The sequence below is a fragment of the Melanaphis sacchari genome, unplaced genomic scaffold, assembly GCF_002803265.2.
Source record: "Melanaphis sacchari strain LSU unplaced genomic scaffold, SCAv2.0 Contig10_pilon_pilon, whole genome shotgun sequence".
Lineage (NCBI taxonomy): Eukaryota > Metazoa > Arthropoda > Insecta > Hemiptera > Aphididae > Melanaphis > Melanaphis sacchari.
This window is the reverse complement of record NW_020270420.1, coordinates 5,033,064-5,105,152: the sequence shown is the minus strand read 5'-3', so window position 1 is coordinate 5,105,152 and position 72,089 is coordinate 5,033,064. Positions and strand designations below refer to the sequence as shown.

At 23.7% G+C, this 72,089-nt stretch overlaps 1 pseudogene; it reads left to right on the top strand.

Moving 5' to 3' along the window:
• Positions 1–56,802: 56,802 nt before the first annotated feature.
• Positions 56,803–65,238, top strand: LOC112603589 (annotated as a pseudogene).
• The last annotated feature ends 6,851 nt before the right edge of the window (positions 65,239–72,089 follow it).

Here is a 72,089-nt window from a genome sequence, read left to right as displayed (position 1 = left end):
TTAAAAAGAACACAAAATTGGAATGGCTGAACGTAAATTTGACATGTTTATTTGTAAGATGGAGAAACACATCATGTAGATGTAACGTCTTCTTAATCAGTTGGACATTTGGTTGGTTATCATAACACTATTATCTATAATTCATATTCGAACTATTTACTTGGAACTAATAAAAATGATAAAATAAGTTATATAATTAATTTATCAATTATTTTTGCACACGAGTAAGTATTGTAAAAATAAAATTATCATTGCAAAGTGCAAATATATAGTTTATCATTGTGCGAGTGTTATAATTTATAGTAGCTATTATATATTTGAATTTTAAGTTTAATATTAATTATTAAATCAAATTAAAATATAGGTATATGTTTTGAAAACTATATCTGTTATTGATACATAAAGTTAAATAAATTCAGTTCGTATAGAAATGCATAGTAGTAAAAAAAAACATTAATAAATCAATAAAAATTAATTTTAGATACTGCTTAACTGTTTTACTGTGTTTGATTTGCTTCAGCGATTGTAGGGTCGTCGTGAACGTTCGAAGTTCGAAAGTTAAATTATTTGTGCATTACAGTTTTGAAGTTAAATAACCTCATGTTATCAATTATATGTTTTACAACCAAACTATTTCAGTCTGGTCTCATTTTAACGTATACTGTATATTAAGTAAGGCCTACATTTTTATATGAAAAATAACCTGTAATATGCATATACTATTTATGGATTAATATATTATAATTATGAAAAATATATAGTATATGTTAAACACTGTATGTCTATGCATAACAATGCTTGTTAAATAATAAATTGTATTATATTTTAAAAATGTACTACCATCTGTAAGGTTTTTTTTTTTTTTTTAATATATTTTGAAACAGTTTAAATGTCATTGTATTTATATCAAAAAATAAATTTAGAATTCTTTTTTCTAAATCATAATAATAAAAATAATAATTTATTGAATTTAAAAAAAAATTAGTTAAAAATATCTATATATTTATTATATTAAATTAATTTCCACTCAAACATGAAAAAAATAAAACTAGGTACCAGATTCTTCGCATTAAAAAACATCCACATATTTAATGTTTTAATCAGAATTTTTCTAACTTAGGTACAAAGAAATATGATTTTACATAAAAATCAGTGCCATTATTATACATTACATTTGAAATGTTTTCAAAAATTAATTATAGACGATTAATGCAGACACTCGATGACGAATAATCAAAGGTATTCGTCGTACATGCTTGTGTGTATTGTAATTTTCGCGAATTAATTTATCTGATAATGGAGAAATTTATTCGTTTTTAAGTGTTTGAAAATCACCGCGTTAATGCGAATTCCTGTGACAAATCACGTCGAATTAACGTTTTCTGTATTTAATCTTCATCAAAATTATTTTGGTAATAACGCGTAAAAGTATTTATCAGTGACCATACTAAATTTTTAAAACTTGATTTATATTTTTCTGTTTCATAAATAGATAGCTTACAGAATATATTTCAGTATTGATATAGGTGTTTAAATATCAAACAATACATATTTGTGACAATTTTTGAGAGTTTGACAATATCAAAGTGTATGATATCATCAAACAAATACAACTTGTAGTACATTTACTAAGGTACTTAAAATAATAAAGGCTACAATCTTTATTACAATAATTCGTAATTTTTATGATAAAAAACCAAGAATGACGAATAACTGACTTATTGTAGATGTTAAGGTATCACAATAACATACTTGAAAATGTTAAAATAATATTGAATAACAAAGCTCTTATTATTTAAATCTAACTTGTAATTATTTTTTATTTAAATTTCCGATTTTGTCGAAATTCAGGTTAAAATGAGTTTAGAATAATGATTTTATATTTTTAGATTCTTTAATTTTACCAAAAACTAATTATGAGGAAATGTATAATTATAACTAAATATTAAAGCCTTACTTATAATTTATAAAAATTGAATATTCTATACATTTTTAACAACAAAACAAAGTTTATGCCTATATTTTTCAAATTACCAAGAGAAAATTTTAAATTAGATTTTTTAGGAATTTTATGGAGCCTAATCATTTTTATTACACATTTACTAGTAAAAATAAAAATTATAATCATAAGAAAATTTCAAATGTTTTCAAATTTAAAGTATTGAAGACAGAAAATGATTATTTAAGTAACAATGAAATGTTTTGAGTATAATACAGTCACTATATTGAGTTACTACTACATTTTTGAATTGCAACAAAATAAAAAAGTCAAAAACTAATAGATACAAAAAAACGTACAAAATTTCCGTTCTTCTTATTTTTTTTCCAACTAAAAGAAAAGTATTAGAACATTTTCACTTTGATCTCACGATTCATCAATCAGATTAACTTTTCATAAAAATCCATGTTTTCTATTTATGAATTATTTATCAACTAATATGATATCCTTTTTTAAAATGTGGTCATTGTCCGAATTTTCAATTGTTTTTAACTATTAGTTACGATAATCCAATTAACGGCGCCCTATTTTGAGTAGTTAAGCAACTTAATTTAATTATAAAATAAATAAAAAAACGTATATTTAGTGCGCTATCTAGTGATAAATATTAGCGCTAGTGACTGATAGCTTTTTGAATCTTTGAAGTAGATGCCATTCCTATTTATGTTTTAACGCGTCGATCAATTACGAAAAACAAGGAATTACTTTAATTTTAATACACTGTTATTAAAGTACACATATTATAATATTATATTTTTTAATTACATATTGGTAAGTAATAATTTTTAAGTTTTTATTTTAATATTTGAGAATATATCTAACGGTGTAATAATTATTACTGTACATTAGGATTTAAATTGTAATATTAATTTATACAATATAAATTATATATTACATTAGATAATCTAATTTTTTTTCAAAAAGGAGATTAGTTTATTGTACACGAAAATGATCTAATCGTTTCATGAAAATTATTCAAAATATAGAATTCGTTTCTGATCTCTGGATTTTAGGCACAATTTAGGATCATGTTATCAAATGATCCGCATAAGTTGTTAATGTGACTAATTTTGAGTCTTTTTATGGTTATCTCTTTATATGGCTTAAATTAATATGGTTTGATCAGAGTTCTATCGAGTGTTTTATTTTGTTGTGGTTTTTTTTTTTCGTAATCTATTAATCAAATAACATAATGTTTAATATACTCAAGTAAAAGTACAAGCTATGTAAAATTATACATCAAAAATAATTTTTTTTTAGTTCCTGTATTATTTAGGCATTTTTTACAAAATTAAAATTGTTTGTTTATATAATTTAAAGCTGCAAAAAGATTATAACTGTTCATATAAAAATTCATATAATTTTTATATAATAAAAAAAAAAAAATTAAAACCCTAGTACAACCTAATATTTAAATCTATAATAGTTAGGCTTGTGGGATTGTGAAAATAAACAACAGTCAGGAGAAGATACATTCATCACTATCGACCAATTATGATCTTTGTTCAATGTTGTAAAATTTATTTAAAAAAAAATAGTATAATAATAGTATATATCCACAGAAACGGCTTTTGAAGATGTCAGAAAATATACGGAAATAAGCTTCATTTTAAAATATTAGATTAACTTATTTTTCTATACCTCTTGGTATATAGATATTGATAATTTTGGGTAGTTTGATTTCAGTATTAAAGTTTATGTTATAGATTATTTGAAATTGGTATTTTATTAAAAAATGTACTATTTGGAAAATAACAAATAAAAATAATATTAGTTTTTTTATTAAATTATGTCAAACAAATTTAGTTTTCTATTTATGGTTATTCATGAATATTTTAGTGTTATTCAGTACAATTTACAAGTAAACAATTAAAATTATATTATATTAGAAACGAAATAAATTAAACGTAATAAAACGTTTTTTAAACTTTTTCATTAATTTATTTTTAATAAAATTAATTTTAAATTAAAATCAATGTATTTTTATAAATTAAAAATGTTGATTTTTTATTGAACATAAAATTCTAGTCTTGTTTATTTAAATATTAAATTGAAATAACTTTTATAATTCTGAAAGAATTTTAATATTTTCAAAATTCTCATATTACCAAATATTATTTTAAATTTGTCAAAATTAGTTTGAGATCGAGTGGTTTTTTGGGGTCTATTGTTTTCCCGAAATGTCCAAAATCCTATTTTAAAAAAAGTTCGCTTTGATGAAAACTATTTGCAGTTATGTATCATCGGTTTATTCATTCTAAATATTTATGATTGTAGCTAGCGGCTGTCATGAAAACTTTTGAGTAGAATATATTACAAACACACATACATATATAATAATTTAATATATTAAGACTCATTGTACTTCCTATTTGAAACTTGCCCAGTAATTTTCAATGGTTTCTTAAAAGTAATTAAACACTTTAGTGCAAATTGAGAGAGTAGAATTAAAGCCGTATTAACGGGTGTATAAAAGTTGAATTGCGAATATAGTTTACAACTATGGACAAAGATTTGCGTTAAAAGAATATATCATTCTCCGTGCTAATAAACGCATGTTTAATATGTATATGGATAAGTTTTATATCTTAAAAAACTATGTTGTGAAAAAGTATAATATTGTTAAAGTACGTTTTGACTGGATTATCAGATGTAGTCGTAGTCTAGACAACAATAATAATTATATTCGATGTGCGAACCAATTTGACACAAAATAAAACGTTATGACTTAAAATGCTTCGACTAGGAAAAATATATTTCTTAAGTATGAAGCAGGTGTTTGAATGTTTGTAACCATGGCGCACATTAAATTTGTACATTTTTTCTTTTATAACAAACAATCTAACCTTAAAATTTTTTAAAAAAGTTAATTTTAACTTTTGAATGTATAAGTTTTAAATTTCAAACGAAGCATGAATGACGAATTGATTTAAAAATTGTGTTTGTATTTTTATGTGTATGAGTATACACTATACAGTAAGTAATCATTAAAATTCTACGTGTTTTAACTTTGAGAGTGATTTTGAATAGAAAATTGGATCAAGTTTGTATTTAGAGAGATCAAAATTAAATTTTTTTTTTTTCATAATTTTGAAATAACAAACAAAAAAAATAAGAAAAACCGAGAATTTTTACACTTATGCAAACGTTTACTTAATTGATTTATTTTTAATGTTATAATTCAAAAAAAAAAAAAAAAGGTCATCATAAAAACATGAAATATTAATTTAGTAATATATAATAATTTTCTGTGTACAGTATAACTTTCAAAATATTCAACTGTTTTTTAGTTATTTATAAAAATGCCAAACATTTTCAATTTTTTAGTTTTTTTTTTATATAAAATGAATTTATAAATTTATAAATTTATAAAATGTATGTAATTAACATTTTTTGCTGGGTAAACGTCAAAATTGCGAAAAAATTTAAAAATATTTTTAGATAATGATGTGGCCGTAGTAATCACAAGTACTAAGTGCAAGAATTGCAGTGAGTCACGGACGCTCTTTCCTATCAACCACCACTTTGGGACACAAATAATACGACTCGTTCGATTCTCCCACCTTATCCGTTCACTGTTAAAGTGGGACGACGGACCGAGCCGATTGAATTATATCATAAAATATACAAAATATTATTAAAATCTGACAACTGTTTCTGTTTAAAATCATACAATGATATATCATTGAATTTTAATTTAACATACCCATAATAGTTCGACACCTAATATAAATCAAAGTGGTGACCACTTAGCAACTTTTTATTTTTAAATTATGCTTGCAATATCTATTATTGCTGGTCATCTTTCCTTTTTTTAATTTTATATAATTTTATGGGGAAGGAGATTAATATGAGAATCTAAAAAGTAAGCTCGAATATTTACGGACATATCGTAAATTAATTTTTGTAAACTTTCATTTTTACTAAGACACCTAATACTGGAGATACGTATTTATTTTACTTCAGATGATTTAAATTAATTGAGAAATTAAAAGTCGTATGTATTTCTCTGCAATTTACAAACTACGGTCTTCTTTCAAACCATATTACTACTATCATTGACTTTAGAAAATATTATATATTATATTTTTTATGAAATATATTTTAGAATATTCTTAAACTAATGCTACTATCTATCTATACTTAAACTTGATAACCTCTACGATATTTTAAGACAAATTGTACGTTAAAATTTAGGTTATAACTAGAATATGCAATGTTTGTAACATAAATGACGTAAATGACCCTGAGTAATGACTGGTATTAATATCATTATTTGTTATTTTTAGGTATAATGTTATATACCATGAAATCTAGATCTAGATTTGTAGCGGTCATTTAATCGATAATATGGATTATCTAATATTTAATAAGTTATTATGTTAGTATTGTTTATTTTTAAAATAAAAATCTATTTATTTTAGTAAACATTATTATGGTTAATGTATTATCACCATCTCAGTGGGCTTAGTTTTTCAAAAATTTCAGCCTATATTATAAATTATATAATTTGATTGACTGTTAACTGATAAAGATGTATTATATAGTTACACTATTTTTAGTTAAGCTTTATTTATCATAGCGTTATAATATAATATATACTTTTTTTTGTTCTTATTGTGAATGATAAATAATAATTTTAGCTCTAGATACATTTACGAGAGTCGTAGAATTGTATACTTTTTACTATAAATGGACTGTAGATTTAAATGTTTAAGTATAGTTTTATCGGTTATACAGAATAATATTTCATATTAAATAATAAATGTGTATGTTATAGTTTAATTAAAGTTTTAATGATGACTTATAAATTAACTTACTTCAATTGCACTGTTCTGGGCAAACCTATTCTATCTTATTTAAATACTGAAATTTAACCTGATATTGAACGATGGGCAGCAGTCGCATATACACTAATCCATTTAAAATATTAAGAGTTAATGTATAAATGTATATTGATATTCATTTAATATAACATTTCGTTATTACTTATTTGATTACTCTTAAAGTTATTGTTTCTACTGATGTAATGTATACGTATGTTGTATATATTTTTCAAAAGTTTTCGAACTCATTAAAAAAAAAGACCTAATTAAGTAAAGTTATACTAGTTGTTAATTACTAAATAATTTATTATTTAAGTAGTAAATTTATATTTCAATAATTTGGAGAAAACGATTAACTTAACTCGGTTAAAAATAATTTAATTCATTTTATGTGTTTTATTTACGTCATAAAACAGTAGAATATTGTGTAACTTTCATATTGCATTAAAATAATTTTGTTGAAATAGGTACATTTTAATATTCCTTTTTATTGCACAATAAAATTTAAGATACCATATAGGTCACATTAAGTAGCTTTTACGTCATTTAGTATTATGTAAATTATGTTTTTAGCTGTCTCATTTTGTAAAAAGTCCCATTGTTGGAAAATCAATAATATGAATCAATCTTCGATATTTTGTCATTATTTAGCAAAAACGGATCATTTAGGTACAATCAATGATTGGGAATCTATATTGGAAAAAAAAATAAAACAAAAAAAAAAAATCTAATGGTGAATTAGCTAGTGAATGGCGTGGTAGTTCATCAGTCATTTATCCAAATGTTATACTATATTGTATTGTATATTATCATATATTAGGTGCAAAACTACTGGAAAGTTTAATTACAAACATAAATTTGTATCCCTTAATAAAATATAATGATTGCGAATAAAAAAAGTCCATCTGAAATAATTTAAATCATTTTTTATAAATTATAATTTGATGAAAGAGAATTTATGGAATTACATTTAGGAGTTTATGTATTTCTATGACGTTAATAAACAGAACTTTTATATTTTTATCTTGATTGTCATACGTTTTATGTGAGTTATTGAATTGGAAGATTTTTTTAAGTTTTTTTCTTAAAAAATTTTTAAATGTTTACATAAATAGGGATTTTGTTTTGAATTTTATCAGGTATTCATATTTAAAATTAGGGAGTACAAAAAAAAAAAAAAGACAAGATTTAAATTATATAGTATTAACGTATAATATATTATTATTGGATAAAATATCAAGAAGATTTACTTTTGAATCTTGAGTTCCTAAGTATCCAATGGACCGAAATGTATGAAAACAACAAAATAAAATGTTTATTTATGATATTTTATTTTTATTTTTTTGTATCTAAAGAAAACCTTTGATTTCATTGGCCATTAGGTGTACAAAAGTTATATGTAAGTTAGGGTATAGTTTTGACAGCATTTTTATATTTTGATTTGTAGTTGATGAATTTTATGATGTTTGCGATTAATTAAAGATAGTTATTTAATATTTCAGCTATTGATTCAGGGTCTCAGGGAGATTGGAGATTGTGCTAAGATATATTTTACATTCTGTGAATATGTGTTTGGTGTTGACTTGAATTTGCAGGATGAACATATTGGAGGATATTCCTTCGCCAATAAGTAATTGAGGAAAATTCTGTAAAAAAAATAAAGTAAATTAAAATTATTTAATGTTTTAGAATATACTTTATAGGCCTATAAAATAAGCTAAGTATTTACATGCATAATTTAAATTTATTTTTAATAATAAATACTATATTAACAATTTAAAAAATGATAAATCAAATTCATTACAATAACAGTTACTAGATATTTATTATTTTTATTAAAAAAAAAAAGATACAATAACAATATATAATTATTGAATGCACGTGTAATATTTAATTATAGTTTTATAAGTTTTTTTTTTATGTGTACTCGTACATTGTAGATTGCTTATATACTTTTAGCGTACCTACCTAATGACTAATTTTATTATTTTCGTTCTATTCGTGTTAGTTATTATTTTATTTTTTATTTTTTTTCATAAATTCATAAATATTATACTCATATTATAAAAATAAAACACAAACTACTAAAATATTTAAAAATAATATAGAATTGTTTTATTAAGTTTCTTTGATTAATTTATGTGAACATTTAAATATTTATAAACTTTTTTTTCAGCATAAATTGCCATCCATTTATTTACCATGATAATAAAACGTTAGTATTTATTTAAAATTATATTATTACTTATTGCATATTGGGTTTGATTGATGGTTTCTTTTCACGTTTGAATCGAAAATCTTCAAAATAAATTTCTAAATAATACTAAAGAAACTTGATAGGTTCTGCCAGTGTAGGAAAATTGAAGTACCTATGTGGTTTTTTACACCGAAATTTAATTTTTTCAAAATACTTTATATTAGTTTTATGATTATCTTTATTAAATTATTTGAATGTTTATTTTTAACACAATACCATCAAAAAATGTGTGTTATACCCAACGGTAATATTTTTATTTAGCTTACAAAAAAAAAAAAAAATAATAATAAATAGTGTATGATGATTTAACTCAAAATGCAAAAAAAACAAAATAAACCTTTGATTATAATGTTCAATGAATCGATATTAAAAAAAAAAAAAAACAATCACAAATATTGTGTTACTAAACCCCAATTATTATAATAATTTTGTCCTAATGTTTAATCGTTAGTCAGCGTACCTATAAATTATAAAACATATTACTTACTAAATATTATAATTAATTCTCGTCACTTGTAGCTGTTGTCTGTAAAGTAATATGCTTATGATTTATTTCTAACAACAGATTAGACAAATATCATAATTTCGAGGCCACTCACATTTGACTTACAGCAGGGGCAGAGGTGTAGGTTAAAAAAAATGAAATTGGAACTTCTTTAAAACTCACGAACTATATTACTATATTATATTTACTATATTTACTTATAATTTACCTACTTAATTACACTTTATGTCCATTAGATCATTAATTTCAAGTGGTCAATGATGACATTCGGTATAAAGATTATTAAAATATATAATGCAGGTATACTCACTACTTAATCGTAAACAATTATTACTAATTAAAAATAATAAGTATCAGTAAAATATTTACTATGAAATAAAAACACTGTTTAATATAATAAAAGAGGTGTTAATAGTGAAACTATTTTAGTTTAATTGGATGATTTTAAGAAATGTGAATTGGCCTTGACCTTAATACTAAATTATAATGAATTATTTTTATTTCTTAAAATACAATTTTATTATTGTAGATTTATAAACCAAACATATCTTGTTATTAATGAAAACCTCATATACTTAACCCTTAACTACAGAAAACTTGCTACATATAAGGGATAGAAAACCTTTTCTGGATAACTAATATCGTAACAAGGTTCCTCTGGCTATGTTACACTATCGTCACAACAATATTATTATTAAGATTGTTTTAAGTCAGATATCTCAAAACCAAGCAATTAATACAGCGTGTATAACGCGCTATCTAGTAACAAAAATGATAGCGATTGCAAATGAAAGTGTAGCGTTTGAAACGTCTACAATAGATAGCACAACCTTTATCATCCAGCTCGTCTACAGCACATAATGATTAACAACTTTTAAAAGTCTTAATCGTGGATCAGTCAGCAATAAAATACTACAAACTTAAAACATTTAAAAAATTAACGACCGATATTTATGCAATCCTAGGTTGAGTGAAAGTGGTGGTTTTAAGGGGATCTCAACCTGCCACCCTTTTGATATCATTAGACTTTAAGCTTAAACATTTAAGAAAATTGTGTTTCAATATCTTGTAATTTATTCTATAAATTATCGTATAAATATTAATAACAATATAATATATAATAAAGTATATATTTTTTTTTTATTGAACTCAAAAATAACCCGGAACTCATTAGTTACGGTCATTGCATATGTCTTAGGTGTGTTTATAGAGATGGCACATTTGAGTTAAAGTAATGAGGTGAAAATATTATTCATAAGTTCTGATAATTACGGTATTTACAATATGGTTATAAATGAAATATATTTCAATAATCAAACATAAGAAATTTTTTCTTAAATTTAACTATAACGTTTTGAAGCTTTCAAAAAATTAATATATTTTGAGTTGTTTTCGGTATCGAATTTGAGTGTTGAATCAAAGATTTCGTCGATTTTGATTCTTTGTCAAACTAGCTCATACTTTTGACATTATGTTACGATATATTTCACTGTTAGTGTGATGCCGCCAATAGGACACATAGGGGGTTCATTAGGAATCCGTGAGTCTGATCATATGTCTGATCCGCATGTCGTTAGATATTGACTCTTCTTTCCTTTTTAGAGAGCGTTAATCCACTAGTTGGTCGATCTTTTAAGACAGTTTAGTTTGGTGTTTTGTTGGCCTATATGTTAAGCCATGGGTTGTTCGTTATTTCTTTTATGTGAGTTTTTATGTTATCGTAAGTTTGCTCTTGTATAATAGTTAAGTCAGTGTTATTTGAGGCATTTTTTACCAGTTGGTTAGCTATCTCGATAAAGTATTTATTGTTTATATAATAACAGTAATTTTGCTATTTGCTACGTTATGAATATTTAGCGTATGACGACACAATGTTGGGAATGTGAATGCACAATGAAGATAAATCAATTGGTACATAAATAAATAGATATATTATTTGATGTGCATCATTGTCGTAAGACTACGGCACACACATTTTACCATTTTATGAATTTACGAATTATTATTAAATGAAAATTTATCACGCGTTGCAATAGGTCGTTTAATGTGAATGATTTGTGTGAGCCGTGAGGAGAACGTCCCTGTATAATTTTAACACGTGAACGTCATATTTGAACGTGGATTAACTTATTTATAAGCTCTATTTTCAACTGCTGTGCGTTACGTGCATATTACTCGAAACTATTTCAATATATTTTTGAAATTAAACACAAATATTGTTAACCACAGAGATATAATAATATTTCGATAACGGGAAATATTGTAGATGACAACACCGTACAAAAATATTGTGCGCGTATAATATTTTGTAGAATCCTACGATTTTACCACGCAAAAATATTTAGGCTCTTACTTCTTGCCATTTCGTATTATCACAACATCGTTATATTATGATTGAAAAGGTTTTTATTTAATTTCGAAAATCGTTATTCCATAAATATTATATCGAATAGTTCGACTACTATGCACGTCACATGAATCAGTTGAAATAAAGATTGTATCTACAACTCCACAGCAGTAGAGTCACCTACTTTCACGATTGTTTTTATTATTATTGACATTTTTACAATATTGTTGAATTGTCATTCACGTCGTATAATTATTAACAAGAATGTTAATTTTTCTCTCTAGAATGTATTATGTATGTGTATTGCATATACGTTACGCCGTGTAATATTATCTGTAAAAATCGTTATTATATGGAAAAAGACGGTTGATGCCCAATGTTATCTATTAGCGTTGACTAATGGAAAATATCATGATTCCTCGCTTGTTTGAAATATATAAATTTGGTCGATGGATATTATATAGAACACAATATTATGTTTCCCGTGTTGACACGGTTACTACAGTTCATATTGGTATAACGGTATACCTAAGTGGTCACCATTATATTTATCATCATCTATCAGTTAGTCTTAAAAAAACGTTATTTTCACCAGTCCATCAGTACTAAAACCTAAATAAAATATATTAAAAAAAAAAAGTGTTTTATGTGTCTATGGTAACTGCAGTAAAATTTTATCATAAGCATAAGAAAACCTATAATTATGACGATGCGATATCTATTATAGTATAGATATGACTATGTAATAGTATTATGCAAGTAGATACTGTTGTCTAAATATTATGTAGTTCTAATTGGTTCTTTTAAGTGACATTGACACATTTATTTATTTATTTGTATGGAATTACAATACACGATAGCACTAAATAGTCCCAATGCTTTAACAGAATTAACTATCATTATTATTATTGTTATTATACCTAACATAATAAACTTTATATGGTTTGAATAAACATCATATTAAGTATAAAATTAAATTAAATTAGACTAGATATCGACGTCTAAAAAATTCAACAAGTCCACTGCCTCGGGAGTCAGGGGTTACTTTGGTGAATTTCTCCAAAACTCTCTCATATCTTCTCAATTAGTATCCTAGAATTAATTGTTGCATCGACTGAACTCTTGCACCGCATACATACTTCAGGCTCTCTCTAAACTTCTATTTGTGCATTAATTCGTTGCATTTTTTTGGCCCGTACAATTTTTTTTGAGTTTAATTTAGGTTATTCTAGCGAGATCCACGCTTAGAAACCTTGGGTATATTTCTTGGAGTCATTCAACTTGTCACGTGTCTGTAATGTTTTTTCTTACCTCAGTGATGATCAAATTATTTGTAAAACTGATAATTGAAATATCGTTATTTAATTATTTACTCTTGTAACTGCAGGTTTTGTGTATTACAAAACTAAACTATAATAGATTATTATGATTAGATTATAATCAAATTATTATATTTGAAGAAAAACTTTGGAATTTGGATTGAGTCTTAGATCAAACGCTGTATGATACTACATATAGTTACTACTCAGATAAATATTAAAAATATTCTCGCTCCATTACTAATTTGAATTGTTAATCCTCTTTCACTTATAAATTTCGATTTTTTGACAGTAAATATTGATTTTGTCATGTTAAATTATTAAATTAGAAAAATAAATCCAACCACGAATGATTAACAGTAAGTATTTTACTAAATTGCAATGCATAGTTATACTGTACAAAATAGTTAAATACAAATAAATTTAATGTTAAAATAATTTAGTAAATAAATATATTTTAAGCATAATTATGTCCTAAAAGTTCCATGAGGTTTAAAAATATAAAAAACCTAATATATCCTTTATTTTAACACACGTGAAATATTATAAAATTGAGTGTTGTAGTATTTAATATTTTTTAGGTAAGATTACGATAGCTATGTTAAATTAAGCGTATTTCTGATAACTAATAGTGAAAAAACAAGTAAAAATAAAAGCAAAAAGTATTCGGTTATTTAATAGTATTTAAAATACATTTTATGTATATAATGGTGTATTGTACATTTCTAAAATATTATAAAGTGTATTTAGAAACATTTTATAAATTTAAATAAAATTCACAGAATTTTAAAGTGAATATGCATTTTGTATAGTAAAATAATTTAATACTGTGATTTTCAAAAGTTCTGTCATTTAGTCCTTCGAATACAGACCGCGTACAAGCGTTATTGTGCGTAACAAAGTGTAAAATCGTGAGTACTCAAGTTGTATAAATAACGTAAAATCATAAAATAGTACAAGTGGTGAACAAATACAACCGTGTTATATTATTAAAATAAATTTATATTCGCCAGTCATCCGTGACAAAAGCAAGTATCACGTGCACGAATTCAGTTCACCAACGAGGAACATAACTTTAACTCCAATTATAAAATTATGTCAAAAGTTATTGAACAGTTATAGTAAATATATTTTCTATCTAACAATAAAATATCTAAAATGTTTAGAAAAAATGTACCACTAAGGTGGGGTTTGTAAATATTACTTCCAAATGTGTATATTAACATACAATTTTTAAACTTGTCATACAATTTAAGCACATTTATAATTATCATACTATTTTATTACATAATTTTAACGTATAGGAGATATGGAAATGTAACCATGAAAATATGATAATGATTATTTGTTTTGTTACGATGCAATCTAGTGATGTCTTCAATACTCGTTCATATTCATACATTATTTTAAAAACGCATTAACAACTGTAATAAAATATACTAATAAACGTCATTTATATATAACAATATGTAATTTAGTGTGTCGATTATAAAATTATTGTGGTTCCAATCCAAGGTTTTATGGTTTTATAATATTATACACTTTATTAAATGGATGTAATTATTATTTATTGCAATAATCTTTTATGTTTCATTAATATCATTTTTTTTTTTTTTAATATTACAATGTTATTTATAATATTTTATTTGAAATGATAAATTATAACATAGAATCCTAATAAAAAAGTTTACGATGTTGGTTAATGAACCAAAAAATCTTCAAAGTAATATTTGTGATGAAATATATTATGTAAATATTAATTGGTAATGTTTGCAGTATACATATTTTTTAAAATGTTTTTTTAGTTTCTTAGTATTTGCAGAAGTTTAGATAAAGGTGAGTTATTTTATATTTAAATGGCTATAGTGATATTAATAATTATTAAACTGTTGGTTCAATATTCCACATTTGCATACCAAAATTCTCAAAACAATTTTCTGCTTCATTATATTAATTTCATATTGATTTCTGTTTTAATAATAATAATAATAATAATAATAATAATAAAACCGTTTAAATATGTAATAATACAAACAATTTTTAAGACTAAAATATTATTTGTTATCGTATTAATATGTAAATATTGTTTATAGTTAAAAAAAAAACAAATATATAAAATATAATTTTTTAAATGAAAATAAAAAAAGAATACCATTTTATTTTAGAAAAATTACCATGTATGCTAAACAATACTGTGAAGTATAGGATAAAATATACTATTTTAGATTATCATAATAATAGCGAAGTAGAATAAATTTGATAAACTTGAACTAAGAGAGATAAATTAATAAAGAGCAAATCGTCAGAAAAATTATGGTGTATTTATTATTATTGTGGACAAAAAATTTGACGTTGTTTAATTGAAATAGATTTGTTGAAAACGAAATAAAGAGCAAAATGAGGTGTAGTTGCTTATGAAAATAAATTACTCATAATCTTAGTCTAAATTACATGATAAATACTTCGGAAGTCATAAGTATCTATTTTAATTAGTTGAGTTATGTACATAGGTTCAAATAAGTTTTCCACACACGCGTCTAATGGTTTTTACACGCATCGATTTGTGAAAATGATTTTACTAAAACTGAGTTTTTATAACGACTAATTACTTTATAGTAAGTTATATTGGATTTACGGAAAGTTTATACAAAAAAAAATAATATTATTCTACAATATTTATGAACTTCTTCAATATAGTGATATTTAGTATCAAGTACTCACATTAATACCAGTGATTTTATCATGATAAACGGTAAAAATAAAATGATTAAAAAATATGTGTAATGACAATAATATATTTTATATTGTTGTTTACAAATTAAATTAATGATATTAATAGCTAAGAAGATAGAAGAAATAAGAATCGCCAGTATAAAGTCAGTAGAAAAGCCAAAAAGTTATAAACCATATATTTTTTAACAATTTAAGTTATTTATTTCATATATATTATACTTAAATATAAATCTTAGAATCTGGAATGAGAATTAAATTATATAAATGCCAAAAGTTTTAAAATGTCTTACCTATATTTGTTTACATTATTTAGGAAATCAAATTATTGTAACAATGATTATCACTTATTTGTTATAAACATTCATTTTTAAATTAATTAAATTAATTAATTTAAGTGAAATGTCAATGATATTAATTGTTTTCTCAATCTATGTATTTCAAATATCAATTAATTCAATTTTAATTTGAAAAAAAAAAGTAAACTTAACATTTGATTGAACTGAAAAAATATTATTGACATGTCCAGTATTTGTTACTACTCTTGTTAAATTATAAACATCAATAATATTAAAACGCTTCTAGTGTAATAAAATTATATAAGAAATTATTAAATTTTGAAATAATTTATTGTAATATAATAATAATATGTAATATAAAATAAAATACGTAAATGATTACTCCAAGTTAAATAAAAAAAAAAGTCCGTACAATTTTTAATTAATTAAAAATATATTGATATAGTTACTTATTGATTATGCCAATATAAAGTACGTTCTTCTTAAGATGTAAGGTCCTCAATTTTCAAGGATGTGAAAATTGTAATAAATATTTTATTAACTGATCAAATGATTATTTCAGACAAAAGGAATACTGAAAACGATTGTTTAAAATCTTAAAAATAGAAATATTTCACACTGAAAAAGTTATTTGAATTTTATAATTTGTGTTATGATACTAATAATTTGTTTTATGGCTCTCTAATGAATTTGTTATGAAAAAATCTTGTACAATTAATCATTCAAGTATGTCCTTATCTTAGTTAGTAGATGTATTATATTAACTAATATTATTAAACATTAAAATAAACATATAATTCGTTTAATATGTGAATATTTTATTTAAATTATAGTGTGCAAACATAAAACTAAGACAATATTTATGATTGAAGTAACAGTATAATATTTTATCATTTATTCATCTCTGATATTCATTATATTTATAAATAGTTTAATATTAAAAAAATCAAAAAATTTGTTCAAATTTATCAAGCACATAACAAAAGTATTACTACTATAATAAACGGAAAATAATATTCAGATGTACTCAAACAAGTTACTTCTGAATGAATTTACTGTTAAATTAAATTTCTATGTTTAGTTAACAATAAAATATTGGTGAAAAAAATATAACGAACTATTATAAATTTTAATATATTGGGTGTCACTCTTCAGAGAGATTAACGAGATTTTTTCATTTATAATAGGTGCCTATATATATTTTGAAATAATGAAAACCATTCGAAAACTTTTGATGTGTAAAGTAAGTCGACAGATTTAGTTTTATGTGTACATGGGGCAAAACAGATCAACCATAGTAACACACCTTGTGTGAAGAGTTTGGCCATTCAAAGTTTTGTAAATTTAATCTAAACTTTTAGTTTTACGCACACGTGTTATATTGATAATTTTACTTTGGTAACTTGGTGATTATGCCTTTTAACATCTTAATCAAAATTATGTTCTAAACTGTACAGAGCGTACGAAACGATGCGTTTCACCAAAACCATACAAAACTCCATATTTACCTTTATATTTTACATGATAGTGGTTTTTGGTTAATTACATTAATGTTTATCCTTTATTTATTTTATAATTTCAGAAAATTAGAAGCGCTTTGCTTATACTTATAATATAATTACAAAATAATAAATTTGAATTATAATTTTTAAAATGAATAAACATAGTATAAAAATAATATAAATATAATTACCTCATAATATTTTATTGTAATATTTATATATTATAATATGAATTGAAATTATTTTGGTTTTTATCGATTGACTATTTTAATTAGTTGATTATAAATAAAGACATATTATATAAAATGTATATAAATAATTTTTTGTAGCAGGAGAAGTGTTTTAGTTTGAAAAATGGTTAAAGCAATAGGATACAAGAAGACTTGGATATTTCTAAAGGGGTTTCCATGTTTAGGAAGAAAATATGCTTTGTTTAAAAAAAATGTCTTATTACTATTATTATTATAATTTTTTTTTTTTTTTTTTTGGTATGTACGTTTATGTTATATTGACATAAAAAAAAAAAATAAATAAATATAATTATTGATTGATTGTTTAGTCATGATCGTAAAATCGTACTTAAGATAAACTATGTTTGAATTATAATCAGTAATTTAGTCTGGGGTATAATACACATTTAAATAGTTTTTATCGATAGCAAGTTCTTATTTCAACTATAATACCTATCTGAATGTATACAATACTTATTACATTTTATAATATTTAACTATTAAGTACTGTTATTAACTAAATTTCAGATGGCTTTTGCATTTTTTATTTAGATGCTCGTGTGTGTTTTATTTTCAGTGGTGATGAATTATTAATTTTATCTGTTATCCATTTTACTTGTACTTCTTTATTCAGTAAACTAATATAAAACATTTGACTCGTTACCTATTGTTTTATAGACAACTATTTTATTAATTAGGTACTAATGTCCAAGATATAATATAAATGGAACATCTGGTCATGAATTTTATCATCAAATTAAGTTAATATAATATAACAATTAACAAGTAGAATTTTATATGACTTTATTTAAAATATCTGTTTGATGTATGCTATTTAAATTAACAAACGTAATATTGATATTTAGTTAACAGATAATAGCTGAAAATAAAATGAATGCATATTTTGAAATTTGTGTTTTCAAGTATATACTGTATAATGATAAAAACTATAATTCTTAAGAATTAATCATCATAATATTAATAACATACTTAAATGACTGGATTTAAATATGTGAATAAACTTATATCTTATTGATATAAATTATTATTCTATATTTCTATTAGCTACTTTTTAGAATATATAATACTATATTATAATACTGCAATGTCTCTAAAATGTATAAAAGACTTATAATTTAAATCATCTATTATTTTATACAATAAGAAATTAGTGAAAATCATTAAATCGTTGAATTGTATTTTAAGAGATTGAAGTATGTAATTATGTATATATTAAAATATTATAAATAACGGCATAAAAATGTAGTGATTAGTATTAGAATATAAAATGGGTTTTTTTATTCTTCTAAATAAATGAAAAATTTGATATATTTTTTATTGTTATTATTATTTTTATCAGTGGTGGTAGTAGAAGTATAGCTACAACAACTTAGGTTATTAGCTTAATATGACTTTACTATATATAATATTAATAATAAATATTTATAAATGCATTGGTTTTTTTAGATTGATTTAAAGCAGTTGTACATATCAATGGATTTGAGAAAAAAAGATTATTTAATTGTTGTTCTTTTTTGGGTTCAGAATTTTAAAAGGGTTGTCTGGAATTCTTAGACTTTTTTTGGTTTCCATGGGGTTTTGAATGTTAACAAGAAGATATTTGATTGTAACAGGTTCACAGGTTAGGCACAGTGTTAGTTTTTTTCTTCACATCAGATGGCCACGGGGCATCTTTGAATGACTTATTCATAATTTGTAAATAATTACTTCATATTTGTAATTGAAATCATTCTTATTTATACATTGTTAATGTTTTAAATATTATAGAAGAAGTATTACTTTATTTAGATACCTAGTGAATATTATAAGATAGATATTAATTTTTACTTTTAGTATAAGACACCCTTGTGATGGTCGATGATGTATTGTTTCTGAAATATTAATTGAGAAATAATTAAACTAGGCGTTGTATACATCATTTCTCTCAAAACACATTCTTTTTGCAGTATAAAAATCGATATTCCAGTATTCCCCAAAATGACTATTTAATAAATCTCAAAACAATTGGACGACATATCATTGGCTTGTTCTTCATTAAATAATTGAAAAAATTAATAATATAAACGAGTTTGCAATATAATGTTATTTATTATCTATTAAATTAATTAAACTATTGAATACAATTTTAAAGTTAGCAATCACATTTTTTTTGTTAGCATATGTTTTTTATAGAATTATAATAGCTTAATATATATATTAACACTTATTATTGGTCAATAAAATATTAAAATATATTTTAAGATTGATAATTAGTATCTGTACAAATCATAAAACTATTTTGGGACAAAAATAATGATATACCAAAGATTATGTACCTATAATGTACTTACATGTATTTAATATAATATACTTACCTAGTATTACTCGACAAAACATAATATTTATTATGAAATAATAGTAATAATAATAATATCATATATTTAGTTTAAAATTATAATCTTGTATCCGAATTTTATTTTGTACTTCATAAAAATTTCAAGAACATTACCTAAGAATAGTTTATATGTTTACAGTGTCTACACTGAAAATTTACTTTAGATAATATCATTATTACTTAAGAAAAAAAAAATAATAATTTAATATTTGGGTAATACTATAGAATAAATATACCTGTTTACGTATTATAAAATATTGTTTTGCAAAAAAACTAACCCACTAAAATTATAATATAATATTTTAAACAAATATCCTATCTATAATCTTTTTCACTATCTACTTTTATACATTTTTGTATTTCCTATTTGATAGTTATTATAACTTTACACTCGTAAAAAAACATCAAAGATCAAAATATATAAAATGTGTAAATTGAATTTGCTGGTTTCACGTAATTTTAACTATCAATAGAATAAAATAACGCTTCCTGTATGTGATAGGTAACTATACTTTTAATTTGAGAACTATTGTTCTCTCATTATGGTGTATAAAAATAGTAATACAAATAAAATAAATATAATTGTTTCAATTTGTAAATTCTTAAAAGACATCCAATGTATTTAGTCTTATATTATGGGCTCATAGAAATTCTGTGTTATAAAAATGATAGGGATTATACAAGACTTTACTAATGGCTCTAATTTGTAGCCAAAGTCGCTTTGGGTGTTTATTATGCTAACAGGAAATTAGTTTTTAAGTTAATATATGACTTCAGGTTAACTTTGTTGTTTAAAATAATTTTAATGTTACATCAAAGTTTTCGTTACTAGAGAATAGCCAAAGCTTATCTAAAGCTAACAAATTATTTTCTTTAACTTTTTGATGGATGAAATTCTTGATAAAGAAAATAATTTTAATTTCGATATTAACCCAAAGTGAGTGTTCAGTTGTTTTTGTATAATAATACAAACATCGTTAAAATATATTCTTTATTGTTGAATATTTAATCAGCTATTTTATAATTGGTTTTCTTTTAAACATTTTGTCTATTCAATGGTTGTTATAGGAAATTTTTGGATAAACTTTTATTATGTTCTCTAAATAAGCAAACAGTTCTTCAATTGAATTTAGTATAATACTTAATTTTATACTACGCACTATAATTTAGTTAAATATTTTCAAAATTAGTTGTAAGCTTAAGTTATATTATACTCGTAAAGTAGTAAGTAGAATAGTATCCTTTGTGCTGAAAATTTATATTTTAATGGTTTTTTAAAATTTTTTTAATATCTACATATAAATATATATTTGTTTTTAAAAACTGACATTTTTATAGCGTGAAGTAGTTATTTATTGTTTATTTATTTTTTTATTTAAACTACCATAACTTCGTGTTAATTGTGATAACAATAATAAAACATATAACTGAGTTTTTTTGGAATATTTTTAACGTAGTTCTGAATATCTTGCAATAAGTCTCTGATCATAAAAATAATATTTTATTTTTAAATTAAATGTGCTGGATTACAAGTAATATAACAGATGGAAGAAATTAACTAATAAGATTATCTGTGTACAATGAACACATTTCTCGACTGTGGTCTAGATATATTATAATACACATTTAAAGACATATTGTTAATAATACTTAACAATTAATATTGTTTTTTATATTATGTATATTAAGTAACCCAAGATATCATACTCGTACTATGGTCTTAAAGCATCAAATATTGAAAACTATTATAAGTAATACGTCGTTGTTATGAAGTTTATAAGTTATACTAGATCTGTTTGAAGTTTAATCGCTACTGAGAAGTTTCTGCAGAAAATTAAGTAATAATATTTAAATTATATATATATATATAAGCATATAAAACATCATACTGTTTTAAAATTATAAAATATATCAATTTGAACTATTCGTATTTAATAATATTACAATTTAGAGGAATGTACTTAATATAATAAGTCATCATAATTTATAAAATTTAAAAAAAGATATTTATAAGAGGCAGATATTTTTTCTTTGTTCTTATTCATATACGTTAGTTTTCACTATTTTACAATCTGGGTAGTTCTATGTTTATCATATGAAATATAATTCTTGACTATCACTATAACTGTGTATTATTTCAAATGGTATAAAGTTCTACAATCCCGTCAACAAAGTATTGCGAGAAAATGTTACAAAAGACGCTTTGTATTGTTTATGGAACGAATAAAAAATAATAATAATAAAGAGCCTCATAAAAGACAACCTAGAAAATGGTCTCAGGTGTACAGCGAAAAATAGTCTAAAAAACAGCTTGAAAAGTACGTTTAAGAATCATAGTCAGTTTTTGAATTTTTATATGCACAAAAACAGAAAACTGGAAATTCATACGGAATATGTCTTTTGGGCATTATAAATAATTGACACAGATAGAGAAGAGTAAAGAAAAAAAGCAATGGCCGTTAGAACTTAAAAACATATTTATGAAACAAAAAAAAATAAAAAAATAAACACAAATAAAAACTAGCTGTGCATCCTATAACTGCTTGTTTGTTATGTGTTCCTTGTAAAATATAAATATATTTTTGTTAAAACGAAAAGATTTTTCTCTCGTCTTACTTAGTTATATTGCACACATAATTGTGAGAAAAACAATGTAATTTTATAAAATTTTGTGAAGTAAGTAAATCGTATACATTCTTTTCTTGACAATCCATATAACGTTTTATTTTAAGTTTAAAAAAAAAAATATATATTTTTTAAAATAAAACAAAAATAAATTGTATGCAATTTAGAATTTTAAATTGTCTATATAGCTATTATTATGATTAATTTTTAAAGTTGTTGAAATCGATTAAAAATCAATTAAGTTAAAAATTAATATATTTCTAAAAACTGGATCTTGGTCTATTTTATATAATGCTCCATTGTAGAATTGTAAATGTCGTTCTTTATTATTTGTATTCAACTTATTAGTAATTTTGGTTTTCTTTTATGTTTTTGTGATGTTCTATACACGAACTATTTGCTTACTATAATCGTCATGCACCAATAATATACAGTTGCTTGGATATTTTGGAGATAGAATTTGTACTTCTAAGCATCTGAATAGTATGGTCGATATTTGATGTGTTCTTTAATTTGTCTAATTTACTTTACACACACTCATTACACAAGAGTTAATGCTAAGTTTTTAATAATATATGGAAATTATAAAATACGCTATTAAATCTACATCACCTAATATTTAAGCAATTTGGTCAATTTTTATTCAATTTCAATATTTTTTATAAAAAAAAAAAAACTGTTTTAAAAAATATCATAGAAAAAATCTAGTAGAAAAATTAAAAAAAACTAAATAACGTAAAGATATCTTTTGAAATTTTTAGGTTTTTGAAAAAATATGTTTTAAATATATAATATGATATAAAGGAAATTGTATACTAATTTCTGTAAATAAATTAATTAAAGTATATTTATTTCATGATTTACCACGAAGATACAAAGTTATTCAGGGCACACTGTATAGAAAATTATAATCAATTAGCATTTTATAATTACATTATGCGTATTTTCAAAAATATTTTGATTCCTTAAACTTACACCACAAAGCATATAATGTTTTCTTACACACCAGTTAATAGTATCTAAAAAAATGTTGATTATTTTAATTTCAGTAAAATGATTAGTAATATCTTTTTAACTAAGCTTTAACACAGAATTGTCTAATTCTTTGTGAAGACTATACCACATCGTACAAGTAAAAGTTTTTATGGATATTATACATTTTAACAATAGTACATTCAAATTTAATAATTATAATACAACAATATATTTTTTTATAATGTTACCATATTGAATAATAAGAAAAAATTATTTTTATAAGCTATTACATTTTAATTATAATAAAATACAAGGAAAAATATATTTATTTATAATAAAAACAAAATAATTTAATATTTTATTAAAATTGGCTCGATTTGATCACTTATAATGTGTGCCCAACACACTCACTATCATTATTGGGATCAATAAAGATAAATCACTCATACAATATTAAAGTTCATTTGATTTTTAATATTTTGTAGTTTTATATTTTTAAAATATACTTTTTCTCGAAATATCATATACAATTATTTGATTGCTTTTAAATTAAAATGAGGGTTCATATCAATATCTTTGTGGGCCGTGGGTTGAACATCTCTGCTTAATACAGTTATGTTATTTATTAATTATTTTTACTATATCTGGCTTATAAAATTAATGTTTTATAGAATATTTGGTAAATTTATTAGGAAACAAGATATTATGTATTGTTTGGCATTACACCATATCATTGTTATTATTATTATTATTTTTTTTTCAAGAGAACAAAAGCTAACAATTTCTAAATAATATCTGTAGAAATTATTTAAATTTATGCTTGTTTTTTGATTAATAGTTACTTTTTCTTTTTCAATAGTTAAAGGAAAATAAATTAATAACCATTAAAGAAAACCTTTGAACATAAGTTATAATAAATATAATTATATTTTTGTTTACATTACTTATATAATTTATAAAATATATTGATAATTTTTACGTTTGGTTTCATAAAAATTACTACTTGTAATTTATTTTTAGTATACATTTTTTTGATTTTTTCAGTTGTATGTTATAGTTTTATAAACTATAAAAATTAATTATTTAATAATAATAATTTTACATGTTCAAAGTCATTGTTATTAATTTTTAACTTATTATTAATTTAATTGATTAAATATAAACATTATGATAAACTAACAAGTTTGAATATTTATATTTTATTTTTAAAATTATAATAACTATTACATTTTAATATTGATAAATTAATTAATAATAAAATAGTTGATAACGAATTTTATTAATCAATTTAGAATTAAAGTCACAGGTACAATATAATACACATTATACACAACATAATAATACTTATATAATTTATATTTTTTTAAATTTAAATTTCAGCTAATAGCTTTAATGATAAAATACACGTGTTATACTAAAATATATTAATTAGTTGCTTATATTATATATATTATGTATTTTTTTCATGTATATGTAATATATGTATTTATATAAATAGACTTGCATAGATGATAGTTCTTTGATAAATAACGGATAATGAAATTGTTGAAATATTTAGATCAAATGAAACATTATTTTAAGTATAATTCATTACTGATTTTTAATGATTCATATAATGTTGTTCAATTATATAGTATACTTTACAGGTATTTTAATAACTAGAATTTTATCTCTATAAATTGTGATCTATTAACGTTTATATATCAATATATCTTATAGTTATTATGTGTTAGTGAGACAAAATTTGTCTAAATATATATTTAATATATATCATTATTAATATCACATTTTAAAGTTCCATCCTCTTAAGTTTTTTTTTTTGTTTTGTTTTAAATACAAACCTAAAATTAATTATTAACATACTATAAATATCAAATGAAATAATTGTTTTTGGGGTTTCATTTTTTTGCTAGTCAAGACTGAAATTTGAGCACTCATTTACTTCCAGAATAAATCATAAATTAATGAATTATGATTTCTTCTTCTCAAAAAAAAAAAAAAAATAAAAATAAAAATAAATATAATTTTATAGCTATTATTAGTTTATATCAAAATCTATTAATATTTAATAGTTACCTTGAATCATGCATATTTGTAGTATACGATATAATTCATTTAACATAAGACATTCATTAATTCATTTTATATTAAAGTTTCGCAAATATTAGGTTAACATAATTTTAAGTACCTATAGGTACAAAATAATATTTTTAGGGAATAATTATATCTTTTATTTAAGTTTTTATTCTTTTGAAAGACAACATAATTTGTTTTTTAAATTTCATATTCTGAAGCGGAATATTATTCTGTGTATTTCAATTTATAAAACATAAATTTCGAACAAGTTTTTGTTTAGTAATAAGTATTTAAAGCTTAAATAACAGAAGTAGAAAATCAACGTGAGAAATTAAAAATGCACGTTTTCATTAAAAAGAAATTAATTATTAGAAAAATCATAGTGTTAAAAATAATTAAAAATACATTGTTATAACTAGTTTTTAAATAATGATCAGCTCTTACAATAATTGGTTCATACGTTATATACAATTTTTACGTATTAATACACATAGTAACTAAATTATTGGTTAGATATGTGTATCCTATCTTATACATTATGCTTATAATTTATATTATTTTATTATTATATAATAAGTAATTGAGAAATAATGGTCGTTATCTTTATGACACCTTAATAATTAATTTAAGAGAACACCGGAATACTATTTTCAATTATATGATATGAATTATACTAGAGATAGGTCAGTATTTGGTTATAACTTTAAAACTTATTTTCTCATTATATTCATATTACCATGAGCACTTAAATGCTTATCAGAAAAATTCAGAAACATTAAACTAAGATGATTTTATCAAAAGTTGAATCATGTTATTGTTTGTTTTATTTTTTAGACTTTTACTTGACAAATCTTGTTTGGTTTAGTTTTTTTCTTGTTGACAAACGTTGGTGACGTAAACAACTTATGACGTTGTCATTCGCTATTATTACACGTAAAACGTATCTTTATCATACACATAATATTGATAATTTATTATTGTGTCGTTATATAATTTATTGTATGGAATTTGATCATAACATATTTTTTTTGTATAATAAAAATTTATAATCGAATATTAAATGATCGTTACATGTTCAACATAATCAACGAGGTTATTTGAAAGAGAAATCATATTAAGCTATTATACCTATTTATTTAATTATTATAGAAGACTTACAGTTTTTTTATATCACGTTATTTTAATTCTTTATAAACTATGGAATAATTATTTATATATAAATCATTTTATATATGTTACTTATAATATATAAATAATTATTACGTAACAATAAACGAAATACGCTACCAATTAAATGTATTGATATTTATTTATTCATTATTATTCATTATTATAAATCATAATATTATTATAATCATTATTATTGTGTACGTGATAGTAGTCCATGCGTCTTAAACTGCGTCCTTGTTTAATTTAATTTACCTAGATTTAGTACCATCGGTCGGTATAAGTATACATTTTAAGATAACTGTAAATCGTACTACGGGCGCGGGCGTTTGGTAATAAACGATAAAAAGAATAAAACTCGACATACAGTCATAAGAACGTTACAATTTAATGTTATCTACAACTGTATTAATCAGTTGGTTCAGTCTCAATCCACCGAAACCCAATTCACTGACTCGTTTCATCAATGTGTAGTTATGGTAATGGTTTCAATCTACCAACAGATCATAATTTCACAAAATATAACAAAAAATTTCATTCGGAAATCTAAAATATTGTAATCTACAGTCAAAACTTAAAATAAACTAACCTATGATTTATTGTCAGTTTTTTACTTTATTAAGTACATAATAATATTAATATTTGAATACTGTGGTTTAAAATAACATAAAGATATGTGAAATCATTTCAGTATTAATCAAGCAAGTACCAAATACTATCTTGAGGGATAACGTTTCTTAAAATTTTTAAATTAAACCACTGTAGTGGCTTGACGCTAAGTTTTTAAAAATTATATTAAAGCTTATGAAGAACCTGGTATTAAATTTTTAAACTTTTCGTATGAATATTGAAAAATTTCGATTACACATAACTATTTAGCTTAAAACAATTTTTTGGTTAGTTGGTTATTTTGACATATTTTGTCTATAACGTCAATACAATATTATTATGCATTATTCGTTATGTAAAATTTCAAAATTTTATATTTTAATCCAGTATTAACAACGTATTACAAAAAACAAGGAACTAAGTATTAAAATAAATAAAAATAATCGTAAAATCAATGCATTCAACCACTCAGAAACTAAAATTTAAAGAGAGTAGCATGCCTACATTAAAGTAGTAGTTTTAATAGTAATTATCATTATATTTTTTAATTATAATAAATAATTATATTTCATATCTAATTGTACTATATCATGCTTACAAACTGAGTTGTCAACTTAAAAAAAGAGATAAATTATTTTGAAGTTTTAATAATATATATTTGTGTTAATCATGTGTTAGTATTTCATAGGAATGAAAGTGTCTGTTTAGCTCGTATAGATTTTTATTAAATATAGTTAACCCCCTATATTATAAAAAATGTTTATATTTATATACAAGCTTTTTATTATTAAAACATAAAGTTTCGATTATTAATTTTATAATTTTATGTTTTGTAATAAATAATCATAATCAGGTCAATATAATACTTTGAATTATTAAATATGCAATTAATGCATGCGCGTGTGTAGTTAGTTAGTTAGCATAATTAACATAATTCACACTAAAAATTGTATGCTTATGTTTATGAATTAATAAAATTAATGTTTATATGGATATATAAACTTGAAAATTACTGAACCTATTTTTACTAAATTTTACACACATATTTTTTGATGTTCTAGTCCTATTAATCCTCATAGGTGGCCCAAAGGTAGAAATTTGTTTTGACTTACGAAAATATATTATTTGTTTGATTTATGTTTAGAGTTGAAATTAGTTACAGAAATAAAAGATATTTTTACATAATCTATGTATAATGTATATTATTATGTTTGTGTATGTGTGTGTGTATTCCAATTAATTTATAGTTTTAGCTTATAAAACAAAATATTATTTGACAAATTTCGAGAAAACTTCAAATAATTATTCTTAGAGATATCAGGAAAGTATAGAGAGTAGTTTGAGCCACATTCAAAAATTTTGAAGTACTAATATTATTTATAACTATCACGGTTGAATCAGTTAACAAAGCATACCTTACCTACGCCGATTTACCCCTGTGTAATCTAGTACACTAAAGTATAAGATCAAGATACACCTAAATAGCACCGCATTCTATATTACTTGTATACATTGAATATATTACTATATTTTAATGAGATGTATTTAATATTACTGAAAATTTTTGTGAACAATATAATTTAAAATTTTAAGTAGTATTTCCTTGGAAAATTAATTTTATTTTTTATATCTACATACATTTTTAGTTCCTATGATGTTGGTTCTATACTTTATATATTAAGACATTGAATAATAAATGTGATTTAAAAATACGATTATAAAGTAGTATAGTTATATGGTAATTTATTAAAACATTGATTTATTAAATTACAATTAATACGAATTACCTATTTAAAATTAAATTAATTTAGTTTGACTATAACGCCCTTACTAAAGTAATAGATAATGCATTGTTTTCATTTGCACTATTAACATTTATTATTATTATTATAAGTATAAAAAATAGTTGAAAAAATTAAAATTATATAAACCATTATGTTTACATAAATAATTTATTTTTAAAATCTACAGTATTAAGTAATTACAGCACCTTAAGAATATAAATATTATGTATTTAATTCAGTTTGATTACAAGTACACATGAATTTAAGATACAATAATATTTTTCAGGTTTGATTATAGTTGTTTAAATAATCAAGTAATAAAAGAATATAATTATATATATAATATATAAATTATTGATGGATTTTTATACGTTAGGAAAGTCATTGAAGATTTTAATTGTTATATTTCAATTTAATTAAAATGATTGAACATAACATTTATAATTATACACGAGTATATGAAAAACGTATATCTAATGAATTTCCATGAATTACCGTCATATTTATAAAAACAACCTGTACTTACACATGATATTACGATGGTTAAAACCATAATATATTCCCTTTCTGAAATTATTGTTCATTGTTCCCTGTGTGTCACAATAATTGTTGTTATTTATGCTTTACACAGACGTCATTACTTTTATTTTCTCCATGCATTTATATCTCTTAATGTAAATAATGACTTGTTGCAAACGTCTATAGTATTATTATTAAATGGATTAAAAATAAAGTACGTATGTAATTAAATTTCACAACTGAAAAAATATTATAAATAAGTTGTAAAAGTCCAACACATCACATAAACTTTGCAATGTGTATATTAAAATGTGAAATACTTAAAATAAACCTAATTATTTTGTAAAAAATTGTATTAATTTTAGTATTATGCTATATTGAACTAAAAATAATGCATAGAAAGATTTTTTTTAAATGTAAACTATTTTTGTTATTCTTATTAATTGTATCAATACAAACTTAATAAATTAATAAATATTTTATACAGCAACACATTTTCAATAAACGTTAAGAAACAAAGAAATATTTTCTTTGTAAGTATTTTGGTTGGTCTTTTAAGAAGATGCCTTGTAGTAGTTGTAAGTTTGTCTTGATTTACATGTTTATTCTTTGATTTTATGACAGAGAAATCCTTCGGTTTTGTTTAGATTATTGTTAACATTTTTGTGTTAATTAATTATCAATATTTAAAAATAAGAAAATCCCTTGTAATTGCTTCGTTGCTTATTTCAAATAAACCAAGGAGAATTAAATGATATTTTTGGGAATTTGTTTTGGAGAAATCACAATTTTTTTTCTTTAGTAGTAGAGAGAATTTAATTTTCCTAGTTGAGGTGTAGTTTAATAGGTAATATTACATTTTCATTCTTGCATATCCTTGATTTATTTTTGAATTTATGTGAATTTTACTAGTTATTTTTTCATCTAAGTGTATTCCTAATGAAAGTATTTAATTGAATTATAAACTGAATATTTAATATATCATTGTTAAGTTTACATACCTTTATATATAATCTTAATTGTAAAATTATAAATAATATAAACTGTAAACAATATTAAAATAAGTTAATAACTTATACGTTTAGGTACATGTATGTCACTGGAGATGGAATACTTAATGAATCAAAAATACAAGCATAATATTTTAAAACTGTTTATAGTATCACGTCGTGAAATGTGTATTTCAAAAATGAAATCGAAACGCAGTTAAAAATTTAAAAATATTTAAAGATATAGAAAATGATATACTAATGATATACAATTATTCAAAAGTATATAATTAAATAATTATCGCAGTAACTATTTTACTAATCAGATAATTATTTATTTTATTATGATATAAATTTAAAAATGCTCTAAGCATAAAATTAAGCATAGTTATAACAATATATGAAAATAATTAACAACTTGAAATGATTATATTTATTATAATATGACGCATTTTCATTATAATTAATACATAATAAAATATATTACTAAGTAATAACACATACATTTTGTAACTACATTAATTATTTTGAATATTTTTGTTATTTTTAATTTGATAAAAGTTATGATTACATAATTTACTAGCTTTACTATTCATGTTTATTTTTTATACATAAGTCATGCTATAATATAAAAATGGCCCATATTTCGTGTTATATAATAATATTTTCAGATATTTTAGTGGACTGGAGATATAAATAATAAATATTTTATAATATAACATTATGTATAAAAATATCATATTTTTTGTACTATATTATGTGCATTTTATATACAATTATCTATATATATATATATATATATATATATATATATATAATCACATTGCATGGTTAATAGTTCGTGTAATCAACGTTATGTATGTTATTGTAATGATAAAGATGTTTTGATATTCATACTTAAAAACCATTATATTAATGAAATTAATTGTAATTTAAATTGAAACTTAAATGCATCATAAGCAACCATTTATTTTAGTCTATACAATAGCAGTAGAGTTGTACAAACATCTTAATAATTTATTTATACATCATAGTATTATAGAAGGAGTAAAAATTATACATATATATATATATAATATAATTATTTCTAAATAACTAAATGTTGGTTCCAAGTAAGAGTCATTTATAATATCTAAAACAAAATGTTAAATGTATTTAGTTTAATTGAGTTTTCATTTTAATAATATATTTTAAGAAATAAATGAGATAGATTTGGAAAAATAATAAAAATAAATAACTATGCCATTAGGTAGTTTAGTTTATTCATTAGATAAATAAAAAATACAGGAACCAAATTATTAATAATGAAAACAATTGTTTAAATAACCAAATATCTAAAATGAAATATAGTTGATATTATTACGTAATATATTAATTTATAAATTATTTGAAGTAGATGGATAATCTATAATATGTTGTATAGCAAAATTAAGTTTCCTAAAAGTTTCGTCATTGAAAGCATGATAATATGTCCTTGTTATGTAATAGTCATTATATTTTAAGCTTTATATAAATATTGCAATTCAGTTCTAGTATTGTTTCATGTTTTTGCAATTCCTCGCTTTTTAATTTTAATAAATCACAATAACAATCTATAGATTTTTGAGTAATTATAAAGTTTAAAATGACGTACGCAGTACATTTATAATTAGAGTAAAACATAATAATAATAAAAATTACAATTATATTCGTTGCAGTTGAAAGTTCTAATGATACTAGTTTATTACACACACACCTAGCGCAATTGATACAAAAAGATTAAAATACTACACAGATAAAGTACCGACAAATGTCTATAAAATTAACTGTAAATGTTCGCAATATAAATTTCAATCCACATTTATAATAAATATATCAGTGTATTCATTAGAAAAAAGATGATATTTATTTTCCGATAAACTGTATCTCATTTATACAATTAATTATACTTAAACCACAACTGTGTTGCTACCGACAAAACAAAATTCTTCACACAAATGTTCACTATGCGAAATTACCCTCACAGTAAAACATTTTTTGACAGAATGTAGATCAAACGAAGAAGAAAGAAAAAAAACTCAATACACCAACAAACTTATACGAGTTTATTAGACCTGACTGTCAATTAGAGAATTTCACGTCATTCCTCAAATTCACCAAAATTAAGCAATATATTACAAAAAAAAAACTTATTTTTAAATAACTCAAGTTAAAACTGTAATTGAATTGTTATTAAGCTTTTAAATATGTATAAAGTTAATGGTCTTTGTCGCTGAAGCTTAAGATCAATTACCTATAAAAAAAAAATCTTCAATCTTCATACGTTTTAGTAACTATTAGGTGACAAACTTATAAATTTAGCCTATGAAATAATTTAGAAAACATAATATTTTAGAATTTATTTATTGTGATATTTAATATAATAATTTTATCAAGTATGAAATTTTTTTTTTATAGGTCAATGTGAATTGTGTAAACAATGATAAATTTCATTGATCTCGGTTATCTGAAGAATATCATTTAAGTATTTTCAGATTATTGTGACTTATAAATGAAAAATATATTAAACCAGATATTATTGTTATTTATGCAAAATCACAAACTAAAATTATAATCACTATAATAAATCATACATATAAAAAAAAATTGCGCCTTGTTTGAAATATTCTTAGATCAAATATCTGATATGTGGTAATAATTTTTATCAAAAATAAAATGGAGATGGGTTACTGGACGTGTCGGATTATCACGTGACCGGATTATCAGACTTCTCCGTATTTTAAAACTTATTTAAATTTTATATTTTTTATCACAATGTTTCTATGTATATGTTGTTTTTTTATTTTAAATACTTATTCAATCATTTAAAGCTTAACCCTAAGCGTTTTAAATGTGAAAAAAAAACACTATTCAATACAACAACATATTTTGGATATTAAATATAATTTTAGTACAAGAATTTATTTTATTCATTATTCATTATTCTCCCATATTGAGGTAAGAATTTTACATTTTTTGATACAAAGGAAATGTATATTATAATACTATATCTAAATATATTATAATTTTAAATTATTTTAATACGTTGTATGATTTTTGGTCCTATTATACTTAATATTTAATAAGTATTGTATCATATTTCAGAACAGTGTTTTTAAATAAATATATATGTCATTAAATACATTTTTCAGACTATACTCTCTAACTATTAATACTTATCAAAATATTTTGTATTATAGAAATCTGTTTTTATTATAATTTACATACAGTTTTAAATAAGCATTTTTTTTTTCAGTCAATATTAACTTAAAAGGAGATACAATTAAAACATGTTATATAAAATACCAACATTGTTATATTTATATAATTCCAAAAAAAAAAAAAAAAATAAATAAAAAATAAAAAAAATAATAATAGTAATAATCATAATAAAATAAATATGTATTTTCTATATTTTTATATAACAGTTGTTTTGAAAAAAAAATAAATATTTTCAAACCGAAAACATTGTGTGTAGCATCTTCAAAGATTTTTAGTTGAGTCTACAATACATGATTTTTTTAGAGATATTTATCAATTGTTTTATATTTTAAATTCTGTGTGCATAAAAATAAATGTTAACTGCATTAAAAAAAAAATCCATGACAAATAAAAATGTTCAAATTGAATATCACTCAAGTAATTTTATAGTTTTAAAACTATATAACATAACAGTATTTGAATTTCATTTGATTAATAATTTTTGGCTGTACCTAATATTTTCTTCTGAGTTATTTATCAGTATAAACTATGAATCAACACAATTCATTGAAATATGTGAAAAGGCAAGTATGACTTATATTTATAGTTAATTTAATTATTTTTAAATTATTAATACCTATTTATTTCCCTATCCCTAGAATATTATATGATAATTTATCACTTATAATTATTATTGTTAAATATACTAGTAAGTAACGTTCAATTGATAGACAGTTAGTGGCTTATCGATATTTTTTCCGATATACTTAACTATTGCTACGTATTACTTAAGTAAGAAATAGTAATAAATTCTAATAAAGTGAGTGTAATATGTTACTATAAAATGGTGAGTATGTTAATTACATATAAATTGAGATACTTGAAAACTGATGTGGCTTATAAATGAAAATAATTTATATTTTAGTATACTGCATCCTTACATTTTTTAAAATAAATATTGATCATAATATGTGTATGTCATAATTACAAGAATAATGAATATAATTTAATGTTATTTTATTATTAATGTGTTTTGTTCTTTTAATTAATCTTAAACTAACTTATTTGATTTGTTTAAAATTAATATATTGTTTTTTAAATTATCTTACTTATTACAGGTTAAAACGTATATAATGACTTATATTAACATACAAATATCGAGTTATATTTATTTTTTTTAATATTAAAACTATTGTAACACCTTTGAAGTTATAAATATATTGTTTAGTTTGATTAAATAATATTAGAAATGAAATATATGGTACTGAATTTGATTTCAATTTTTATATTTTATTTCACACAGCTGAATACTACTATTAATTTTAAAATTAATGATATTACATACTATTATAATTATTACATACATATGTGCGAAGCGTTATATTTGCGTAGGTCAATAAAATACGTTTATTATTAACTTGCCATTTGGTAATGTTTTAATTTTTAGTTGTATTTTTTTTTTTTTTTTTTTGCTATTTTTTACTTTAAACTTATTATAATATATTGTTATGAATAGGCTAATAGTGTAACGTAAATATTTGTCTTAGACGTATATTTATCTGATTATGTACTTATGCCATGATAACCTTAATGCAGTCAGACATGATAACCCGTGATAAAATGCTACCCAATACTTATAAATATATATGTTTTATTACTGTATATATTATAATAAAAACATATCATATATCTATATAAATATTTTTTAACAATAGCAAAATCTTAGTGATATTATATTGTTTATTACAACGATTATAAATTATAAATTGAATAAATTAAAGTCCATAATGAGGATGAAATTATGAACAGTAATAGTAATAATTATGATAATAATAATAATAATTTGACATTCGAAAGAAAACAACAGTAAAGTTATAGTTAAAGTTATGCTTAAATATAAATATATACTAAAATAATACTCTTTCATTTTCTAGTTTATATATGTATATATAATATACATAAAGTGATTTAACAAGTATAAACTTCAATTGTACATATAATTATTTCTTTTTGTTAAAATTTGATTTTTGAATTATAATTACATAAAATAATTATATTTTTAAATACCGTCAATATATTTTCAGCCATTAGATTTTGAGTGGAAGAACGCATAATTTGATTTGTTATCATGTATTCTTTGTTTGTGTCATGATCATCTAAAAATATGATTTTTGGAAGTACCTACAATTAAAAATGCTACAATTTTTAATTTAGTGGGTGATATTTTGAAGTCAATTATATGTATTTAGTACTTTTGGCCAAATAAGCGAATTTCAAATAATTTTCAAAATTTTGTATTGAATAAAAAACCAATGAGCTTTGTTTTATAGTAAATATTAAGTGTATTTAATCTATCACTGTTTTAGATGTGTTAAATTTAAATTGAAGATAAACCACTGTAAGAATATAGAGACGTTTTGGTCATCCTTTAATTATTTAAATATTAAATTGCAAAGTAATTTGAACTCAAATAAAATTAATATGTATATTATAAAAAAAATTGCGCATACCTATGCATATTTTATGATTTATATATATATATATATAAATTTTCTAATCTTAAATGTTAAAATAAATATTTTATAAATTTATAAATACAAAATAATATGAAAATCTTTCCAATTTTAATGAATTTTGTAAAACTTAAAATTAGTAATACTTAAATACTCATAAAAAAAAAAAAAAAATTAAAAAAAGTAATAAATAATAATTCTCATTAACACATAGTGTATGAAAAAATATTAAAAACGAAAAATAATATATATTTTTTTTTATGATATTTAATTTACGTAAAAACATATTTTCAAAAACATTCATACATTTCGACATACCAAATGCGTTTTATGTGTTTTTAAGTGTTTGATAAACAATTATAATTTTTATAAAAATAATAATATTAATTAAAAATTGCAGTTAGGGTTTAATAATTAGCTATTAGTGTCACGTCAACGATCAACCCATACAATAGCGTACGTGTGAAAATTATATACATAAATCCTTTATATTGCGCACTGATATGTCTATAATATGTTTATAGTTAACGTGTTCAACCATTCTGTTTGAATATATGTGGTTGTTGGTTTGTGGTGCTGAATCCGTTTTCAAAATTGCTACAAATTATTTTGGTTAAGCATAATAGGTAGAAACCTGCAACTGTTGTAATTCAGTTATATTGACATTATTGTTGGGTGTCACGACAATTTATTTTTAGAATGATAATATTACAATAAATTTATGGACAATTGTACTTCAAAATAAATAATAACAATGATAATATTAAACATAAGAATTTTTGTTTTCATTTGGACTGAATTAAATATTTTATTTACTTAACTATTTCCATTAAAAAAAAAAAAAAAGTTAAATTTATATAAACATATAATATTATTGGTGAGTGTAGAAATTATAAAATATGCAGCGGAGAACTGATTTTCTACTTTTTAATAACACTTGAATGTAGTGATATTCGATACAAATATGTAGTATTGTTGTCATTACAAATATTATATTATATAGGAATATAAGTGAATGTAGTCAAACGAATTGATGTAAGTTTAAATATAAGATTATATTTTTATTACATTTTTTTTTATATTTATATATACATCAAGAAAATACAAAATTTATTGAATATATTAACAAATTATAATTCAATTTTAATAAGTTTTAATCTGGGCTTGCATTTGAAAAAAACAATTGTTATTCGTTATTACGAGTACGTTATACGTTATGAGTTTATCATTATTCAGAATTTAAACGTTATTCAAATTTTATGTTTATCGTTATTCAGAATTAAAGTTTTTAATGTATTTTATAATTTAAAATTATTAAATATTAAATAACTGTAAATTAATTATTTCTTCAATAATAATATACTCTATATACAGTTTTTCGTATATTTTGTTTGATGATAGTATATCATATGTTTTATTTATCATTATGTTTTATATTGTGTTATTTAATTATTTATGTTTATCGTTTTCCGTTATAATTATGTTTACAAATTTCAATTGTTTTTTATCAAGTATAACATTATAATCATAACGTTATTATAGTTTTGAAACCCTGGTTTTAATAGATCATTAAGTTTTGAAATGTATGTCAACTTTTTATACTTGTAATTTGTATAATGATAAAAATAGAAAGATTAGGGTTGAAGAGAAATAACTACGATGGCCGCCGTTTGTATTTTGTTTCTATGCCTGTTGAAAGTAGCAATTTCACAACTGTCACTATGTTGACATATCAGTGTACACATATCAGACACGTAGACGTTTTGACAGTTTTCTACTTGCAACCAGATCTCCATATCATTCTTGAATTTTATAATCTGATTTGCTAGAAATGATAGATCGTTATTTTTAAGTTTTAAAGAATGGAATAGTAAGGGTAGTATACCTTTTATCTTTCTAATAAGTATTTTAATAGAATATAATATGTTGAATTAATAGCAAACTTATTTATAAGTAATGTAATCAATAATATTAACATAAAACATATGACTAATTTTAGGTATGTTTTGTTCAACAAATTGTATTTGAGATTATTTGTGTTAATACGTGATGCATTTTAACAAAATTATACTATAATTACTATAATTATAGATATACATTTATATCATACAATATTTTGAGGTATCCATTTACAACATTAAATATTAATAAATAAAGAGGTATCGATAAGCCGATCTATATTTCACCGCAACGAACCCTGGATAATACAAAGTCTCAACAATATGTAATTATCTCTACCTATAGCGTATCATAAAATAACACCATTATATAGTTTTCGAGCTTTTGAAATTATTAAATATTTATGTTATAATGCTACTTATGAAATACGATGCAATTCAACACAATGTAAGCCATACGATTTTTATATTTTTCCCTCTAAAAAGACTGTACAAATATATATATTTAATTATTACATCTCTAAATAATCTTCATCACATTATTATTCTTAAAATTATTTCACCTTGACATAATATGTGGTATTGTTTTAATATCTATTTTAATAATACACGTACCTACATAATGAAAATAGTTACAATTACCGATTAGGATTATAAAAATAATCATTATGTTATTATTTGTACATTAATTTCTAAAAGTGATAACGGCGATCGATAATATTAGTTTTTAACCTATGTAGAATTTGCGCGATTTTGCATACTAATTCGTTAACTTTGTTACTACTGGTTAAAAAAATTGTTTAAAAAATTAAAAATTATGTAGAGGTGTATTTGTTTTTGTTTAATTAGTTTTATCTAAACAATAATTATTACTGTCACATCCTATGAAGAAGTGAACTCGACGTATGCTATACAGTTGAACGATTACTTACTATCTAATTTTTAAATTGCTCTTAGATGTTGAAAGAAGGGAGTCAATATAGTTGTTTTATAGTAAAGTATTTAATTCACAACACTTATGTTTCAAATAATTCTTTTTTTGTAAGAAAAAAAGCTCCAGTAATCAACTTCGAAATATGTGGTTGGTATTAAATTGGATCTAGTTTATATTTCAAAAGTAAATATTTTCAAGTATATTTTCTACACTATTAGGAAATATTAAATCGAAAAGTTTAACAATAAGCTAATAGGTTTAAAATTATTTTTATTTATTTTTGTTATTTAATAAATTTTAATTCGAATTAAAAACGTATTACAATATTTATGACAGTTTATATTACAAACAATTAAAAGTATCGAAATTATACATTTATAATTTCTTTTAAATAGCATTTGATTTTAAATTTTTGGCAAAATCTACCAAAATCGTAAACATTAGCAAACTATTTTGTAGTTAAACATTTGTTTAATTTTAAATTAGAAAGATTCATATTACTGATCTACTCAATGTCAAAGTTCACTTAGCATGAAATTTTCTATACTCTATTTAGCAAAGGAATATGCCATTTCTGCAAATTTCCACCTAATACTTAGCCGCCGTTCAGGTTTTACTGTATGGACGAGTGTCGCATGGAAATGAGCAAAACCTACTTGTATCTAGCGCGAAATATTTCGCTAAATACGGTAGCGTAATTACCGATTTTCGTGCCAAAAAATGTTTTTACTCAAAATTTTAGTAAAATAAAATCTAACATTGATTAAAAATGATTATGATTTATTTGTTTTTTTTTTTTTTTAATTTAACTTGACATTATAGTCTCATTTAACAATGTTTTTATTATTAATCATAAAATGTATGTTATATTTACTTTTAAGTATGTTTTATTAAAAACTACGACAAAACTAAACAAAGAGTATGCAATTAATATAATTAAGTTGACCTTCACTGACTTTCGACAGGATTTGTATTGTTTATTGGAAACGATAAGAATGGTGCAATCCTGTTAATTAAAATATAAATTCTCATTGGCACATTTTATTAACTAAACATACATTTTTTTTTTTAATGCAATTAATCTATCGTGATCAAATAGGTAAAACACATATAAAATAATGAGGATATTAATTCATTTAATATATCATTTATATATTAGAATACATTTTAATTCAATATCAAATTCTATTTTTTTTTTGAAAAATTGTATAATTGTCTATAGTCATAAATTTAGTTGATATTAAGAACAATGTTCGTATTATTTAAAGAAATTGTATAATTCAATCTATTTATATCCAAAAAACCTCATGAGATACCTACATTATATTTTATTTTAATTTTATTTACATAATTTTATCATACTAGTATACTACATAAAATTGTGTGTATTATATTAATTAAATTATATTGTATAAAAGTTTAGATACCTAAATAATACACCATTTATCGTTTTAAATATTGAAAAATATTATACAAACAATTTATAAAAATTGTATTTTTAATTAATCGTTATTACACATAAATTTACTTGATTCATTTCTTTCTGAGAACTGATTATAAATAAATGTATCAAATATAAAGTAAAACATTATAAATTATTATTATTATTACAAAATATTTGTTTTCTACTAGCAGTAAACTTCAACATGCAAATAAGATTGCGGGTTACCTATTATACATTTATAGTAAAGCTAATATAGAGGCGTATTTAAACTAGTTATTAGTTATTGGGAAATAATTTTGTAATGAATATAGTATGATTCAAGTACATTTTTGAAAAAATATAATGAAGCAATTCCCTAAATGTACAATTTTATTTTACAGAGTATAATTCTTTTGGATTTTATTTAAAGATTTAAAGTATTTTATTTTCAGAATCTAAATTGATCAAACATAGTTAAACTTTAGTAAACATATCATTGAAACAATAACTTAAAAAAAAAAAATTGTTTAAATCAGAAGAAAAAAATACAATTTTAGAACCAGCTATTGTTCAATAAATAAATGTGTGAGTATTTTTAATAGTTATTTAATATTTATCAGTATTATTTTACTAATCCTTGAAAGATTTTTAGTTTTAAAAAATAAAGGTCTCCTTAAAAACAATAGACAAATAAAATTGTTTAATAGCTTGTTTATTATCAGCTACAACTGTAAATATAAAATTATCTATAACTGTATATTATCAATTTCAATTTTTTTTTAGTTTTTAATTACCTTAAATTATACTCAATACTTATAAACTGTATAAACAGTATTTAAAAAAAATACTTTTTTAATTAAATAACTAAATAAAAAAGAAACTACAAAATTACACTATAATTATATTCAATTAAACTCCTGTAAGTTCATACAATATGATATATTTTTACTTTAATTTTATTTTTTGACATGCTATAAATTCCAATATTTTTATTTGATTTTATTGAAAATTAAATTCTGTTTTACATAATATTTTTGATTAATTCATAAAACAATTATATAACACATAATAAAAACAGTTAATTTTTTTGGTTTCGTTTTTAATAAAAACGTGTTTTTTATTAACTCTATTTTTTAAATATTTATAGGGAACATAAAAAGTTTTTAAGATACCATATAATCATTACCTTTATTTTGAAATACATTTTATTAATTGTTTATATAATAATTTTTACAGTGTTCGATTTGTGTTGAATAATTCATCGAACTGATTTTAATTATTTGATTAGAGCACAACTGCCTGACGACCTGAATATCAGAATTAATTTTAAATAAGTTACTTATTCGTAGAACATATTATGTGCTGTTAAAAACATTTGTAATTACACAAAAAAAAAGTAAATAATTACTAACAAAAATATCTAAGACCAAAGTATATTGATTAATACAATGATATTTTTTATTAAAATGGCATTACTAATATTTTTGATTATTTAATTTTTATTCAGTTATAAAAGAAAAAAAAATATACAAGCATTTTCTGCAAAACATGTAGATTTTAAACTAAAAATTTAAATGAGCTTAAATTGCAATATTATTTTTGAATAACAGTGTAACAAGACAATACTTTACTGTAAAGCTGATGCCAATAAGTGTAAAGTTTTACAAAGAATTTAGGTCGGGTTTTTATTGCTTTTATGAAATATAAAACAAAACATTTTATAATTTTTTTTTTTTTTTTACTAGAAAAAATAAGAATTTAGCTAAACTATCTAAAAAACGATTATAAAAGTTAATTAAGATAGTTTAAAAATACTAAAAATACGATAACTAAAAAATTAGCAGCTTAATAATGACTAAATATAAAATGCGTTTATTTTTTTTATGGGTATTACCACATAAAAATTTTAATATACCAATATTTTATAATTTATTTGTCAGTTAAAATATATAATATAATTTATAAATAAAGATCAAACAAATTTTTGTGATTCATCGATCATTTTAAATTTTAAATGATCGAAAGCTATTAATTAATACATATATCTATTATACCTATACACTGTACCTATATAAGAGGCATACTTCATATTATGAAAAATACCTTACACGTGCTATACTATATGACTTTTTATTGTAATGTCATAATAATTTATTATTATCAGAAATAATAATTATTATAACTACACGTGCACAATGTAGTGTGGCTTTAGATTATAATGTATGATTTATTACGTTTGTTTTAACTAAGTTTAAAAGAAAAGTTCAAAGTCTAGTTTTTATAACCAAAATAAATGTATTATATTAGACATATAATTTAATTTCTAGTTTCCAATATATACATTAGTGTAATGGATTCACAAGCTATAAGTCTAAATAATTTAAGGTTAATATGTTTAAAGTATTTTATACTTATACAATTATTGGTAATATTATAAATTGAACTGTGAATATATTGCGATATAATAGAATATATTAAATAATAGGTAAAACTGTTCAAAGTTTCTATATTTTGATAGTCAAACCTATATTAAAAAATATACAAACATGATATTTTTTTTTTTGGTTTTTATTTTAGATCTCTAATAGTAATAATTAAATTATTTTACTTTATTTTTAAAACAAATTTGTAAAGAAAAATATTTAAAATATTATCATTTATAAAATAATAAATAACTCAAATTATACTAGGTCTCAAACTTTACATGATTCACTTGATTCAGAATTAGTTCAGAATTAAACAAAATTTTTGGTATGAATTATATTCAAAGTTGAATGCAATATTTGGTTCAAGTTAAATATAAGATTGAGAAGTTCGGTTCGAGCACAGTTCGAAATACGATTAAAAGTTCAGTTTAAGACCATATTTTTGAGTTCGACCCACAAATACTTTATAATATATTTTTCAACCATATGTGTTTTTAATTTTAGTTTTAAAAACTTTTGATACTATCAATGTTGATTCTATATCAGTATTATATATAAACATTATATAACTTATATAATAAAATAACCAACACATTTCGAAAATTATGGTAAATTAGGACAACTAGTTTTTAACAAAATTAGTAATTATGTTTAAGTATGAAACCCATTAAGTGAAAATGTTGTAAAAGAGTTAAACGTTTAAGTCAAATAATTAAATACATTTGTTTGAATGTATTTTAACAGTATTCTTAGCTTTATATATTATTATGAAAATAAAATACAACGTTGTTAATGAAATCTTTATTATTAAATTTAATAATAAGGTAAAAATACTTTTGTTATTTTTGTGAGGAATTTTTAATTTAACACATCAATTACATTACCCTAATCAATGAAAAATTATACTTGAAAATTATCGTTCATCAAAACGATTTCCTAATTTCAGAATTTTTGATATTATATAATTCAAATTAAATAGTCTACGATATTAAATGTAATGCTTTATACATAAAATTTAATAAATTATATAATTGTATTTTTTCTTTAAATATTTTAAAAATATGTTTAATAAATTAAGTTTTAAACTATTGTTTCTGATAATATTTTATATTGTTTTTTTATATTTTGTTCCTACTGTATTGGATTATTAAAGCAAATTCAATATTTATATTATAATTTCTTATAGTTAGTTATCATTAAAAATAGCAAAATGTTGAAATATAATGTCTGGCTGTTAGAACTGACTAAAGAAGGTTTATCAATTTTATTAGTAGTTTTGTAAGCTTCTAAAATTATAATTAATTTGTTTTTACTTAATACTTATCTGTATTTAAATAAGTATTATAGGTATATGCTCAAATTTATGTACTGTTAGATATTTATTTAATAGGTAAAATAATTACCAATTAGCTAGTTTAAAACTATCAACATTAATATAATTATATATTATGTTTAGATAAAATATTATTATTTCAATCAATTTTAAACTTAATTTACGGGTAGGTAAATAAAATATTTATTTTTTTAAATTTTAATAGTTTTAATTTTTTTTTATTATAAACTGTGGATTATAACAAAAACTTATAATAATCGTGTGTGAATATGCAAAATAACCTTACCAAATATTACATGTCACATAATATTCATAAATTTGGCAATAATAATGATGATTTCTCTGAAATATTATGTAATAAAAACCTTAGTTTTAAAAATTTCATTTATTTAATTTTAAATTTTAAATACAAATAAACAATTAAAATCACATAGATATTTATGTAAAACATATTACCTTTAAATTTTGTGGTATACATTTTTATTTATAATTAGTTTTTGTTGCCAACATATCGATAAAATGTTATTAATTAGTTGAATACATTCAAATTATATTATCGAAATATTGTACGTTGAAATGGAATGGTTTGTTACCAAAATTTGGTATACTAGCTCAAATGTTGTTAAAATTTAAAAAAATGTTAAATTTAATTTTTTTTTAATATGTCATTATTGTATATTTTAATACATTTAAGGATAGTAAATAACTTTTTTTTTATAATTAATGAGTATCAGTTATTGCATATGGCGATGTATTTTTTTTATAAACTGGGTTAATTACTAAATATTATACTGTAGGTAATGTTATGATTTATTTGAACTACTTCATATTTACTAATATGTATTGAATCATTATAATAATATATAACATATACATATTTATACAAATTATATTCATAAATATAAAAAAAACAATGGATTTTTTCTAATTCTAAATCACGAATACTCGAATAATCAGTAGATACCTACTATGATCATTTTAAAATGGAAATAAAATATACATATTTATGTAAATTTAATATTTTATAAAACAGACCACGTATAATATGTACTGGAATTTAAAGGCTTAATCTTTTTATTACATGTAAAACCATTGTTGTTGAATATTACTCTTCGACCTTACTGCATAAAGCTTAATAACTCATAAATTCTCCTTTGAATTTTGAATTTTCCATATAGCCCATAGGTATATACGAACATTTTTAAAAAGTAATTTGCTTAACAGTATGTCAGTGCATGGTTTATTTTCTTTTTCTGACCTGCATGTAACATAGACAAAACGCATACACATTAAAAAAAAATAATTTTTAAAGTTTTTGAGTAATTTTACAGTAAAATCACCAATAATAAAAAATAATAGAGAATAATATTTTTGAAAATATGTCATACAGTTTTGTTTAAATATTTTAAAACAATTTTAAACATCTTTTAAATATATGTTTTTATTTTGAAAGTTGAATACTAAGTTACATAAAAAATAAAAAATAAAACCGATATGTTAAATCCTAAAAATATTATCCTCTATAAATTTTGTAACATGAGTTTTTACTCTATTATAACTCAAAAACATAAAAAAAAAAAAAAAATTAAAAATTAAAAAAATATTCTGCTTAAACGCGTTTTGTCTATGTTACGTACGGACTTGAGAGAAAAAAACAAACAGTGCATTGAAATCCTCTGAACAATGAATAGTAGTTTTTAACGTTGGTTCTCATTTGAAACAAAAAAAAAAATTAAATCGTTTTGTAGGTAAATAGAACTCATAATAATGTAATATAACATTCAAAATATTATAAGTTATTATGAAGATCATTATAAGTAGCATATAGTTAAAGAAGAAAAGAAATTAAACATTTTTAACTAATAAAACGTATATAAAATATGTATTATTATTTATTCTATACATATATGATATACACTTATTCATTTTCACTTCTAAATATTCAGCTACTGCGTATTTACTTGTTACAAGTTTTTATAAAAACTTGTTCCATTTTACTTACGTTCAATAACAGTCGTTACCAACTGTATGCCGTCGTCGAAGGGCTGCGTGGTCGAAGAACAAGTGGCATAAAAGCATACCATTATTAGAGACCTATAGGAAATCAAGAGCTCCATTGGCTGTATTATGCGTGTGATAATTGATAAAATCATACAATTATCAATATAAAATTTTTTTTCCTTAAATGTTTAAATTAATTTAAGACTTAGGAGTTAAGAATTAAGATACGTATTTGATGAATAGTTTATATCATTATGGTATAAATAGTTTATTATTCAGCAAATACAAAGTTTAGAAATACATTTAGTCGGTTTATAAAATGCTAAAAATTAAAAAATAAATCTTAAAATAACAGTTATTTACGATTTAAAATATAACTGTGTCTCTATAAATGTAATTTTAATTTTAACTTTAAGAACTTACAATAATCATTGTTTTTTTTTATTATTTTTTTAACTGACTATCGTGTCTTTACACATAACAGGCGACTCTCAATAATTTGAAGTCGGTGGGACTTTTGAAAAATTTCGAATTACCATTAGTTTGAATTCTTGAATAGTTTGAAATATTCAGAGAATTAAAAAAAAAAAAATTTAATTATTAAGAATCAAGAAAAAAAATTTTGTTTTTTTATAATAATTATTATATTATAACAAATATTGTACGTAATAAAATTATAAAATATTCCAGAAAATTAGGTGGTAGTACAGTTAATTATTGTTTTCAAAATGTAAATTAAACTATGTATATTATACTATGTAAATTCAATTTTTATTAACAGATGATTAAGAAATAAAATGCTTAAAATCAAGTTCTCACGATAATAATTCTACAGTTATTGAAAATAATGAGCTTAATTTCTACACGATTGTGTAATAAATTATCAACAAAAATATTATAAGAAAAAAATTTGGTAAATAAACTTCGAATTACCAAACGTTGAAGGGATTAAACTTCAAGTTGTTACGTTTTAGTGGACAGTTTTTCCGAAATTAAATTTCGAATTATCGAGTGTACTTAAATAAATGGTTTTTATTCGTATTACCACGAGATTTTCAAGAAAATGAGCATTTACCTGGAACTACCGAAAGTTTCGAATTATTGTAAGTTTGAATTATCGAGCGTCAACTGTATTTAAATTTTAAAACTGACTATGTCCCTTTAAGTGTAATTTTAATTTTAACTTATAATTTATTATTGTTATCTTACATTATTTGAATTTTAAAAATGACTGTATATGTTTACTAACCTCTGAACTTTTCTGATTTAATTTGAGCATTTAAATAATTGTTTCATCTTCATTAGTAAATGTTTTTTTTTAATCATTTTTTATTTCCTATAAGAATAAGAAAAAGTTGTTAAAAATAACTCGACATATAGATTTCATTCTAGTGTTCTAAATGTGCAAGGAATTATGTGTTCGTAAGTATTTCATATTGTATTTAGTATTTACTGAATACTAAACTAAATATTTATGTCATAATAATTGAAATTATTCATTTAATAGGTATCTTAATTCTTAACTCAACTCTTAAGTTCTAAAATTAAGAAAGTTTTAAGAAAAAAACTTGTATATTGATAATTGTACAGTGTTATCACACGCGTAATATAGCCAATGAGATCTCTCGATTTTCTATGGGTCTCTAGCAATGTATGGTATGCTTATACGCAAACATGTGATAGCAAAAGTAGTGGGGATGATTAAAGGGGTGGACACTAACACCTAAAAATGATAGTGGGGATATATGTGCGGACACGACGAGTTTTCGTCCGCTACCCAGTGTAATCTTTTGAGTTTATAAGTGAATGTAAAAATCAGTTACAAAATTAAATTTTATATCTTATTATAAATTACTATTATTTTCAGTTGTCATATTATATTTTTTAATGTGTTCATCGTAAAGATTTCATCGATTTTTAACTTATTTCATACACAGAAGAATGACCTTGCTTGAAAGTGTATTTTTCAAAAATAAATAAATAAGAACTTTTTTCTTTGAAGTGCACTGTTACACACATTTAGAAGTTAAAATAAAATATCAAAAGCAAAAAAAAATGATATTTTTAAAGTACTATTGTATTTTCTTATAGAACTTTCCTTCGTATTATTTTCAAACAGTGTCAAACGAATCGATTCTTAACACAAAACTACATGTAGTTATTGATAAGAACAGTAAATTGTGTAACTTGTATGGATACACAGTCAAAGCAGTTTTCAAATTGTCTTTGTAAACTCCCATTCAGGCTGAACCAACATTAAAACCGACACAGAGTCACTGACAACTTTGACAGAAAAAATATAAAATGTGTTTCAATCTATTGTATTATTACTTATTGGCCACCTCTGAATTACTACCTATAATGACTGGAACCCAACAATATGTTTAATCAAAGTTGACTACTCATATTTTTTAGCTTTAGAAATTACTCAAATGTAATTATCAGGATTGATAATTATTTATATTTTCAATTGTATAAATAAATTATCAAATGTAATATTGTTATCCAAGTTCATTTTTTTTTTTTTTAGATTTTGTCTGTGAGATCAATTATTTTTTAAATTATGTTATATTTTTATTGGATGTTTTCAAACATATGTATGATGAAATATTTACAATCATTGAAATAGTTTATTTTTTATAAATTGTTTATTTATTTATTTATTTTTGATATGGTAATTTAACACTACCTTCTTATTTAATGATCCTCTCTGGTGACTTATATATTTTATATATTTAAATTGTACATTTTATTAACATTCTATTTTTTTTTTTTTTTTAAATTAAATGTTATTTTATAAATTTATTTTTAATAATTTATATGATATTCATACATCATTATTTTTAACTGTATTGATAAAATAAAAACACATTTCCTGGACATTAATGAATTGTTTTTTTTTTTTTTACATTATTTTTTGTTATTGTATATAATATTATCTTATCATAATCGTTTAAATATATTTTATTGAAATTCATCAAATATAAAAAAGAATATTATTGTTATGCATTGGGGTTATATTCATCAATTTTAGTATGAAGGGAATTTTAATTTGTAAATTGTAAACTATTAGAGTAAATTTAATACACAAAACAATTCATTCCAATTATAATTGTTAATATTTATACTTAATATTATAATTTAATGAGCCTGAAAGTTTAAAAATAGAAATATAATAATAATAATAGGTACCTAATAAATAATAATATGAATTATGGAATATTAAAGTTTATATATATATATATTTATTTTTGACACATGACCTCATGTTATAAAAGTATATTTAAAAGTAATTATTTTTTTTAAAATAAAGTAGTTTAGACACTAAATAAGTATATAAAGTACTATTCACCGTTAAACAAAAAGTACAAAAGTAATCAAATACCTCACAATATTTTAAAATGTAAGTGTTTTAATATTTGAAGAGGTAAACTTATAATATTATACACCGAATTATTAGTACTTAAAGTTTGGAAATGCTCAGTTAAGTAGAATGAAATAGTAATTATATTAAAAAATGACAATTTATTCGATATAAAAATATCTAAATAAATATGTATACCATATAAGTGTTAGTATTAAATGCTTAATTGATAATTATTATCTTAAACGCTCATGTTAATAATAAATCTTTACCTTTTTTGTGAAATGCTATAATTTATATTATTATATATTCTTATATTTGATTTAAATAATATACATTTATTCAATAATCGTGAATAATCCTAGAATAACATATACTTTTTTTTCCTGTAATTTTTAAATAGTATTTATTTTTCAAAGAAACATATTTCACGTGATTAATAATGGTAACTCCACACTATATTCATAGTGAAAAAGATTAATTATATAATGTAGTTATATCTAATATTTTCATTTAATATAATAATTAATTTTTATTATTATTTTATTTAAGCATGTGTTGTCGATAAAATTAAGCAATTATATTATGTATAATAATAATTGTAGGTATACATAGTACTTGAATGTCGAAAACATATGGAATTATTAAAGTATCAAAATATTTTATATTTTTATTGTATTCAAAATTGAAAATATACTTGCATGCATATGGTTGTATTTATAATCATAATAGTTGTATGCATCACATTCCAATATTGCAATAAATTTTAAAGTGAAATAAATTATTGAGTACCCAAGTTTTAATATAATGTAAACTATTAAATTCCATTATTCGGGTTTTTTGAATATGTACGAATATGGAATTTTAATTACAATAAAAGTAAAAAAAAAAAAAAAAAAAAAAATAGGAATATTCATATGTTAAAATTATTCAAATTTTCAAAATAATGCAATTAAAAAGTATTTAATATGATCTTATTGAAAAATCAAAAATCAACTGATAGCTTATATTTAATGTAATTGACAGATAAATTGTAAATTGTTATTGTACTTGGAAATAATATTTATTAATATAAGGCTAAGTGGTTGAATTTGTATAAGAAATCATGTGCATCTAAAGTTTTTTGTCATTTATTTTTAAGTTATCACATGTTATACCTATGTTTTACATAACTTTTAAATAGAAAATCTTTATACTTTATGAAATACCTATAGGTAGTTTTTTGCTTTGTAAAAAATTTCTTATATTAATTTCAGTTTTTTATGTGAAAGATTTTTATTTTCATTTTATCATATTTATTATCAGTTAAAATTTTACTGCAAATATGCGAACATTTATTTTGTTATCAGTAATTTACACCTATAAATTATAATATAACTCTTTACTATAATTAAATGAATTAAAAACATTAAAAAAAATATTTTTAATAAATTATTAACACTAGTTAATAGTTATTACGTAGCCGCTTTGTACAGTCATTAAATAAAGAATATCAATACCAATAATAATAATTAATAACGATAATACCTATCCATTACAAATTTACAAGACATAAATTAATAGTTTGCTTAACTGGTTTTCTCTTTTTTACTGTGGTATATATATTAACAATTCAATAATATTTATTATTATTTTCTAGCTTGCATTGTTTTGTTCAGATAAAATTAAATACAAACTTTTTTTAATTAATATATTTTTATTTAATTTTAAATTTAAAGGTTAAGTTATTTATATACTTACACTTTAATTTGATGTCTTAAAAGTATAAGATTATTAAGTCGATGTCTTATTGACATGTATTAACTCCAACTTATAAATACCTAACATATCAAATTTTACGTTCAGATGAATTTTATAACTTACTCTATTTTATATTAATATTCGATTAAAATAACCTTTATCAAACGTTAATATATTATTTAGAGCTCCTTAAAATTGTCATGATGCTTTGATACTAAAAAAAAAAAATGTGAAAGTATTTTAAGAATGTTTTATTTTTTCACATTTTAAAATAATATTAAAATTCATAAAATTAAAATATATAGTAAGGGAATAAATAATGTTCTTACCTTAAATTTTGTTATACATAAATTTATATTAGTGTTAAGAATAACAGATTAAAATGGATTATTTTGAGTTCAAAATTTGCTATATTAAATGTAGTAAGATGCAGTCATTGCATGTCATTACACTACATTTTTAACTATAGTATTTATTTTAATGCTTCAACCTATCTTTTTTGGTTAAATAAAACAATTTCAGTTAATATTAAAAAATGAATACAATGAAACTTTCGATCAAGAACTACTATTTTATTTTCATTAAATTTTTAGTATGTATGTTTTCTTATAACTATAAATGTATAAATTATTGACATGACTCATAATTCATTCAATATTACTGTATTTATTAGTAACAGCAACTAATAAATAAGACATTTTGAGTAAAACTTTTACGTGTGCACTTTTATAAACTATATTTTATTAGTTAAATTTATCTTTTGTAAACAAAATTTGCACAACGGATTAAGGCCACTCTAGTGGGTTATGCATTGTGTATAGGGCGGTAGTCAATAATTAATATAACATCTTGTATGTACCATAATTACATGTTAAAATAACAGTTAACTAAAAAGTAATATTTCAAACCACACAATGCTTAAAAATATATAATAACATACTAACATAGAGATATGAAGAAGAAGCGAAAACTAATTTATAAACATTTTTACAAAAGGCGCTTTACTAAAGTAGTTTAACTATTGGTAATATGTAAAGTTCAGTCAATTACACTTAAATAATTATGGTGTTAAAGAAAGTCATAAAAGCGTGTCGATTATACGAGTATATCAACACTTGGCTTGGAACAAAATAGTAGATTTTAGTGTTCTATTAATATTATAGAGTGAAGATCAATCGTATCATTTTCATACAAATATTGAATAAGAATCAAACAAAAACACAATGGCTGAAATGTATAAATTATAGTTTTTATTTGTATTAACTATTAATTGAAATTTACAAATACAATTTAAAAAAAATACCTTTCCTATTGCTATATTTAGATTTTACTTTATTATATCTATTAAGTTAAACTGTGCAAATACCTAAAATAAATTAACTAATGATTAGTGATAATGAGTTAAAAATATAATTCTTCATGGCTGATAAGTCAAAACTATAAATAACATTCAAATCAAATATTTTTATTAAATTTTACTTTTATATATTGGAAACTTATAATAAGATGTAAATCAATATAATGGTTTTATTTTATTTCACAAAACGATAAGCTACACAATTATGCACACTACAAATACAAATAAATCATTTCCAATAAATAAAATAAAAACTAAGTTTGTATCCTAGTGGATAAACTGGTATTAATTTGATGAATATTGAATACCTATTGTGTGAGCATTAAAATATGTGAATTACATTAAAAAGCATTAAATATAATTTTATAATCTACTAATATTTAATAATTATAAGTGAATATCAATCAAATTTACGATTAATACTATGTTAATATTATTAGTGGTTAATTGTACATAAATCATTTGTTAAACTAGTCCAACCTATAATAAAATACGACTTAGAATATTTTAATTTTATCGCATTAAATAATATATTCTATTAAATTAAATATTATAATATATGTTTTTTCGGCATTATTTTTAATTAATAATGATATTATTGAATATATAAAAAATAATTATATAATATAAGTTTTAAAAATACTAGATAACAGAAGTTATAGCAAGTATAAAAGAGCTTTTATTTTTAAAAACTATTAAGCCGCTTTAATCAAGTATAATTGTATTTAATTGTTAATTTAATATTTGAAATTTATATGTATAAACTATTTATTCATACAAATTATTATTTATGATAAGTAGGTACCTACCTATTTGAGAAATGTGTATTTTCTGCGCATTAAATATTTAACATATATATTAGTTTATCAAATTAAATCGTCTTAATATTAGATTTTTTTTCAATACGTTTAAACAGTTACAATATTAAAAAGTATTAAATATACTTGATATACACATTTTTGTGTTATTGAGAAATCGGTGTTTAAAATTGAAAGTAAAATAATTAAAGATTTATTATGGACAGAAATCCGACATGTTAATTATAAATCATAAATAAAACATTTTATGAATATAATAATTCATAATCAAATGAGATAGTTTTTATGGTTTTAATTAAAACCATTTACTTTCAACAATTATTCATACACATATATCTATATCTATATATATAGACATAGTGATTTAATCAGTTAAATTATTAATCGAATAATTATTATTATACTTTTTTTATTGATAACAGGTGAAAAATCAAAACAGTTAAACATTATTTTAATTATTATTATTTTCTAAGTATTAATTATGGATGCGATATTAAAATGAATTATTATTATAATAAACATTTCCATAATATTTATATTGCATACTCTCATGTGTTGGCTATAAAACTATATAGTGAATTATACAGCCATTTTAAGTAACTAATACAATTTTTTTCTATTTTTGATATTGACATAAAGTGTTATAATTAAAAATGAAACATTGAGCTCGATATGTTATGTACTTGGACCACAGAGTTTTTTATTTGTTACGCTTTTGAGGCTTATGTTGTAATTATATTCTTATAATTTAAAAAAATGGTTTATAACATGAATTGAAGGTTTAACATAAAATTAACTTTAATGTATAAGCAAATATATAGTTTATTAAATTATTAACGTAGAATTTTAGTATAAAATACAAATATTTAATTGTTTTATTCTATGTTACATACAGTTATATACAAATTGGCACAATGTCGTTTAAATTTTATATTATATACTATATAAATATAATTTTTTATTTTGTAATAATAATAAAATTAGCATAATTTTTTGCTACAATTTATGAGATATTAATGGAACTTTTGAATAAAATATTGGTTAGATAAGAAATTAACAAAATAAATGTATTCAGTACTTAACGTTCAATAATAGTGTAATGATCTAAATGTATTTGTACTTAATTTATATACGTGTTTTAGTTGTGTAACTATTTAATACAAATTGCTCTTTGTTTTCTTATTAAATAATAAGTAATAACATAACACTTTTAATATTATAGTATGCATTATTACAAAACATTATTCTTTTATAATCTTATGTTTGTTAAAATGTTTTATTCTTTGTTATAATAATTATTCATGCAAACGTTGTACAATATTATTGTAAGTATATGACTAAAATATAATTTGTGTTTCTATATCATCATTATGTATATTTTAGAAAATATTTTGCTTTAAAGAATAAATAATTCAAGAGCAAGTATAGTAAGTCCATAATAAACGACGAGTAAAGTTTTTAGATTTTCAAAGGATTATTTGACCTTTGATGGACGAGTAGCTTTATTATAATCAAAATTTCCTACATTCAAATTTCATTTAAAGAATAGTGTAAAAATTTAAATATAAGTACTCAAAGAAATTTAAATGTATAAAACATAAAGGAATAGTGTAAATCAAAATTTGAACTGTTACCACGAATAATTATATAATTATATTAAGATATTTTCGAAAACGTTGTGACCGATAATATACTATCACATACTAGATACAAGAATTAAAAATATTGATTTTATGAGTTAAAGTTACAGGGCGATTGCTATTTATTAATTCATAGCACAATCAACATTTTTATCAGAGTCGAATTTATTAATTTTTACAGTAAATGAAAAAATAAAACCTCCATTTTATGACTTATATAATTTTATGTTGGTTAAAAAAAATAAAGACTGCTTTATTTTAATTGAAATGTTACAATTTTAAACTGAATTTAACTTACAAAAACAGAAAAAATAAAAACTGCTACATTTCGGTTTGTGGCGACAGTAATAATGAATATTATCGCCTTTATTTTTAGTATCCAAATAACTTTAATAATGTCGAATACATTATCATATCATCTTGTATTAACCTAAACGATTGATTTATTTCAATATTAATATTATGATAACTATAAATATAAATATATAAGTATATAAAACTATTTATATATAATATACTCGTATATACCCTATATTATTATTATACTACACTGGCGTGCTGCTTAACAACACACAAAAAAATGAACTTTAAGCGTTTGATATGAACACACGATGTTAAAATCAAATCTTGTTGGTATATTGGAAAAATATAATTTTTTATTAAGTAATAATAAAATAAACACCCGGCAAACGGAAAAAGTCAACATAAAAATCGTATTACATATTTACACGCTCGAAGGTATCATTCGAAATTAATTTCCTCGTTCAACACCTATCACCGCGACCTTCCATACGATTTTCAATCGCATAGGCCGATCCAAGTTACGTATTTCTACGTAGGTATGAATTATTATTATTATTATATTATTTTTACTGAACTATTTCGCTCTGATAACACGTCACTAGTGGCGGCGGCGCATCAACGGACAGGCCAACGTATATAAGACGAGGAAACAGACCGGTCATTCAATGCGCACACTGTGGTTATGTGCTCAACATAATATTATAAACAGATCTCGCAACACAGTCCGTTTTTAGTGTACTGCTACTGCTGCCCAAACGACTAGTCTTCGCTTATTCTTTCTCAGTACGCGTAGTTCGGTTTAATTTTCAATTTCGTATTGATCGCGTTTTACGTTTCCGTTCGATCCGATTTCGAGTACGGCTCGACGCGGCGTTCATGTTCCATATGTGCAATAGTATATGTATTTAAATATTAATATTATACTGTACGCACACATACATAACCTGATAACATACCACACGGACATCTATAATAATACTTCGTTGTCTAGTCCAGCACATGGCGGTCAGTAATGAGCTCCAGCAGACTACAACACAAAATATGGACGAAACGGAATCGTAAGTGTAACCAATTTATCAACGCGTTTTTTCTCATTGTAAAAGACTAGGTATTCATTCAGGTTGTTATTCGTTTGAAAATTAAACAAAAAATGTTATATCTTTTCATTCGCCGCACGTTTAAATCCAATCTTTCAATTGTTTGATATTCCTTTGACCGAATATTCTATTTCGGTTTCAGATAGTTTTTATGTTTATTTTTGGTTTCGTTTTATTAGACATTATATAACATATGCCAACATTAAAAGACTTTTATGTATGTCAACGTGAACCAATACGTTGGATCAAGCGATATTATAGTATCTGATTGGGGCTCACATTTTCCTGAAAAATTATTTATTTTTTGAATACCGCTTGGATTGTCTTTAAACATTCGTGTGTTATTGCCACGTACATTATTCGTGTGTGTATATGTGTACCATAAATCAGACATAGAACTGTGAACTAATGTTATCGACTTTGATGAAATAATAATAATTGTTACACTAACCTTCAATAAAACATTAATCTGAATATGTGATAAGTTTATAAACTTACACATTGTTACTGTGTAGACATCCAATAATATGACTGACTATATAATGTTATTGTGTTTTATTCACTAGGTTGTGTAAGCATTGTTAATTAGATATTATTAACTACAACATTTTTGGCTTATAATTAAAAAACAAAAAATTTCGATTATCGTGTATCAATGAAATACGAAATCGACTTTCGTCTGATTTACTGTCATGTCACAAAAGAGATCCTAGGTCTTCATGAAAAGGATTAGAGAGACAAAAATAGTGATAAAAAATTACTTCAAGAAGTAAAAGGGTAAACGAAATGATAAAGTAGTCAGAAAAGGTCTGAAGTTAAAATTTATAAAAAAAAAAAAAAAAAATGAAATAAGCGCAAATCTGTAGTGTCCACATACTCATAAAAATAAATATAATACGAGTATATTCACTAAAGGGTGAAGTTCTTATAACATATCCTCTCCGGAATTACGTAATGGAAAAACGTTGAAGTGTAAAAAAAAGAGCATCATTTGTATCCTTTTAAAAAAAAACTTTTGAGATTTCACCACGCTAGCAATAGAACATAAAGCTCGTATCGGGATAATAGTTTTCATGAGATATTGAATGAAAATCGACATAATCTCTATGCCTTCTTAACATCGTGACATACTAAGGTACATAGACAAGATAATAACTTCTGAGAACTATGATCGTAGTCATAATACGCAATCAAACGGTTCTTTTGATGATAATTTTAAACCTAAAAATAAAATATAATATGCATTACACATGAATATTTCTATTTAAAAGTAATAAATAATAATCGCTAAAATACTGTACAAACTACAAAGTACTGCTAAAGATCGATTACTGCAGATACCCGAGTCACCAATATAACTTTTACAGTCGATATAATATGAATTTGAGCGATTCGTCCAAATATTTATAAAAGTATTTTTACCGTATATTTGTACTTAAGTAGTTCACTACTTTATCTACATTTATTATTTACACTTATTATTTTTCTTTTTTACGTATTTTTAAACTCACAGAAATCGAAAAGGAATCACTAAAAGTTTATTGTAGTCGTCGAAAATTTATTGATACTAAATCGAGTAAAAAATTGTCTCTTTTATTTTTAAAGGTTGATATATAAAAAGTTTAAAACTCAATCTCGAACGTCATATTACAAAGATATTTGTGAAACGTTTTGACAACGTTCCGCGTAAAAAAAACTGTTATTGACAGTATCGGCTTTATTTTATAACTTAGAATAAATTGCTATTTTTGTCTTTATACAATAGTTATTGAGATGTTCACAGCTGCGAATTTATACGTTTTGGATAACGTCCCGTAATGATAGTTCAAATACATTTTTGAACATAGCATCAATGAAAATCTTCAATATACGTGGCAATTTTAACAAACCGTGTTCAAAATCGAAAATATAATAAACATTCACATTTATTAAACAATTTAAAAGTTTTGAAAATTGCCAGACAATTAGATCTGTTTCAAAACTGTTTATGAAATATTATCAATTTCCTTCAAAAAAATAAACTGAAACATAAGTGTGCGTACGTGTACCGACTTTAAAACGTGAAAAAAAATCGTTAATCGAACAATATTATGTAGGTATTTGAAATTAATATAAAACTCAAGTCATTAACTTTCGAAATTACCGTGGTAGAAGTTAGGTATAATACAAGAGTTATTCTTGACAGGAATGTGAACTTTTAAGGCTGGAATGACCACGTTTCGGACGTGAATTTCCGAAGTCTCCCTCCGCCCGTAGTGAAAACGAAAAAATCACGTTATTTCTAAAATCCCGAAACATAAATAGACGCGTATGGCGTGAATACATTATTATAATCATCATCGTAATATTATTAATATCGAGATATAATAATCGGGTATTTTCCGTGTCCACAGATCGTGTCCGAAATGCGTTTTCGACCGCCTGCCACCGGAAATGATCCGGTTCATATTCCGGAAGCAGTCCACTGACGACCTGCTGCAGGCGTCCGCGACCACCGATCGTTTGTACCGAGTGGCCCAACACCACATGTACGCTTCGGAAGGTGCGCTACTAGTGCGCGGTGGCCAGGACACAGCGGCCACGGTGACACGGACGTACGACGTGCGGAACGTAACGTCGCTGTACCTGGTGGACGTGTACGACTTTGACCGCGACGTGCCCCGACAACTGAGGTGGAACGACGAACGCAGTGACGACGGCGAACGTAGCAACGGCGACGGTGACGACGACGACGTCGACGATGGCTGCGGTGACAGTGAACGCAGCGACAGTGAGAGTGGTGGCGGACGGACGTCCGCGTTGGAAGTGTTGCACGTGGGTTACGGCCGAGACGTGCAGTACGCAAACCTGCCGGCCGACGGCCTTCGTCGCCTGTTGTCCGGCGTCCGCGCCCGGCGGGTGTGCTTCAGCAACGTGGTGATGACGGCCGACGACGTGGCCGACGCGGTGACCGCTATCGCAGGGCCCGCGACGACGTATGGACGGCCGCAAACGGAAGAGACGACGACGGAGCGATGACGGCGGCTGACGACACCTGCTGACGATGCAGCTGACGGCGGCGACGACGGCGACTGCCGGCCACCGGTGCTCAGGTGCTCGCACGACCGGGCTGACGATCGCAAGGTGGTCGACCTCATGGAAGCCGTGGAGCGCACGTGCGCAGGTCTGCTGTCCGAGTTCAGGGTGACGATCCGCCGGCCGTCGCCGCGCGCGTACGCCGTGTACCCGGTGTCCCGTTGCGGGAGCGCGGCCGACTGGGACGACGCGGCCAACGCCGCGGACGCGGTGGCCGCCGAGACGCCCGAGGACCTGCTCGCGCTCACAGCGGCCGACTGTTCCGGGCTGGGCCCGACCGCGTACAAGCGGTTGGGTCTCGCGTGCCGCCGGTTGCGCCGGTTGACCATGAAGGCCGCCCGGCAAGTGGACGACGACGGGTTCGCCGCCGTGGCCGGTATGCCGTCACTCCAACACCTCCACGTGGAAGGCATGTCGAACGTCACGTCGGACGGCTTGCTCAGCGGTAAGTCCAGCGATGCGTTTCTTATAGATAATGTTATATGTAATTATTTTTGATTTACATTTGTGTCCGTCGAGGTGTCGCGTACCTCATAAAATCGTCGTCAGACTACGTTGTTATATCGTAAAAATGACCATAAAGCGCACGATAATGATGTAAAATCGGTCGGGTTAATTAGGTGAACATTTTAAAATGTCGACACGTCATATTGACGTATTTAAAGGCTTTCGGTCGCGGACCCAATTCAGACCAACTACTAAAAGGTATTGATTTAATGATTGCGGTGGCGGGCACTGCGTTAGACGTGTGCTTAAATTCCGCAAATCGTATCAGCAAACGTCGAGTGTGAACGACGCACTCGAGTGATTCGCGAATCGATGACACGAAATGAATATTATGACGTTTTATGATAATACGTAATATTTTTTTTTTTTTTTTACCGGCCGTTTTAATCGGTGTACCACATTGATTGCGAGTATTACGCGACGCCGTGGGATAGAACCCACAGTAGATTATTGTTAAGCCCGCGTTAATTTTTCGAATTTACTATTCAAATAAACACCAGAGGCACGCCGAACAAGCGAAACGGTTATATTAATATTTACATTTTGTTAATTGCGTTTTCACTCATAACCCGTAATATTCGTCCGGATCTCAAGCGAAATAAATCAATTAAAAAACATCTGGGCTCTGTGTAAAAATCGAAAAATATTATTTTGTTTTATAATACGATGTATTTTTGAACGATTTCAGATTAATAACGATAATTATTATTATTAATTATTATTCACGATTTTCGCCGATGCGAGGGACACAAGACTGGTGTTTTTACCCAAGCCGTTTAAAGTTGTTGGATAATGATTATTTTTATCACCCATTACTAAAATATTATATTATCATTCGTAAATCAATATAATATTATTTCGAAGTTATTTTATAAGCTTCAAACATTCAAAATCGGATTATGTTGAAATATATACGTTTGTCACATTGTCCTGCAAGTTGTAAATTAATAATATTGGTATATTATTATTATTTACTGCTGTAATAATTTATTACTATTTCAAAACCAGGTATTGAAACACTATGCAAATAAAACATAATATTAATTATTAATATTAATTATAAATTATTTTAACAAATTCACAAGAACATCACGGTGTTTGAAAACGTCAAGGAAACTGATAAATAATATTATTTTCGTATTATCTATTTAATATGCAGTTTTTTACAAAAGTTTTGTTCGGAAAAACGTTTTCCTTTTTTTATAGACGCAATAAATATAACGATAATAATTGTAACATTTTTGTTCCAAATTCGTTTTTGGGGACCCATACGGTACACACAGTATAATTTTGCAATCGTGATTGAATATAGATTAATAAAAAATCAGAATAGATGTTAACGGACCATATGAATTTATTCGCAAAATAATATGGAGAATGTTTGGAATTGCATAAAAAAACAAATAACAAAAACTAGGCGATTGAATAAAAACCAACACAAATCGATTTTGACAAATCCGGAACCGTATGAGCATGCTACGAGTGCATCCTCGTGTATTATATAGGTCGTATATTATATTGTGTATACCTACGCGAAGGGTGTATTTATATGCTGACTTCAAAGGAATGTTTAAAGTTGCACAGACGATAGTCGTCCATATTCTTTTCACACGTATTACAGGAAATACAATAGGTGTCTGTAATCTATATATTTATTATATACTGCAGATATTCGTTTATTATATATTGTAGATATTCGTCCCAGACAATGAAAAGAATCGATTTCTTATACACTATAGTCTATAATATATGATAAATGATTGTGTAGAGTTTGTTTTATGCGATTTTCCTCAATTTCTGTATGATATTATTATTGTAGTTCCCGGATGTTGAAAACGATGTTTTTTTTTTTTTAATTTTTTAAGAAATGTCTCATAAAATTACATAACATAATGTGTTAAAGTATAACACTCGATGTCTCTGTTAATTGTTTTTTGCTATTTTTAAGAATCAATGTGGCTTAAGCGGGGTAGGTTCTACAACTTCTACACGTACTTCATGTACTTACTCGATTCTAAAATATATAATATAATTTGTTTAGAATAAATGTGGTTACGTACTCAAACTATTCTTGTAAATAAAAAAGATAGACGTTTTTACCAATTTATAATCTAAAGACGCAGGCGTCTGAAAATGTATCTGAAAGTACACGGGTAATTCATTTAAATACATTTAGTTGTGTATTTTCTACGTGTATTCATAAAATATGTCGCAAATATAAAAACGATGGGTAATAGCTAAGGAGTGTATCATACCTTAAATGTTAATTTCAATTAAACAAATAACTGCGGTTTATAATATTTGTCTCACGAATAGTTTTTCGCATTAAAAGCGATCGGCTAACGATGCACACGTTTTGACAATAGCGTATTTCGATATTTTGCTCAAACTTTAAGATTACAATATTTTGAACCCTACGAAAGTATGGCGATATACTGTCGTGATTCCGCAAGTCACATTAATGGCGATACAGGGCGAATAATATTACAAACCAAATGCAAAATATTGCTGAAAAATCTCTCAAATGTGTCCTCCTGCCCAATATAATCAAAGAAATGAATTAATAATGATCTATTCCATTATTGATGAGGCTTCTAACAATTATTTTTGCGTGGATAAACCTCATCCTCCCTCCCTCCAAGTGCCTCCGATCGTCGTTTCTATCCTCGCCGGCACACGAACGATAACGATACCAGGCAATGGAATTCCTGTTAACCTCTGTCCATCATAAATACTCATGATTCATAATACTGTCTAGCAGTTACCGCAGCCGTTGCGAACTATGCGGTTAAACTAAGTGTGATAATCGATAAGACCGAATTTCTACTTATCGTCGGCTTCTAGAAAGAACCACAGCTCGCTCGTATGAACTATTTTGGGTTGACAATGAAAGCGTCCAACCCTTTTACGATTCAAAAAATCAGTTCGTCCTTTGCGTGTGGTCCTGCCGCGTAATTAATGACGACGACGACGACAATGACGGAAATATATTATATATTTTATCGTATTGAATTGTCGATATATAGTCGTGGCTCATGTGACATTACTGTTTCGTTTGTTTCTCAGGTCTCGTGAGCGCCAACGGATTGCAGTCGCTGGGCCTGGCCGACTGTCCGTACGTGACGGACGACGTGCTCCGCAGGATCGGCGAGATGAGGCAGCTGCGTAGTCTCCGGCTGGACCTGACCGACTGCGACAAGACGACGGCGGCTGGCGTGACGGACATGCTCTCCGGCTGCGAGCGACTCCGCGAGCTGGACCTGACGCTGCCGCTGGACGCCGGTTACGTGGCCGCGGCCGCGTCCGCCGGCCGCCTGGACGGGCTCCGCGAGTTCCGGCTGACGTTCGAGCGACTGTCGTTCCAAGACCACCTGGACGATCAGCCGGCCGACGCCGATTGGCAACGGTCGCTGGCCGCCGGTTTCGCCGACCACGTCGAATTCAGCGTCCGACAGACGTTCACCAGGATCACCGTGACGGTCGACTGATTTCGGCCGCGTTCGCCACATCATCGTCGCGCCCACTGGTCGCGTGGTCGGCGCGCTAAGTCCGATAAGGTACGCTCGACCCGGTACGGCCCGAGAACGATATCGCCGCGATATTATCGTTTTATCGCCGGACGACGGCCCCGGAGAACTCTGCAGGGGGGTGCCGTTCGCGGGTGGATACGGCCGGTATGAACGTTGGCACGCCTATTTTTCCACTAGTTGCCATACAATTCGCAAACACTTCGACGGCCGACGCGTGAAAACCATAACGCGTACATTAGAATATCGCGTACTTACTCATATTTATATATATATAAATGTGTATTTTTGGTGTGCGCGACAAAAACTATTTCATTTTTTTTTTTTTTAAGTCGCGTTCAATTTAATATTACTCAGTAAACACGGCACGTACACACACCAAACACACATTATATCATACACATTATTATTTGAATTAGCCACCTTGATGAAAAAGCGGTTTTAAGATAAAGAAATAATAATAATTGATGCGCTTGCGTACGAACATTCCTATTAAAAAAAAAAAATATAAATTGTGTCACTTAGACTACTACACGAGATTAGTTCAGCTTGTTTGGAGACTTGTTTTTAGCCTATTTGTGAGCGAGAGAAAACTGTCGTGTCTTTTTAAGTGCCCATCACCACTGTCATCGTACGATAAGTCGATAATATATTATATCATCGAATTCGAATGAAATCAATATTGATTGTAACGCATGTCTGATACCGATTTTTTGCCAAGTGCGTGTCCACTGACTTTCGCGTTTTACAAAATAATAATATGCAGTCGCGCACACTGAAGTGCATCATAAGATCCTATATTACTCTGTAACCCATAAATAATGCACAATCGTTAACAAATATAATAATATCGTTATCGTTATTTTGTACATTTATATTATATTATATTAATTATTTTACTCACTCCTATACATATCATAATATCTTACTTTATAATATTATTGTCTCGTTATTATTATTTATACTATTTAAAACATATCGAAACTAGTCAAAAATAGTTGTTATCAATAATAATAATTATGTTTTCTTGATCTTATATTGTTTTTTTTTTTTTTTTTATTCAAAAAATTGTAAATATTTTAGTCATTATGCATGGTTTTTTTTTATTTAATATACTGAAATATATATTTTGATTCCTGCAAAATGACTAGTTGTTCTATTATCACTCGTAAGTCAAACGATAATGATATAATATGTACATATAATTAATACTTTCTCAATCAAAAGATTATCGTCTGATGGTTTTTTATTTAGCAACGGACAAACTTAATACCACATAAACGTTTCTCTATGACGAGTTCAATAATTATATAATGAACTCAATCAGCCATTGTGTACTTAATACCCACTCAGTCCATCGTTACGATTTAAGAATAGTAACAATTATTGAATTATTATAAGAATCATTGGACAATCGTTTGGTAATAAAAATATGCATCTCCATTTCAAGAAAATTTGATTTAAAAATAATATATTAAATATAATATACATTGGTTTATTTATAGCTTAAATTCGTATGGAATTTTATGACCATATTTTTCATATTATGCATCTGTATATATTTTAATATAAACTAAATATTTTGATCATGCTAAAGATGGATTTGCATTGTATATTATTATATTTTGTCTTATTACCGTAGAGTTTGATACCTAAAATACGACATTCTTCGGTTCATGGCATCGATGGGTATAGTATTTAACGTCTAATAGACACGTTTAACAATATGAATACCTACTTTGTTCTATCTTGTGGTACCAGTTGCAATTTTTAGTCGGATATTCGGCATGACTATCAACAACACGCGTCGCTATGGCTTTATTTCGCTGCACGGGTAGCTGAATTTGTTTTCAAGTTAAGTCTATTCAATTTTCAAGCCGTCCCTTTTCGACTTAAATTCCGCCCGAATTACATTTATTTGATATACTTGTTAGTTTAGCATGCTCAAAAAGAACCTCAAGTAAATAATGTATAACGGGTCATTCCGGATGATGGCTTATTTAAGGATTAGTCGATGAATGACTTGAATTACAATTATTCATATACATTGAGTAATGTAAATTTTTCTTAATTAAAAAAAAAAAAACAGACAATAATTTTGAATAAATAAAAGTAATAAAAAATTATAAGTTCTACACATACATTTGCTACTTGTTATGAAAAGCTTATGATTGAAATTAATATTCAAATTATGTGTACAACTATATAAACTATCAATATTTTTTATTATATTATTAAATAATTATACTCAAGTGTTAATATTAGTACGTAATTTACAATATATGTAGGTAATATCGTATTATAAATAGTAAAAATTCATTAAGAGAAGCTATTGATAATACTGAGACTGTAGTACAGTAATTATTACGTATAACTAATTACATGTCTTCATATATTTAAATACTTCCAAAAATAATCAAAATCAAGTTTATTACCACATTCGTTGAAAGATTTGTAGGACAGTTTTTAATGTAATTTTTCTTGGAAAAAATGAATTGGTTTAAATCTTCTATTTTGAGAATTTATTTAGAAACGGTTAAGATATAAAAGTTTAGGACATTTGATGGTACCTATTATTAAGTTATATAAGAACCAAAAGAGCATAAGCGCACGCCTCTCATTAAAAAAAAAAAATAATAAAAAATATTAGGAAATTTTGGTATGAACTATATATAGGTCTGTGACTGTTAAATACAAACTTTTTTTTTTTAATAAAACTTAGATTGCGCATTGTTTTATTTTTCATATAATTTAAGTATAATAAAATCGAAAAAATATAATTAAAAGTCAAACATTAAAATGTGACCTTGAATTCATTACTAAATCAAGATTTAATCCATGGATAAAGAAGTTATAATGAATTGGGATTTTTATTAAATTGTAGGTAATGCATTGATTTACAATTATCAATATTTAGAGTTACGAAGTTATTATTGAGCCATTCTTTAAGGCTAATTTATGCAATTTTAAAGATAATTTACATTTTTATTTGTCCTCATTAGGCTTATTAATTTTGTATCGCTATCTAACAAGATTAGTTAAGAGTATTGAATGGCGTTAAAGAGATAATTTATAAAAATAATAAGTAGATAAAATATAATCATCTTAGGAGATACCTAAAAGAAATTAAATTATAAGAACATAACGAAAACACGGAAGCAAAGGATAATCAAAGTCGAATATATATATAGGTTTTGGAATAAGGTTTTATATTTACCTAATTGTATTGAGTGTTTTGGCAAAGTCTAAATAAGTAATGCCTGTTTGAAAGTTGCAGTCAATGTACAAAGATCACACGATATTAAAATCATATTGATTAAAAATCGTAAAAATTAATTTGTTACTGTTATATGATTTTTTTTTTTAATAGACGATCTAATTTCTTGTGTTACGCAAAAAGTTATTAATTTGTAAATAAATTGATGGCTTATCTTTGTTTAATACATTACATGAATCGTAATCATCCCATCTATGTTTCCATAGTTAATTTGCATCCTATTTATAATTACATATCATGTATTTTATATTACATGCCTCTGAATATATTAGAATTATTAGATTGACTCTGGATTTAGTTATGCCATATCTATCTATTTATCGATTATAATTTTGACATCAACAATTTTAAATAATCAAAATATATACTCAATTGAATAATTAATTGTTTCTGCGAGAGTACTGGACTGTACTGGACTGTAAAACTAAAATGACTACAAAACAATAAAATAGCTTTATTGAATATTGGATTATTTAATATTTGTAAACTTTATGATAAGCACACTATAATTAGATCCAAAGATTGTCTTTTACTAAAAAGTTTATAGGTAATAAGTAATAACTTAAAAGTTAACATCTACGTAACGTAGATTAGTGTGAATAGGTTCATGGTTTAAATAGCTTAAAAATAATACAAATATTTTTAAAATCACATTGTGAATATTAAATGAAAATAATAATAATGTAAACGCAGTATTAAAATATTTGAACCCCACATGAATAATATTTTTGGCTTACAGTAAAATAACTAATATTAATTTAGTATTAAATTTCTGTACAATTTGAATTTTAGTTGAATAAAAAAAAAAAAAAAATTAAAATTAAATAATATATTAATTATTATATACATAATATAAACATTTTAATATTAATATTATTATTATTAATTTAATATGTTAAATTATTAATTATAATTTGTCTTCTATACAAAATATTGTATTGAGTTTTTATATTTCACAATAATTCATATTTTTAAATTTATTTATACCATAATATTTTAATATTATTAATAATTAAAAATAGAATATTTGGTTAAAACTAATTTTGTAAATACATACTATACATACTATAAAGCAGATAGAAATTTAAAATGTTTTTAACATTTAAATTTTTATTACAAATCTGTTTTACTACATTTTTGCAGTATTCCAAACATGATAAGATTATCACACCATTTTAAAATAATAAAAAAGTTAGAAATTTTGAAATATTTTAAATAATAGCAATGGTTATAAAATGATAATGCATAATATAAACTATAATATATAACAAAATATTATTTTTATTACATTTAAAAATACTTTTGTGATAAAATTAAATTAAATATCCTATTTTTAAACTTTGTTAAAACTTCTAAAGGTTTGCTTAATATATAAAACAAAACATGAAAAATACAAAAACTATTAAATTGAGCTTTCTTAGAAATACCGGATTATCGATATCTTTTTTTGACAATTTATAAATATTTAAAAATATTATGATAACAAAAAGTAAAAAATCATAAATATATATATAATATGTATATATAATTGTTATATTCCCCATACACAAAGTAGCTAGATACTCGAAGTTCAAACTTTTCGTTACTTAAGCCTAGTTTTAGATTAATATTGTAATCATTTATTTCCAAAAATAAATATTATTATTTATATTATACCAAATAAAAATATTATTGATATTAATAAATTCAATATAATTAAATATGTGTATAAACTTAGTTACACATACATTTTTTAATATTTACATACTTTAAAATTTGAAGGTTACTTAATTAAAGCAATTTGATATTTTATAGATTATGATAATATAGTATTAGTACGTATTTACAATATTCATATTTTTAAAATTTACTTTTTATTTAAATATTTTATTTATTTAATTAGGTATTAAAAATATAAATTTTAACTAAAACTATTTTTATATTGTGATAAGATAAATGTTATTGTATTGAAAGTGCATAATTAATTTATTAGTAATTAGTTTTTATACAAAATATTTTATTTCACTGCCTTAGAGTTAAGAAAATATCAACGTTTTGTTATTATCATTAATAATTTGTTAACAATATTTTGTGATATGTTTTAGGTATGTAATTAAATTTTAATTGTTTAAATCACTATAAAATATGTATTGTATTTTATGACAAAAGTGAACAAGGTTCAATATTTTACATTTTAACACATATACGCGTCACGTGAAAACTAATTATTAATAGATATACTATTATTATGAGTTATAATATAATTAATATTTATATATTACATTATGTTTGTATAAAATACAATTTTAATGATTAGAAATAATTTAAAACAATATGGCCATAATATTATGGTGGTATGGCGGTTAAAAAAGTTAGACGATATTCATTTGCTATGATTAGAATTAAATATTTATCATTCAAAAATTATTAAATTACATATTTTAAATGTATATTAGAAAAAAGAGAACTTTTTTTATGTTCGATAAAAATTCAAAACATATTTTTGTAATAAAAGATTATCGTTATAATTAATTAAAATATTTTTACTATAATGAACACGACCAATTCTAAACCGGTATATTTATAATAATGCTATGCATTTATTTTATACATTTAATTTAGTTAAGTATATAACGAGCATTAGAAATATCTCAGAAATTTGAGAACCTTGAAATTTTATATCAGATCAAATTATAATTTGATGAATTGCAATATTACTTAATCAATAATTAATTATACATGGCATATATCTTTGTAAGTTAATTACATGTTCAAAAAAGTTCTACTTCACGATGGACACAACAAATTGAAAAATTCCACACATTGTAAACATTGAAATGTTTAAAATAAAATAAAATAAAATTTGCATTCAATTGCATTTTTTTATGTAAGAAAATTTAAATTTTCTGGTTGAATTTACGACTTAAAGTTATTATTTTTAATATTTTAAAATTATTGTTATCTTTGATAATGTCATAAGAGTACAGTTTTAAATTCAATTTTGTGTTTGTCATATTACTATTGTTTATTATTCATGATATTTATAATTTTTTTTTTTTTTTTTAAATAAATTTACAATCTGTACCTTGGCACAATAAGTAAATTCGATAAAGGATAACATACAATTATAATATTAAAATTATATATTATAACTTATACGATATAAATCAGAAATAATATGTATTTTATAATTTTTTTATTTTTTTACATGATCATGTTTTATAATCATTATTTAATAATTTAATTATCATGTAGTGAAGACCCAACTGGTTAATTAACGTGGCATATAAATATTGTAAGCTAAATGTAGAGAACTACGTATTACAACATTAGTATATTAGTTGTATAACATAATTATTAGTATTCAATTATTATAATTTTATTAGATTATACTAAACTAATATACATTTAAGACATAGTTTAAAAATGGGTTACTTTGTTCAATTTATTTTTAATACAATAATATTTTTATATCCTTTTAAGCCTTATATATTTTTCAAATATTATAATACAGCATACATAGTACTTTTGTTGAACAACACTATATTTATCATATATTCTTAAATATATAAACTTCTAAAAAAAAATAAATATTATCACACTCAAATTACATTTTTTTAGTATTATTTACATAATAAATATGAATGTTATGAAAAATTCCATGATACAAATTAGTGGTACAAACATTTATACTAGTTTTATATAGATAATATTACATGCATTATCCATTACTGACGCATTCGTTTCGTTTGTGTTAAATACTAAACTTAATATTGACATATTAGTATTTAATATTGTGATTATTTATTTTTACAATCGTTAGAATGCTGTATGTATATTATTCAATAGTTGTGTATTCGAATGATTCTAATGACAAATTATACTCAAATAAATAACTTTAGGTCGTTAACTTGTAAAAGATAGAATATGGAAAAAGGGTTAGATTTTTTGTAAATTTCTCCAAAAGAACTACTCGTCGAAAAAAAAAAGGAGGATTTTATATAATCCTGTAGAAATGAAGTGCTCATTAATATTGAAGACAATAACTATAAAACACTGACAGCATTTGCTTATTTAAGAATACATAGAAGAAATAAGCTTACTTCTTTCATCACAGAAGATAAGCAATTTGAAGTATATAGGGATAGTTAAATTTAGACACCTCTTCTTGAATGTAGAGAGCTTTCTTACTTATTCAATGCACGAATGAAAAAAGTATGAGATTTTTACGTGGTTTCATTACAATTGCAAAAAATAACCATTAGAATATGCAAATTAAACTTCTGATTCTAAAAAAAAGATTCGTATTGTAGTCCAATTTAAATTACCAAAAAACGGTCTCACTGAAACAATTGGTTGGAGTAGATATTTTAAATAAGAATAAGTTCTATGAATTTATGATTAAACAATATAAATACAATGCAATGGACAATTTTTATCAGGTAATTTATTTATCAATTATGTAGTTAATTGCATTTATATTTATTCATTGTCAATTATAAATT